This window comes from Heterocephalus glaber, unplaced genomic scaffold, assembly GCF_053883595.1.
Source record: "Heterocephalus glaber isolate CG9 unplaced genomic scaffold, H.glaber_assembly_v1.0 deba00001503, whole genome shotgun sequence".
Taxonomy (NCBI): Eukaryota; Metazoa; Chordata; class Mammalia; order Rodentia; family Bathyergidae; genus Heterocephalus; species Heterocephalus glaber.
In genome coordinates, this window is record NW_028258323.1 from 51,687 (window position 1) to 123,775 (window position 72,089).

At 42.9% G+C, this 72,089-nt stretch overlaps 2 long non-coding RNA genes across 2 annotated transcripts; both read right to left on the reverse strand.

The window, feature by feature from the left end:
- Positions 1 to 3,774: 3,774 nt before the first annotated feature.
- LOC147825464 (uncharacterized) lies at positions 3,775 to 8,489 on the reverse strand. Its single transcript, XR_015440724.1, has 3 exons — positions 8,223 to 8,489; positions 6,048 to 6,155; positions 3,775 to 4,684 (listed from the first exon to the last, which is right to left on the reverse strand). It is a non-coding gene; the product is annotated as an uncharacterized LOC147825464 (long non-coding RNA).
- Positions 8,490 to 22,889: 14,400 nt separating this feature from the next.
- LOC110347606 (uncharacterized) lies at positions 22,890 to 26,341 on the reverse strand. The gene is made up of 2 exons (XR_015440725.1): positions 23,971 to 26,341; positions 22,890 to 23,639 (listed from the first exon to the last, which is right to left on the reverse strand). It is a non-coding gene; the product is annotated as an uncharacterized LOC110347606 (long non-coding RNA).
- Positions 26,342 to 72,089: the final 45,748 nt, after the last annotated feature.

The following is a 72,089-nucleotide window of genomic DNA, read 5'->3' on the forward strand; positions in this document are numbered from 1 at the left end:
AAAAGGATGCATAAATAGCCGCATGATCTAGCCCAGTTTTTAAAAAACCTATAAAATACATTGTGGGGAAAGGTAATATTTGAATATGTTTGGAGTAATTGTATAGTAGGAGAATATTTTGTTAGATGTGATCATGATAAATAATAATGTAGGACAGTACTCTTAGTTTTTAGAGATATAGGATGAAGAGTCAAGGATATGCCTTTTACTCTGAAATAATTTAACAGATTGAAGGATAGATGACAGACAGACGGATAAATAATTCATATATGTGGTTCCATTTGTAAGTATATTTCCGTGAATATAATTAGACAAGATGAATGTTGAAAAATATTAATAATTGTATCTAGATGAGGAAATATAAGGGTGTTCGTTCTTTCCATTATTCCTTATGATTGAAACTCTTCAAGTAAAAGGGCAAATTCAATTAGAACTCAAAGCTAGGAAGAAAATGTAAAGAGCCACATAGTTAAAGGAGTGGGTACAGTTCTTCAGGTTCTGTCCGGCTGGCAGGTGGCTGCGGGCTCTCTGTGCCTTCCTGGGCCTGGGGGAGCCCAGCCTGTGTGGATTTCAGCAACATGGAGGGGCCACCCAACCAGGTTGGACTGGTGCTTGGGACACTGTGGAAGGTGACAGCCAGGCAGCCCAACAACCTTAGCCCTACTTTGCCCTCCTTCATGATCTCTGGGCACCAGACATGCATGTACCTGCCACTGGCAGTCTCTTAGGTTTGCTCAGAAGTTTGCAATCTGTATAAAATAAGAACAGCTTCTTGCATAAACTCCACTGCCCTGATTCCAGAGCATGACATCTATAGGAAGCCTTGGGCTGGATGAAAAGCATATGCAGAATCTGAGCCATCTTTAGAGACTACCCTGGAGAAGGACGCATCCAAAACCAAGAGCTTAGGAGAAAAGTATGAAGAGCATGAAATCTCCATGCTTCAGGAAGGAATCGACACCCAGGTTAAGAACCTCCTGAGCCATCCCCCTCTTCCCCACAAGGCTTGCCCTCTGCAAGTACAAACCTAAGAGTACCTCCAGCCCCGGCTCCCAACCTTGCAAGCTAATGACTTGTGTGGCCTGCAGCTCCTTGCCCTCCACGGCCTACCTGGGAGCTTCTGGAGACCCATCACGGGCTGGGTTTCCCATCTACCTTCAGATGCTGCAGACATGTGTGGCTTCTTCAAAGTTAGTTCAACCTTCTAACAGATCAATTATTTCAAATTCCAAAGCTGCACCAAGAAACTTGGGGATTTGTGTGTTCTCTTCAAAACGGTTTATTTTATTTTATACTTTTATTTACTTATTTATTGATTTTGGTACCAGGGATTGAATTCAGGACCTTGAGCTTGCAAGGCAGGCATGACATCACTGAGCTGAATCCCCGGCCCCATCAAAATGTATTCTTAATGATCTGTCTTGCACAGTCAGTAGAAGAAAGTACAGGATTGATTTAAGTTTTGCTCAAAGTGTTTCTTTTTTTGTTTGTCTGTTTTGGTACTGGGGAACAAACTTAGGATCTTGGGCTTGCAAGGCAGGCAGTGGCATCACTGAACTAAATCCCAGGACCTCAAAGTGCTTCTGGATGAAACTGTGGTTTTAATTTAATGTATGTGTTATTCATGTATGGATACTGGAATTGAATAACTTTCATGCTAGTGCTCTATCTCTAATATAAACATGGTTTTCCTTTCCACTTGTAGTCTGTTATCAAGCAATAATAATTAAAATAGTACTTAGAATACTATAGAGCGAAATCTATGTGAGGCATTTTAAATTACAAAGACGAATTTGGTTTGTTAGACTATAAGACAATTAGAAAATTTCCTTGATTTTCCCCTTCATAGTGATTATTTTAAAAATTAAAAGTAAAAATATCATGTATCGTAACAGTAGGCTGCATGTAAAATGGTCTATCTAGAGAGAATTTGATAGTAGTAAAATTTGATAATAGAAATTAAGAGTAAAGAAGTTAAGAAGTTACAGAACAAACTCACAACGAATGAAGAAGATATAGGGAGAGACTACAGAAGACAGAAACAATGAGTCAAAAATAGTTTCTAATAAAACAGACAAATCTGTAGCGTGCTACTCAGCTTCCTGTTACTGTAACAAATACCTGAGATAAAGCAACTTATAAGGTGGAAAGGGTTATTCTGGCTCAGTTTGGGGGGTTTGGGGTCCATAATGGGTTGGCTCCATTGCTTTGGGCCAATTGTGGCGCATCATGGCAGGGAACACAAAGTGGCCAGGAAGCAAAAGAAAGGAGGGTGGGGTCCCATTGTCTCCTCTGAGGGCCTGCCCGCCCAATGACCTCACTTCCTCCCACTGGCCCTGCCTCTTAAATGTTCCACCACCTTCTAATAGATCCATGTGTAGGACCAAGTCTTAAGCACCCGGGCCTTTGGACAAGATTCCCTCTGTAGCACATGGTAAGATGTTTTTCCTATAACACAGACAATAGTAGGGAAAAAAAGTGGGATGCCATAGATAAAAAAAACAGCATAAAACAGTAGGAAAGGTTTTGCTAATGAATTTGAAAACATAAAAGAAATACACTATACACACATACAGGCAAGCTTGGCCTTAAAATATATTAATGAGAAAACCAAGAAAACAGAATTTGCAGCACATCTGACTTATTTAATTGGATCACAAATTTAAGTCCAATCCAGTAATCAAGTGAGGCTCCGTCTCAAAATTAAAAATTTAAAAATGAAAAAAAAAATTTAAAAATGGGCTGGGCACGTAGCTCAGGTCAAAGGCCTTGGGCTAAGCCCCCAGTATTGAAAAACACAATACATGCTTTTGCAAGAATGTGTACACATCCTGTGAGTTACAAGACAGTGGTGAGGGGAAGATTAAAGAGTGAAACCAATCCACTATATACATTTATTAACCTTAAACATTTATTGACCGATAGAGAAAAGGAACTGTTTCTACAGCCCACCACTTAAAAACCTAAGCATGCAAAATTCACTTGGCTGTATTGCATGTGGTGTATCCAAGGACACTAATGTGCAGGCCAGGGCAGAGGCTGTGGAGAAGGGTGGCCATGGGGGCTGAAGGGCACAGGAAATAAGGTGGAGGGAGATATGGGAGAGAGGGCTGGGCATGGGCTGGACAGCAGTGAACAGCTCACACCTGAGCCTCTGTATGTGGCGAGTCCGGGCACAAGACCCAAGGCAGAGCCTGGTAAGCTGGGTGCCATGCGCCAGGGCTTGGGGTGGGGTGGGTGCAGGACACTGACTAGGGCTGGAAGAGGCGGCGGCAGGCCCTCTTGCATTCTCTACCAGGGCTGAGGGGCTGGGGCTCAGGGTCTAGGATGGGGGACTGGGGCTCAGGGTCTAGGATGGGGGGCTGGGGCTCAGGTTCAGGATCTAGCATGGGGGTCTGGGGCTCAGGCTCAGGATCCAGCATGGGGGGCCAGGGATCAGGCTCAGGATGTAGCATGAGAGGCCGGGACTCAGGCTCAGGATCCAGCACGGGGGCCCGGGGCTCAGGCTCAGGATCCAGCATGGGGGGCCAGGGATCAGGCTCAGGATCCAGCACGGGGGCCCGGGGCTCAGGCTCAGGATCCAGCATGGGGGGCCAGGGATCAGGCTCAGGATCCAGCATGGGGGGCCGGGGCTCAGGCTCAGGATCCAGCATGGGGGGCCAGGGATCAGGCTCAGGATCCAGCATGGGGGGCCGGGGATCAGGCTCAGGATCTAGCATGGGGGGCCGGCTCAGGCTCAGGCTCAGGATCTAGCATGGGGGGTCGGGGCTCAGGCTCAGGATCCAGCATGGGTGGTCGGGGCTCAGGCTCAGGATCCAGCATGGGGGGCCGGGGCTCAGGCTCAGGATCCAGCATGGGGGGCCGGGGCTCAGGCTCAGGATCCAGCATGGGGGGCCGGGGCTCAGGCTCAGGATCCAGCATGGGGGGCCGGGGCTCAGGCTCAGGATCCAGCATGGGGGGCCGGGGCTCAGGCTCAGGATCTAGCATGGGGGGCCGGGGCTCAGGCTCAGGATCTAGCATGGGGACCAGGAGCAGAGGGCTCAGTTGAGACCTGGAGGAGGGCAGGGGCACCTGTGTGCGTAAGCTGGAGGCCTGGCCCAAGGGAGAGCTTCGGCACTGCCTCCAGTTTGGAGCACTTCGGGTCGGGCCCCCCACTGCAGCCCAGGGCGCTGAGCTGGCTGGGTCCTGGGCCCTCACCGGGGGACAGTAGGTGGTATCCCTGACCAGAGCTGGAGAGGGTGGGGGGAATCGGGGTCCCCAGGAATGAGGAAGTATGCTGGGGCCCAGGGCAGTCGGGTGCCGGCCGCCTGTGTAGGGATTAAAGCTAGAGGTGCCCCTACACCAATCTACAGGCACCGAGGCAGCCAGCAGTGGATGCCCCGTCCAGATACCACCGCCCCAGGGCATCCACACGTGAGCCCCAGTGTTGAGATAGGGATGTGGTGCAGGCCCCAGGCATGAGTGGAGGGCGAGGGGAGGCCCCATGACTCTCCCACGTAGGGTGTAGTCAGTTACTGGCTGGCAGGTGCAGTGGCCCCACACAGAGCCCTGGCCAGGCCAGGGGTCAGGACAGCCCCAGCACACACGGGAGACCTCGGCTGCTTCCTCTTTGGGTGCTTCTGTGCCCATGTTCCTGCTGTCGGTCTTCCAAGCCATACACGGTCCTCGGGTGGCTCCTTGGTGTCTGTAGGAGAGCAGGGAGGTGGTTAGAAGGGCGAGGAGGGGACTGGGGAGAGGAAAGAGCCATGTTCACAGCCTGTCAGGAGGAAGAGGAGGGATCGGGGCAAGCTGGTCGCTCTAGGCAGTGGAAGGTGAGTGGCAGCCACACGAGACATTTTCTTGGGACAGCAAAACAACTGTGGATGGGCTTCTCTGTCTCCTTCTCTAAGTCACAGAGAAGGAAGACACAGAAATACTGATGGCCAAGCTTTGGAGCCCTGCTGGGGAGAGAAAAATTAAAACCCTAAGTTGGGTTTGGGCAGAGCTTGCCTAGCATGCTCTACCAGCAAACAAAAAAGTAAAAAACATAAATGGATCACGTCAATAAAGGGACCAGCAAAGGCACACGTGCAAGTGGCCTCTGACTAACCTATGCTGTTCTATCACCTTCAGTCTAATACTCATGGTGAAGTTCCACTAAGCTAAGCTATGGTGTTTGGCAGGTTAGCTGTGTGGAAAGCACATCTGAGTTAGGATAGCTCCAGCTTCGGATGGGTTGGTCAGGACCCACGACCACCGTGAGCCCACAGTCTGGTAGGCAGGCAGCCGGGAAGAGCTGTGCAGAGCACATTCCATCCTTGAGGGAGGCTTTTCCTCACACAGTCCCAGGTCTCACCCCAGCTGTCTCCTGGGATGTTCTGGAACGTTCTGGAATGCTCTGAATGGCCTAATCTGCAGCCACATCTGGTACAAAGGAGGATGTGGCCTAAAAGGGAAGAGGTGGTCCAGGAGCCCAGCAGCCAGGGGTGGACTTGTAGCCCATGATGCGGGGACCCCCTTGCAAGTTCAAGGCGTCCTCTGTGGAATGCATGTGCAAAATTCCCAGGCAGTTTCAAGAAACTGTAAGTGATGTGAGTGTGAAGGCTATTTGTGCACAATACCAAGATCAGAAACGCTAGACAGATGAACTTGGCTAGTTAAAAATTAAACGTCTGGTGAAAAGGATAAAAATATGAAATTACCATGTTTGAAATCAAGAGAAACCAGAAAACGTGGGTGGGGGGATATTTTCAACATATGGCAGACAGCTAATAATCTAATATAGAAAGTGCTTAGCAGTCAACAGTAAGTAAAGAACTCAAGAGCAAACTGGGCAAACGGCAAATATAAACAAGTCACAGGGTAAGTTAGTGTTGGTCTCCACAGAGGCCTCTCGATTTGTGACTGGAACTTCCTTCCGATAAACCCACCATAAACTGAAAGCTGCATCAGTTAGAAAATGCATTTGGTACACCGATTGCAATATCCTAGCTCAGTAACGGCATGGCACGGGGCTGTTTCTCCTCCTGATTGCTTGCTGCCCCCACCCAGTATCAAGAGGACCTTACCAGCTGGGTGTGGTGAAGATGCCATCAGTAATCCCAGCAGTCTAGGAGGCTGAGGCAGGAGGGTTGCAACTCTGAGTCCCACGGGCAATTTAGTGACTTCACAAGACTCTGAAAATAAATACAAAAAAGAGGCTGGGGATGTAGCTCAGTGCAGAGGTCCTGGATTTGATCCCCAGTACAAAGAGAGTCATAACACATATGGCTAGCCAGAAACACACACATAATTCAAAGGATGGTTCCCATGAATGTACACAGCCTCTATCACAACTGGAAAAGTCAGGTTGGCACCATCATTGAACCCACCATGCAAGTCCGGGGACCATCTATCTTTGAACATGTCTCATGTCACTCGTGTTTAAGAAATCGAGTTTTTAATAGAGCGAAACTTGCATTTTTACACTTAATCTGATCAAGAGTAAAGCCTTAATGGTGCCATCTCAAAGGAGATGGAGAAAAACACAGGCTGACTCGCTGCTGGGGGAGCACAAATTACTGTTTTAGGTTCGGTACAGTAGGGTACCTGAGGGGTGTGGTTTGGCCTGCCTGTAATCCCAGCACTCAGGAGGCTGAGGCAGGAGGATAGCCATGAGTTCAAGTTCAATGAACTATACAGAGAGACCCACACACACAAAATAAACCAAACAAAAAAATGGAAAGCTTCATTCTTTCTTTTTTTGTTGTTAAATTCTTTTATTGGTACATTGTAGGTATACAACACAATTACATTTCTCATTGGGAATTGTAACTTTACATGATGAATCTTGGTTCTTATTTTTTCCCCATTCCTAGCCCTCCCTTCACCCCTTCCATCTTTCCCTATTTACAAAGACTCTATTTCCATTTTTTCCATTTCTCATCATTTTTCCTTTCCCTTCTTTCCTTTCCCCTGCCCCTCCCACTACCCCTACCCCTTTGGACCTTTTCTTCCTATTTTGCATTATCGATTATTCATTCTAATCATTGGTACATTTTAGGTATACAATATAATGACATTCATCATTGGAAATTTGCACCTTTACATAGTCTCTCTTGGTTCTTATTTTTCACCCTTGCCCAGCCCTCCCTTCAACCCCTCCAGTCCTCCCTTCAACCCCTCCAGTCCTCCCTTATTTACAAAGATTTTGCTCCTATTTTTCCATTTTCTCATATTAATCCCATTCCCTTCTATCTTTTCCCCTAGCCCTCCCACTTCCTTCCCCTTTGCCCCTTTTCTTCCTATTTCACATTACCTATTATACATTTTAGTCCTTATTTACACTTTCAGTTTCTCACACCAGAGAAACTATTTGCTATTTATACATGTGTGTCCTATTTATTTCACTTAAGAGTATCGCCTCAATGTGCATCCACTTAGCTACAAATGTCTGTAATTTCTCATTTTTTATGGCTGAGTAGTACTCCATTTTATAAAAAAAACCCCACATTTTCTTTATCCAGTCTCCAGTTGATGGGCATTTGGGCTGTTTCCAAGTTTTAGCTATAACAAACTGTGCTGCTATGAACATGGGTGCACATATATCACTGTGGTATGATTCTTTTAATTCTTTGAGGAAGATCCCCAGCAGGGGAATAGTGGGGTCAAATGGGACTTCCAGTCCTAGTTCTTTGAGGTATCTCCATACTGATTTCCACAGTGATTGCACCAGTCTACACTCCCACCAGCAGTGGAGCAGACCTCACTCCAGAAAGAATGGCTGCTATCATGAAATCAACCAATAACAAATGCTGGCGGGGCTGTGGGGAAAGAAGCTTGATTCTTTTTAGCTCTCAAATTCCCTCCTACACTCCACACTCAGGGTTGTGCAGAGGGCTACGGATGTCGTTCACCTGAGACCTCTGAGGTGGACATGGACGCCAATCTCTGCCCCAGCCCCAGGCCCTTGCCTCGGTTTGCAAGAACTGAGATTAATCTGGAAGTGGGTTGATGGAAGGAGGGGAGCAAGTGTCCTGGCTGCTGGGCCGGGCTCCTACCAGGCAGGGCTGAGCCAACTGCAAGGGCAGGGGCAACAGACACCACCACCGAGAAAGGAGGGCAGGCAGAACAGAGGGAGAATAAAGTCAGGTGGCCACAGGCCCCCACGCAGCCAAGATGTGCACCCCCTGCACCCTACTTCACCAAGAAGCCCCAGCCCTGCACCTCCCACCAGGCTGAAGTTATTTTCTCCAGGGACTCACCCGCTCGGCTTTCCCGGAATGGTTCTCTCCAGCAACTTCCGGGAACGCTTGAGTTTTGGGCAACAGCAGCTGAAATGCTCTCCGAGGATGTCTCAGCTTCCTCAGGCCTGTTCGGGTTGCAGGGCAGGCTGCTTGCACCCGGGCTGCAAGGTATCCTGGACGCGGCTGACCCCCGCCCTGTAGGGCTCCTGGCTTTCATGAGACATCCCGGCATTCCAGGCGGGACTTGGACCCAGGAAACCCAATGAGAGGTCTCTGCTTCGCACCGCCTGCTACTCCCAGAATCAGGCCTGGGTTAATTGGATTAGGGCTGAGCAGGTGAGAGAGTTGAAGAGCTACCAGAGTGTGAAAACCACATGCTGGCTGGTGGTGGGGCACGCCCATAATCTCAGCAGTCGGGAGGCTGAGGCAAGAGGATCGCTGCCAGTTTGAGGCAAGCTGGAACTACATAGGGAGACTCTGTCTCTCATTCAATCAATCAATCCCTCAGAAAAAGGCCTGAGGATGCCAGGGGTGGCAGTGGCCTGGTGCTGACCCTGAACTTGGCCAGGCTCAGCCAGGTCGGAGGAGGACGCAGGGGAGCCTGTAAATGGTCCGCAGCCTGCATGACGGCCCGTCCCTCGGAAAAAGAAGCCAAGGCTTGGACCTGAGCGCTCTTCGGGGTGCAGTGCTCTTGTGCGCATGACCGGGCGCCCCAGCTTTCCAGAGCTCAGGCGGCAGAGGCGCAGCACTCTGTTCTGAGCACACCCTGCACACTGGCTCCAGGGATCCGGGATCTGGGATCCGTGCCTCCCCAGGGAAGCTCTGCAGCAGTCAGAGGCCAGGACAGTTGGGTTACATGTGGGGCTGTTTTGTTGTTTTGTTGTGTTTTCATTTGTTTGTTGTTGTTGTTTTGGGAAGTTAGTATAAACTCCATAAGGTCACAGAAGTCCCCAACTAAACAGCGAAATATTCACAGTGCCCAGCTGACTGTCCTGAGTTCAGCAGCAGTCACTCCTTACACTCCAGGAGGTAAACACTGAGCCCGCCCGTGCCCATGTTGGAGAATTAGGAAAGGATCAAAGGATGCCGTTTGTCTCCTTGTTAGAAATCTGTTAGAAATAATTTAAAAAAAAAAAAAATTTCAGGACTTGAACCCAAGCCTTAGAGTTATACCCTTAGCCCTATTTTTAATATTTTGAGACAGAGTCTCACTAAATCGCTAGCTGGTGCAGGTTGGGCTGGAATTTTTGATCCTCCTGCCTCACCCTCCAGAGTGCTGGGATTATAGGCCAGTGTCGCCACACCCGGTTTAGCAATGCGCTTTTACTGTAAAAAGTTTCTTTAAAATATAAAGGTGTAGCTGGGCATAGCACACACCTGTAATCCCAGCACTCTGGAGGCTGAGGCAGAAGGATTGCTCTGAGGTCCAGGCCAGCCTGAACTACATTGTGAGACTCTATGTCAAGAAAAAAATTGCTAGGAATGATAGGATAAGTGTGTTCAAAGAAAGAAGAGTATTTGAGGATTTAGAGGGGGATTAATAGCAATGTGTCTTTTACTATAATAAAATTTTTATTTACGCATTCACCATAGTTTTTGATTGTCCCTCGTTGATCAACTATTTATGGCTATTTCTGTCAAACAGAAACATTACTGTGTGTCCTCATCCACCTTATTCACCGGATCTGGCACCATGTGACTTTTGGCTCTTCCCTCAAGACAAAATGGCCATGAAAGGGAAGCTCTCACAAAAGAGGACTCCAGAGCTGCTTCAGACAGTGGCAAGAACCATGGGACAAGTGTGTTCACACCAAGGGGAGTATTTTTAAAATTCAAACATTCACCACACCCATATGTCATATTGAGAGCCGCTGTGTCCCCTCCGGAATGCTCAGGTGCTGGGGACTCAGGTCTGGCAGGGCGTGGCTTCCTCTGGGTCCTGATCTCCTGGCTCCTTCCTGCCTTTCTGGCCCAGAAATGGCAATGACTTGCCATTGTCCCTGTTGCAGGATACCAGAACCGTGAAACTGATGGCACCCAGAGGTTTGGAGGCAGTAAACAGCTTTATTTACACTGGTGGACCTAACCAGGATTTTTCCCCCAAAGAAGTCAGGCCCAGAATATCAGTGGGCTGGCAGTTTTATAGGGCTTCTGAAGCAGGTAGCAGAATCACTGAGCTAAATCCCCAGCCCAATTTGCCTCTCTTGAATGTCCAGTGATGTTGAACGTTTTTTCATACATTTATTTTCTGTTTCTACTTCTTCATCTGAGAAGTGTCATTTCATTTCAGATGCCCATGTTTGGATTGGATCTTTAAATTTTGGGAGTCTGATTTATTTTGGTTCTTTGTATATTCTAGATATTAGTCCTTTGTCTGAGGTACAGCTGGCAAAAATCTTTTCCCACTTTGTTGGTTTTCTCTTCACTCTGTTGGTGGTTTCTCTTGCTGTGCAAAAGCTTTTTTTAAAAAAAACAAAAACAAAAAAAGCTTTTTAATGAGATCTCAGTTGTTCATCCTTTGTGATATTTCCTGTACTATTGGAGTTTTCTTCATAAAGTCTTTATCTACACCTGTGTCCTCAGGAGTTCTCCCTATTCTATCTGCCAGCAGATTTAGTGTTTCTGTTTTAATATTTCGATTTTTGATCCATTTTTATTTTAGGTTAGTGCTTAGTGAGAGATAAGCATCTAGTTTTAATCTTCAGCATGTGGAAAGCCAGTTTTTCCAGCCCCATTTATTGAAGAGGCTTTTTCTTCAGAGGAAGGTGTTTGGCTCTTTTTTCAAAGATAAGGTGCCTGAGTATTTTTGGAGTATTTTCTGCATCCCCTACTCTGTTCCATTGATCCTCAGGTCCGTTTTTTGCTTTGTTTTGTTTTTGCCAGTACTGTGCTGTGTTTTTTTTGGTTTGTGTTTTTTGTTTTTAGCACAGTAGCTTTGTAGTATAATTTCAAGTTGGAGATTGTGATGCCCCCTGCCTTGCCTTTTTTTTGCCAAGAATTGCCTTTGCTATTCTAGGTTTCTTCTGGTTCAAAATGAATTTTGGGATTGTTTTCTTTAATTTGGTGAAATATGCTGTTGGAATTTTGATTGGGATTGCATTAAATTTGTATAATCATTTTGGAACTATGACCATTTTCACTATATTGGTTCTTTCCACCAAAAAATAAGGGATATCTTACCATTTTCTGATATTCTCTTTTATTTCCTTTTTCAGAGTACTGTGGTTTTAAAATAGAAAGGTCTTTTACTTCCTTTGTTAGATTGAGTTCTAGGTATTTTGTTTTTTGGATGCTATTGTGAAATGTGTGACTTTTCCTATTTCTCTCTCAGTGAATTTGTTGTGTCCAGGAAGGCTATTAATTTTTGAGTGTTGACCTTTTATTCAGCCACACTATTGAATTTGGTTATTAAATCTAGAAGTCTTTTGGTGGAGTTTCTTGGGGTCTTCTATGTAGAGTATCATGTCATTCATAAATAATGATAATTTAACTCCTTCCTTTCCTAACCATATTACTTCTATTTCATTCTCATGTCTTATTGCTCTGGCTAATGTTTCCAGATCTATATTGAAGAAGAGAGGTGATAGTGGACAACCTTGTCTTGTCCCTGATTTTAAAATCAAAGCTTTCAGGTTTTATCCATTTAGGATGATGTTGTCTACTGGTTTGTCATAGATAAATTTTACCAGGTTGAGATAAAGATCATTTATTCCAATTTTCAGAGGGATTTTTATCATGAATATGTTGGACTTTGTCAAATGCTTTTTGTGTATCTATTGAGATGATCATATGGATCTTGACCTTGACTGTATTATTATGGTGTATCACATTTTTTGATTTGCATATGTTCAACCATTCCTGCATCCCTGGAATGAATCCTACTTGGTATTTTTGTATAATTTCTTGATGATTTGGTGCATTCCTTTTGCTAGTGTCTTATTGAGGATTTTTAAATCTATGTTCATTAGGGAGATGGCCTGTAGTTCTCTTTTTTGGTTGGATTTTTCTCTGCAGTTGGTAATAGGGTAATGCTTGCTTCCAGGAATTAATTTGGGAGTGTTGCTTCCCTTTGAATTTCATTAAAGCTTTTCTGAAGTAGCAGCTCTTAATTGTTTGTAGAATTCAGTGAATCCATCAGGGCCATCATTTCTTTGTTAGTAGATTTTTAATTATATCTTCAATTTCATTGACTGATACTGGTTTATTTCAAATTTTTATATCTTCTTGATTCAGTTTTGGTAATTCATATGTATCTAGGAATCTTTCTATTTCTTTTGTGTTTTCCATGTTATTTTAGAATACAGCTTCTCAAAGTAGGTATTGACATCTTCTAGATTTATGCAAGATCTGTTGTGCTTTCAACCTTTTCATTCCTAATTGCATGGATTTGAGTCTTTTCTTTCCTTTTTTGGATAAGGTTGGCTAAGGGTTTGTCAATCCTATTTGATCTTTCAAAGAACCAACTCATCAATTCATTCATCTTTTGTATTATTTTCTTAATCTCCGTTGTATTAATTTCTGCTCTGATCTGTATAATTTCCTCCCTCATACAAGCTTTAACATTAGGTTGTTTATCTGAGCTCACTCTTTTTCTGATATGGGAATTCACCACCATAAATTTCCCTCATAGGACTACTTTCACAGTGTCTCATAAATTCTGGTATGTTGTACTGGCGTTATCATTTAATTGTAGAAACTGTCTAATTTCTTCTTTAATTTCATCTGTGACCTATTGGTTGTTCAGGAGAGTGTATTTAATTTCCATGTGTTTGTAATGATCTTGTTGTTTCTTTCACCATGGATTTCTAATTTCATTGCATAATGGTCTAATAATATGCATGGGATAATTTCAATTCCTTTGCATTTAATTTAAGCATATTCTATGAGCTACTATGTAGTCTGTTTTGGAGAACATCCCATGTGTAGCTGAGAACATGTATTCTGATATTGTTGGCTGGAACACTCTGTAGATATCTATTGATTTGTTCAAAAGTTTGGTTCACAGCTGGGAATTTAGCTCAGTGGTGCCACTGCCTGCCTTGCAAGGGCAAGGTGCTGAGTTGGATCCCCAGTACCAAAAAAATAAAAAAGTTTGGTTCAGTTCTGATATTTCCTTGTTGATTTTTTATCTAGTTGATCTGTCTATTTGTGATAGTGGGACAATCAGGTCCCCCATTACAATTGTATTAGTGCTTATTTGATTTTCATGTTCATTAATATTAGTTTCATATCGTGGGGGGTTCACTGATATTTGGTGCATATATATTTATGATTGTTATCACTTCCTCTTGAATTACAAGGATGTAGTGATGTTGTCTCTCTTAATCAGTCTTGGCTTGAAAATCACTTTGTCTGAAAATACAATAGCTAGCGTTCTTTTTTTTCTTGGGTTCCCGTCACATGTAGCATTGTTTCCATCCTTTCATTTTCAACCTATGAATTCCTTTTTGAGTTAAATGTATTTCTTGTATGCAGCATATGGTTGGATCTTGCTTCTTGATCCATTCTGCCAGTCTGCTTCTTTTTTTTCTTTCTTTTTCTCTCTCTCTTTCTGTCTTTCTTTTCTTTTATTTATTTATTTATTTTTTGTAGTACTGGGGATGCAATTCAGGACCTTGCACTTTCAAGGCAGGCACGGTGCCACTGAGCTAAATCCCCGGCCCTGAGTCTGTTTCTTTTGATCAGTGAATTGAGACCATTTACATTGATGACTATAACTGATGTGTATTGACTAATCCTTGTCATATTATTTTCCTGTTGTTAGTTCCTTTTTTCCCACCTCTGTTTAATTTCTTGCCTTGCCTGGTGGATTCATTCTATAAAGGTTCATGGAGTTGTACTCCTTATTATCTCTTTCTAGAATGTCCTTCAGAAAATTGTGGAGTTGCTGGTTTTGTGGTCATGAATTTCTTCTTTGTCATGGAAGTATCTTCTTTCTCTATGAATTTTGAAAGATAGTTTTGTGGGATACATTGATCTGGGTTGGAGGTTGTTTGCTTTTGAAATACTTCACTCCAAGCTCTCCTTGACTTGAGGGTTTTTATTAAGAAGGCTTCTGTGATTCTGATGGGCTTTCCTTTATAGGTGATTTGTTTCTTTTCTCTCACAGTTTTTTTGTTTTGTTTTGTTTTTGTTTTTGTTTTTTGGTACCGGGGATCAAACTTAGGTCTGAGGCAGGCGGCGGAACCACTGAGCTAAATCCCTGGCCTTCTCTCAAAGTTTTTAATATTCTGTTCTTGTATTGGATTTCTGGAATCTTTTTTTTTATTTTTTTGGTACTGGGGATCAAATTTAGGACCTTGTGCTTGCATGGCAGGCGCTGGAACCACTGAGCTAAATCCCTGCCACGGATTTCTGGAATCTTGACTATTATATGCCTTGGTGTAGTTTTTTTTTTTTTTAATCATGGCTATTTGGAGTTCTATGCACCTCACTTTTTTGTATGTAAAACTCTTTTTCCATGCTTAAGAAGTTTTCTGCCATTACTCCTGTGAACAGGGTTTTTTTTTAATAATATCATTTACACCATCTCCTGCTTTTTCATTGACTCCAATCAATCTTATGTTATTCTTCTTTTCATCATCTAGCCACTGTTGGATTGATTTTTCATAGTCCCTTGCTATTTTCAGAAATCTTTATTTTCATGATCACTAACTGCAATCCTGTCTTCTAGATCTGATAGTCTGTCCTTACATTGTGTCATTCTGCTGCATATACTTTCAATAGAATTTTTTTTTTTTTTTGCTTTTTTGAGATGGGGTCTCAATTTGTAGTCTAAGCTGGCCCTGAATTCACTATGTAGCCCAGGCTGGACTCAAACTCACAGTGGTTTTTCTGCCTCAGCCTCCTGTGTTCTGGGATTATAGATGTGTGCTACCATACCTGGCTCAATAGAATTTTTAATCTTCTGGATATCTGATTGAATTAGTATCATGGATTCCATTTCTTTCCTAAATTGGCCATTTGTGGTTTCCATCATTTTTCTAAGCTCTTCTATTTTTTTTATCCATATCTTGTCTAATTTAAGCAATCATACTTTCATGGTCATCAGCCCTGAAGTTATCTGAGAAATTATTTCTGACTTGATTTTTTCTAGATCCTCATTCATTTGCTGTGTTACTTCTGCTGTTACCACTTCAGAGAGTTCAGGTAAGTGGCTTTTGAATTTTTTCACCTCATTGGCCCTTGAGTTTGTCTTTGGCAAGCTGGAAGTCTGGAGTTGCACCTTGCTTCCATGTCTTCTCATTTTCTATTTTTTTGTTGTTGTTAGTTTAATTCCTGCATTGATGGTTGTAAATTGTTTATGGTAGATATCTTTATTGCTAGCATTGAGAATCCTTAGGAAATGAGAGAAGGTGAGCCAGTCCCGGCACCTGGAAGGAAGCTCCCCTCCTCCATCCCAGGTTCCTAGGGCAGAGAAGCTCAGCTGGTCCCAGCACCCGGAAGGGAGCTTCCCTGCTGCCATCCCAAGCTCCTAGGGCAGAGAAGCTGAGCCTCGTGGGCACCAGAAGCACACCCCCCCACCCCCGTGGAAATGAGAAGACACATAAACAAGCCTCAAAACCAGACTTCCAGATCACCTACAGCAACCCCAAAGGGAAACAAGATGGAACAATCTGATACTCAACCACTTGGACTGTCTGAACTGGCAACAAAAGAGGATCTGGGAAAAATGAAATCAGAAGTAATTACTCAGATAACAGCAAAGATTTTGCTCCTGGTGCAAGACATGATTAATAAATCTAGAGAGGACACAGATAAAAAAAATAGAGGATCTGAGGAACATGATGGAATCCCAACATAGGAAACAAATGGAATCCATAAAACAGATACAAACAGATTTCCATGAGATTAAAAACTCCATCAAAAGTCTGCACAGCAGAATGAACCAGTGTGAGGATAGAATTTCACGTATAGAAGATAAGATTGCAATTGGTGAGGAGGAAAAGAATCCTTAGGAAATGACTACTTCTCAGAGATGTCTTCGTGATGTAGCTGGCTTTTGGGTTTTGAGTCTGTTACAAGATCCTACCTCCTCAATTTATTAGGAACAAGAACTTGCTGCCTATTTGGCCTAGCCTCTGATTCTTTGGCACTGTTCTATTGTATTGTTTATGACCCTCAGGCAATCTCAATCTTGGTATACAAGGAAGAATAATTGATTAGAACAATTTCATCACCTTAGCTCAAGTAGTACAATGAGTAATAACAATAGCATCCAACACACTGTAGAAAATAACAAACTGGGCCAAGGATTTAGCTCAGTGGTTTTGCCAACTGCTGCACAAGTGCAAGGACCCGAGTTTGAACTCTGTACCAAAAAAAAAAAAAGAAAAAGAAAATAACAAACTGTAGTAATGTAATTTTCTACCTTTAACCATATGAACAAGATTTTTTAGTTATATAACAAAATTAAAAGCAAATCAGAAAATTGTGTACAGTAAATATCCTTTCAATATCATGACTTAACCTTCAGGGGAGAAAAATTAAAAGGAGTGAGGGGAAAAATAGAGAAACAGAAGAATAGAAAGTAATTCCAAGCAAGGCTGGAAAACAAAGGAAGATTATGCAAGTGTTGGGAAACTGGTGAAGAAGACAGGAGGGAAAGATAGAAGGAAGAAACAGAAATGAGAACAGAACAAAACAACAATAACAACAACAAAAAACCCCTAGAAACAAAGTTTTCACTCATATAAAAAGAATTGAGAAAGAGAAAAAAATAGAAAAAATAATAAATTTTTAAAAAGCAAAGAAAGGAAGAAAAGCAGAAAGAAAAATGTTCACTTTAGGGCATGTCTCTGCTATCACTTGTTGACAGAGGGCCAGACAGAGCCCAGATCCCTGTTGATTGATCCCAGTAAGCCAGCAGTAGAATTATGGCAGTGGTAGATAATTCCAGCAAACCTGAGCCTTTAGTTCCACTGAAGCTCAGGCTGCTTTTCGTTTGGGGCCATGGGGCTGGGAGTGGAATTTTTCAGCCCACGACACTCCAAGTGCCTCCTGTTGGCTTGATCTCAGCTCCTTCTGGCTTGAACTTAGTTCCAGCTCACCCTGACAGTTGGAGCGATGATGGAGCCAACCCACAGCTCTGAGTTCTGACTTCAGTTGGCCTCTCTCTAAAATGGCAACTGGCCAATCGCCCTCTCCTAGGAACGTCTGAATCCAAAGAACTCACCAGCCACTGCAACCTACAGTGTCCACTGCTCTGCTCCACTGCTGTGTTTCTCCGTGGAGGCCTCTGGGTTCCCTAGTAGCCATCATGCCTCTGTAAATTTAAGCCACCCCTCCCACGCCGTGAGTGGGGGGTCAGTGAGAAGGCACTGCTTGCCACCTCCCTCGTCCACGTTGTGGTCCCTCTCTTCTCTCTCCTTGTGGGCTCCAATGCTCACTTCAGATCCTTGCTGGATCCTGGGGACCCACTTCCCTCCTCTTTTTCTTCCTCATGTTGCTATATTCCAGTGCCTGGATTCCAAATATTGGAGAGGCTATTTCTCTGCTGCTCATCATTCTGTCATCTTCTTTAGTTTTTACCACAATCCATTTCAAGTTAATTTATGCTTGTGATTTGCAGAAAGGGTAAAACTGATTTTCCCCCATATGGGTCCCACTTGTACTGGCAACTGCCTTCATCCCCTAAACACTGTCCCATTCCCATGGTGTTATCTTGGCCCATATGTAGAAAATCCACTGAACAGCTATGTGGGTCCATTTTTGGACTCTCTCTTCAGTCCCCATATTATTACTTATATTATTGTCTTGATATCTGTAACTTCATAATAAATGATGAAATAAAGTAATGCACATCTTCCAACTTTTGTTATTTTCCAAGTTAGCTACTTCTACCTAGAGATCTACTGCTTCTTCATATTAATCTTAAATTTAGTTTTTTGCAGTATAGTTTTTAAAAAGACTGCTGGGGTGGGGACAGTTCCCAGCTCCAGGTGAGAGACAGCAAGTGCACTCCTGCCGCCTACAGTTGCCAGCTGTGGATAAAACAAAATGTCAACCTTCCCTGAAGATTTGAACAAGACCAAGAGACTCAGCATAATATTCTAAACATCTAGAATACAATACAAAATAACTCTGCATATGAGTAACCAAGAAAATCTGTTTTCATGAGAAAAGACAATATGTAACATGATAGAACAATATGGTATTTAAATTTTTAAACCTTCCTTACAGTAAAAGACACATTCCCAATAAATACCCTTCAAAATACTTCCCCTTGCTTCCAACACACTTTTCCTATGGTTCTTGCCCCTTTCTGAAGCAGCTCTGGAGTCCTCTTTTGAGAATGTCTTTAGTTGCACTGTCATGGCTACCTCCATGTCCTCAACCAACTCAAATAGATCACTTTTTTTCATGGTCATTTTGTCTTTGAGGAAGAGCCAGAAATCACACAGTGGCAAATCTGGTGAACAAGATGGACGAGGGCACACAGTGATGTTTGTGTGAGCCTGGCTTTCCTTTGGATGGCACTTGGTGGCAGCAGTCATTATATATCTGATCACACCTCATAAAGACACTCAGGAAAGAGGACTCTAGAACTGCTTCAGAAAGTGGCAAGAAGGATGGGATAAGTGTTTGAAGTGAGTGGAAGTATTCTGAGGGGGACTTATCTCAATGTGTCTTTTATTGTAAAACATTTTTTCAAATGTTCACAACTCAGAAATGCCAACATAGAGAAGACATAGATGGTGGCTTTAACCGACTCCATGTTAAAAGGGCTTTTATAAAGTGTCTCCGGCAAATAAGAGATAACACTCATGATATGACAGAAAATCTCAGGAAAGAAGTAGAAGACATAAAGAACAAGATGGAAAATTTAGAACTTGAAAAATCCAATCACAAATATTTAAAAAATCATCAGAGGGACTCCATAGAAAATTGGGGATGAAAAGAGTCTTTGACCTTGAAAATAGCATCAACAGAAAGTAGCCAATCTAAACAATGAGAGAAAAGGGGATTTTAAACAATTAACAGAGCCTTAGGGAACTATGAAAAATAATAAGACATCTAACATTTGTGTAATCAGCATCCTAGAAGAGGAAAAAGAGTACAGGGAAGAAAATATACTTGAAGAACTAGTGGTGGAAAATACCTCAATTTTAACACAAGGCATAAGTCTACAGATTCAAGAAACTCCATAAATCTCAAACAGGATACATTCATAGAAATCTACACCTCAATACACTATAACTAAATACACTATACACAATACACTATAACTAAAACTGCTACAAAATAAAGACAAATCTTGATGACAGCTAGAGAAAATCCACACATTATTTATAAAAGAAGAACAATCCAATTTACAGCAGATTTCTCCTTGGAAATCACAGAAATCAAAAGGAAGTGGGGACATAATACTGAAAGAAAAGAATTGCTACTACTAAAAGAATTGCTACTCTAAAATATCCATCAGGAATGGGAATTAAAACATAAAATTCAAACATTCTCAGATTTAAGCGAATTTGTGGTCAGCAAGCCTACTGAGAATTTTACTAGATTTGAAGAGAAGAGAAACATCTTAACCACATGGACTCTTTCAGTCTAGGAACCTAGCATATTTTTACATTGATTTCCTTTCTAAATTTCAGCAACATTGTATAGTTGTTGGCATAGTGGTCTTGCCCATACATTTAAAAATCAATCTCTGTGCTTCATATCTATGTGCTGCTGTATATGGTATTTTAACTATACAGCCAACTCACAATGTTTCATTGCTAGTACTTAGAAAGTAAAATGCCTCGGATTCTAAAGATACTCCAGCAACTAATTTAGCTTAGCAATGGCCAACCACTTCCCAGATCCACTTACCTCTGTCATGTACCACCCTATGACTGTCCCAGCCCCCCAAACTCTCTAGGCATCCTTTCCTGGATACCTGTTATTCTCAGTCTGCCAAGGCTGCGCTCTCCCTTGCTAGGCTTAGTAAACAGTTCTGTATGAGCGTGTCTACCTGTCATCATTTAACTGAGCTCTGATGGTTGGGGTGGGGGTGGAATCCTGCAAGGAAGGTGAGTGAGGATGCACAGGCACCACTGCTCAGCCCCACAGAGGCAGAGGGCCCTCCACGGGGCTGCCTGACTTCCTGCTGTGGGCACTGATGGGCAAGGGGAGGGATGAGGCCCAGCTCCAGCCTCATTCTATGGAGCTTCCAACTCCATGTGAGGTTTGCTCTGTTAGCCCTAGGAATAAATGGCCTGTAACACATTTTAGTTATGTGAACAGGTCTGTATTAATTTTAATTTCCTTGGTGAATGCATTAATGATTTATTGTTGGGTTACAAATGACTTCCAAAGGTAACACCTTAAATCACAAATATTTATTCTTTTGCAGTTTGTGACAGCCAGGGGTCTGGAGGTGGCCAAGCTGCATGGTTCTGGCTCAAGGTCTGGTAAGCAGTCTCGGGGAAGCCTGACTCATTTCCAAGCTCATTTGCACAGGTATCGCCAGACCCCAGCTTCTTGCTGACTTCAGTTCTGCACCATCTGGGCCTCCCTGTGGGCTTCCTGAGTGTCTTCCTGTTATGATTGCTCCCTCCTTCCAGAGTGAGGAGAGAGAGAGAAAGAGAGAGGGGAGAGAGAGAGAGAGAGAGAGAGAGAGAATACCCACAACTTCAGCAGGAGTCCTTTTGTGACCTAACCCTGGAAGTGCCACACCATCACCTCTGCTGTGTGCTACTGTGACACTACACAGGGGACAACACAGGCTGTGATCATTATAGCCTGAGGACCCAACATCAGGGCCACCTGGGAGCCGCCTCACACAGTCAAGGTCTGTAGAAGCACTGCTTGGCCCAGACTCCCTCGGCTGGCTACCTAGTGCTGTGTGACCACCAGAGCCCTTCTTACCAGGGCCCTGCTCATCACTAGAGGCCAAGCTGCCCAACGCCAGCGTGCTGTGTGACAGGAACTTAACAAAAGCTGCTTGGTTCCTAGAGAATAAGTCTGTGGGGCAGGCATTACCGTCCATGCTTAGTGAATGGAGAACAGAAAAATCTGAGCAATTCATTCAGCCAACATCTCCTGTGTCATGGGACCAGGCATTGCCAGGTGTGTCATTCTCCAGAGCCAATTCCTTCACAGTCCCTGCTTCCATGCCCTGGCTCCCGGGTCTGCCCTGCCGTGCAGCTCATCACCCATGGCTCACTTGCTCCCACCACCTCCATGCCCCACTCCCAGCCCACTCCATGGATCCTAAGGCCGTTGGGTAACTAGCATCGGTCTCACAGCTAAAATCTTGTTGTTCCACTCCTATCTGAATGCCATCTCGTGAAATGTGGTAAGGTTGGCCTCCACCGATGACTATATGACAAATTCCATAAACATTCCTGGTGTGCCTGAGATCAGTAGTTGTCAACATGGATGCACTCTAAGCTCTTAAATACAGCTGTTACTCAGATCTGTATTTTTAATGATGTTTTCATCTGTGATCTCACAAATTAATGATACACTAAAGTCTCCAGTATAAGGGCGAATGTCAGTTTTTCCTTGTTCATATATTATTATGAGCAAGGATGTATTCCGCATATCCTTCATATATTATTAGAGGTATACAAGTTTTATCTTCTGGGTAAATTAATGTCTCACCATTACACAGGGGCCGTCTTTGCCCTGGAAGAAGAGAAAAGGGAATGGGGAGAAAAACAGGAAGGAAAGTAGAAGTGTGGGAGGAAGCTAGCTGCAGACAGGATTATCTGTGAGCTTTTTAGTTCCTCACAAAAAGATGATAATCAATCTGTGGCCTGGACAGTGGCACCAGCCCCATTCCCGGCAGGCTTCTGTGAGACAGGAACTACCGGGTGTTACCACACATCAGGGTCCCAGCTTCACATGGAGCTTTCTAATAGAAATGTCACTTGGGGCAGCCCTGGGATATTTCCCCCCTTACTCAGTGAAAGGCAGGAGGTGATGGCTCCTAGGATTCCTGGTGTTTTTTTTCATTTTGGGGTTCTGGAAAATCTTGGCTCTGTGTGATGCCCAACATATGGTAACATTTGTGTGGCACTGAGGGTAGAACCCGGGGCCTGGAGTATGCTAAGCAAGTGCTCTGCCACTGAGCTACATCCCCAACTCCAAATTTAAAAAAAACTTATCTACTATTTTACTATTTTCACTGAATCTGTTTGCTTCTAGACTTTGGAATCCCATCTTTCCCTGGCCATTTAGCTCAAGTATCGCTGCCTCTATTGTACTCTGTTCAGCTGCCCCATGCCCTGTCACATGGGAAATCACAGTACCTTGGGTCCCACCCACCACACTGTCCTGCCTCATAGCAGAGACTGCATTCTGACATTTTAGCCACATTTGCATCTCTGTCTCTCCAATAGAAAAGCAGCTTAATACTGGGTCCTGAGTAAGTTTCCTCTGGGGGCTGTCCCCATGTCCCCTGCCCCAACCCCCTCCAGAGGGCTGCATGACCAGGCACAGACAGTATCCCTGGGTGATGGCACCTGGCTAGGTGGCTAGGGTACCACTCAGGACACAAGGGGCCTGAAAGAGCCCGGAATCGGGCTGCTGTGTCCCCTCAAGAGGACAAAAGCTTTTCCAAAAGGACCTTGGCCAGGCCAGCCCCTTCTCAGGGCCTTTAGATGCTATTGTGTGTTTAAGTCCACATGAAACCTCCAGTGCCACTGTTTGTTTATGTGCTCGACTATCACAATACAGACCACAACTGAATCATTTCTAACAGTTTGAAATTATATTTCACATAAAACAATACTGAAAACATTTTAATATTATTTTTAAGATCAACATGAAAAAGGGATTCAAGTATTTTCTCTTCTGTTTGATGTTCTGTCGGCCTGGAGTTGTGTGAGGAGAGTGTGCCCAGGGTTATCACCATGGAATGCCGACGCCGAAGCCAGGATTTTGGCACTAGGTTAAGATGTACCTCAGAGGACAGAGCAGTTGGCTGAAACCCATGCTGTGGGCACATTCTCCTGCTAGTGCTCGAACCCTGTGCTCGAAGCCACACAGGTGCCCAGCCCCAGACACCTCTGCCCTAAGCATGTGTGCCAGGCCCATGCTGGAAATCGCCTTTGTAGTCAGCTTCATAGAAAAAATATCCTCACAGAAAACAAAGTGAGGGCATAAAAACACCAGGCACCAGGAAGGGTCACTTGGGCTACCAGTGGCATCTGGGGTCTCCGTGGGATGCTCAGGTCTGATGCGCTGGAGTCGGCCCGGGCTCCCCACTAGGGTTCTGAGCCAGGGTGTCAAGGACGCAGTCTACCTGCTGCCTTGTCAGCCAGAGTCCCTGCAGCTGCCTGCTGCTGCTGTGTTCCTGTCACCATCTCATCTCCACCCCGTTTCTTAGGAAGAAATGAGAAGTGTCCAAGGAAACACGGCATCAACATGCTAGCCTCAGCAGCCCTTCTGGGTAATGTCCAGTCCCGATGACTTGGTGATTTCCAGGGTTGTGAACACCTGTGCACAAGGAAGGAAACACAAATACACAGATGTAACCGATGCTTTGGGAGAACACCCACACCATCCTTTAAAATATACAAATCAGCCAAGTGTGGTGGTGCACACCTGTAATTCTAGCACTCAAGAGGCTGATGCAGGAGGATTGCCATGAGTTCAAGGCCAGGCTAGGCTACATAGTGAATTTAAGGCCAGCCTGAACTACATAGCCAGACTTTGTCTCAAAAATCAAAAAACTATTACTAATAAAAAGTCTTTCTAACATGCCCTTCATAGTGGTTTTTCAAACACCACCAACTGAAGCCAAGGAAAGAAACCTCCTGTTCCCTACCTCTCCACATGTAGGGTGGATTCCAATAGTGTCATCAAGCAGCTGTTTTGTGAGCCCACACTTCATGGCAGCTGCAAACCCCTGGGTGATCTCACCAGCATTCGGTCCAAGAACATGAAATCCTAACACACGATCCTTTAATGAAGGAACACAACAGAGAATCTGGTAGGTTATCAGTCTGAAGAGAAACCCATCCCCTGCAAGCTCACGTGAAGATTTACAGCCTCTCCTTCAGGAAAGGAAAACTCCAATGTTGAAGTGAGCAGAGACTATCACCAGGAGAGTGAGCCACGGCAGGAATCTGTTAAATGAGCCAGTAAATACACAGCCAGAGTTAATTTGCACTAAAATTTACTAGAACAAGCAATTTCCCGACTGCATAAAGGAGTTCATTAGGATGATGTAAATTTCTGAATTATGCGGGATGGTATGAAACAACAACACAGTAACTCTGAATTAAAGTCCAATACTGGAATAATCCCAAGGCATCAGGGCACAAGTGCAGCTCCCAAGGCCATGGGTGGATGTGGGGTCGGATTCTAGGCTGCACTGTGCAGCAAACTGGGAGGGGGACACCTGTGAAGATTCCACTGGAAACTGAAAATGAAGGCAGGGCTCTGCCTGGGAAATGTGCAGTGTTTTCCATACATAAGAGTTAAGATTGTGTTTCCATTTCACAAAGATGGGGGTGACACCCAAGAAGGGATACTTTTGGTGGGGGTGCAGCTCAGGTTAGGGCACTTGTCTCACATGTGTGAGGGCCGGGGTTCGAGTCCCAGCCCCATGAAGAAAAGATGGGGGAGGGGAGGGAGGGGTAAAGGAAAAAAGAAGGCAGGCAGGAAACAAACTTGGATGGAGAAGAGAAAGGGCTGCTCTGCCTCTCTGTGCTGGCTGGGGGCAAGTGTGAGGCCACTGCCTGGGGACCAAGTGGGCACTGAGAGTGAGCAGAGGGGCGGCAGGGGACAGAGCAGAGGGGGTAGTCTCTGAGCGCTGCCTGGCTAGCAGCCACAGCCAGTACCTCTTGAAGAGGTTGAAGGTCTCATCCCTGCAGGGCCCTTCTAGCCACCTCCTCAGGTCAAGAGGGCAGCAGTGTGGATGACAGCCTTTCCCCTGCTCCTTTCAAACAGGCTGCCCCACCAGGCTTAGTGGTGCACGCCTATAATCCCAGCATTCAGGAGGCTGAGGCAGGAGGATCGCTGTGAGTTTGACGCCAGCCTGTCTCAAAAAAAAAAAAAAAAAAAAAAGAGGAGAGAGAAAAAGAAAGAAGGAAGGAAAGAAAGAAAGAAAAAGCAAGCAAGGAAGGAAGGAAGGCAGGCAGGCAGGCTTCCCACCACTGCCAGAACATCAGCCTCCCATGCCTTCTCCCCAAAGGACCCGAATACAGTCATCATCAATGACACTGATCCTATTGAGCGGGCAGCCAGCCTGTCCTATAGGGCAGCGTGTCAGGGCCACCATGACCAGCCTCCTCATCACTGCCCTGGAGACAAGTGGAGTTCCCAGGGACCGAGTCCCATGGAGACACTGTCTCATTTCGTCCTCACAACGCTGGCTGTGTGTGTTATGCACACTAATGTTTTCATGCCTGACCCACCCAGAGAGAGTGCACTGGGCCACACGCATGCCAGGCAAGTGGTCCACCACCCAGCCCCAGACTGCAACCCTTAGAGAGAAGAACTGGGTTTTCCCATCGTGGTTTACACCTGAGTTCTTCACAAAGCAAGTCTTCAACAAGCTGGACTTTCAGGTGCCTTGGGAGAGAGCTCACTGGCACTGTCCCCACAACTCAGGGACAGCTGTCACCCCCTCTGCTGCTCTAACAGGAACCCTATCAGCCCTCTGCACTTCCTGGGGTCCACTTGAGGTGAGCATCTTCCAAGGGCTCCCACACACTTCCAGCTGCATTCACCACACACACACACACACACACACACACACACACACACACACACACACCTGGCACCCTGCTGGGTGATGACCCTGCAAGGTTCATGCTCATCCTGCCCTAAACATCCAGCCTGAACCACCCTTTGGTGGAGACAACATCCAGGGACATGTCCATCAGCCTGAAGACAGCCCACCCGATGACCTCTGTGCATGCATCCCCTGAGAACACCGAAGAGACGACAGAACTCCAAATCCTACCAACGAGGGCTACCTTTTTCCATGGTAAAGCACTTCCCTAGCATGTTCAAGGCCCTGGCTTCCAGTCTCAGCACTAAATATAAGTAAATACATACACAGGTCTGCAGCCTTTCAGGTGCAGCCGTGTTACATACACTGTTGAGCATGTTGCAGATGATCTTTGCATAGCAAGTGTTGCTGTCTCTGCCGGCCACCATCCATTCAAGTGGCCAGAACAAGGTATGATATACCTGGTGAGGAGAAGAGGGAGAGAAAGACCGAGGTTAACATCCATGAAGACTGCTCCTTGCCATGCTCTTTCATTCTGCAAAGACAGTGGTCTTCACACAACCTGCAGGGATTTAAAGGTCCATGGTGCTGACTTGAGGTCTGGGATGGGAGCATCTGAGCCACAGCTCCCGAAACGTCACCTGCACAAGTGCCCCGGCTTTGTCTTACTTGGCTGTCAGTACAAAAAACAACCCTAAGAACTGAATTCAATTTCGGAACATTTATAGAGCACTGCCAGTCAACGGCAGCACACTAGACCCAGGGTGGGGGGAGGTGGCTGAAGAGGTAAAGACTGAGCCTGCAGCACACACAGCCACTCCAAATGGAGGAAGAGCAGCTGTGACAACTGTGCCCGCCATTCAGAGGCAGAGCATGTGACCTGAGCCACCCGGAAGTGGGGACTGTGCACCACATGCTTCTGCCCAGAGTCCCAGCCAGTGGAGGACCCCAACCCCAGTGCACCCCTCTACCTGCTCAGGACAGCAAAGCTCTCTTGGGCACCCTCAACCACTCCACACAGAAGGCGGTGAACAATGCTTGGTGACAGAGAAGTGTATTCTGAGCTGTAATCCACGGTGGGTGGATTGAAAGTGCTTACGATCCCAGACAGACACAGCATTTCAGGGTTAGGGAAGAAGTGTCCACGTTTGGCAACAGCTGACACTATTACTGAAGAGGTAGCATGGGGCACACTTCCTTGTAACAAAGATTGTTCTTGTTTTTAACAGAAGAGAAACTCTTCCACCCATTTTAATGCTAACTTTTTAGTCTCTGACTGTTAGGAAGACAAGACAAATGTTTCTTTTCCACAATTCCCTAACGATACCCCTCTCAGGTTAAGGAAAGAGTCTTCCAGTGTGGTTTTGGAAGCAGTGAGGCTCTACTGGGACAGTTCCTGCTGCAAAGTAAGGAGGGGAGCCCCGACTTTCTCCTGTCTCTCCTCCCATCTTCCCTCACTCCTCTGGGTTTTGGTAAATGTGTTTTCTAACTTTGAGGGTGTTACTGGAAGCCTTTGGCCCTCTGCTTCAAAGCAGGTCTGAGCTGTAGATCCAGCTGTTCTCGTCCTGACCAGCTCCCACTTGTTCCAACAGCCTCTAGAGATAAAGCTGTCTTTTCCCACTGACTAACAGCAGCTTCTGCACCACATCCTACGAGCATTTGGATCAGCTCTGGGCTTTGTGTTGTCCCCCTGTATGCCTCCGCCACACAACTGTAATGACTGTGGCTATGTCATAAATCTTCTATTGATTGGGCCCTTATTACCCTCTTTATTCAGTCTTCCAATTACTGCTCATAATTTTTTTACAGTTTTAATTTTTGTCAAGTTATGTACAATAATTAGACATTATTTTCAAAGCTTTTATGTAAAACAATGATCTCTGCGTCTGAGCACTTCAACCTACCCAGAGGCGCCCATATTTAATTCTTGTATTTTTGTGTTTATCTTCATGTAAGAAAATATGCTTCCACCTGACTTCCTGTTTTAGGCTTTGTTTATGAACTCGCCTCCCTGGAAGGGGAGGCTGCAGCCATCTTTCTTCCCTGGCATGCATCAGCCTCTCAGCACCCTTCCTGTCTCAGCGCAGTTACACTCTCAGCTACACAATCCCAGGGTTTCCTTTACTTCACAAAGCTATGCAGAGATCAGTGGAAAGCCTTACACAAAAGAGTGGGGCTTTCCCAACCCTACACAGTCCCACAACACACAAAAACAAATGACCCAAACCTAAGAGGTAAGGGTATTTCTAACACTCTCAGAAGAAGAAATAAACACCTATCTTCTTAACGTTAGATTAGCCATTGGTTTCTTACATGTGACAGCCAAAGAACAAGTGACAAAAATGATAAATTTTACTTCAAAATTAAAGACTTTTGGAGTGGCACTGCCTCCCAAGGGAAACTCTGGGTGAGTGCTAGTCTCAAGGAATGCACCCTCTCTGGCACAGGTGCAGACCCGCAGATACCACTGGCCCCAGTGCAGAGGAGGTGACCCATGTGGGCACCAGCACTACCCCCCTCCCATAATAAGAAAACACATAAATAAATCTCAAAACCAGACTCCCAGATCACCTAAAGCAGCCCCAAAGGGAAATGAGATGGAACAATCTGATACTCAACCACCTGGACTCCCTGAACTGGCAACAAAAGAGGATCTGGAAAAAATGAAATCAGAAATAATTTCTCAGGTAACAACAGAGATTGTGCCCATAGTGCAAGATATGATTAATAAATCTAGAGAGGATACAGATAAAAAAATAGAGGCACTGAGGAACGTGATGGAATCCCAACATAGGAAACAAATGGAATCCATAAAACAGATGCAAACAGATTTCTGGGAGATTAAAAACTCCCCTGAAAGTTTATGAAGCAGAATGAACCAATGTGAGGACAGAATTTCAGATATAGAAGATAAGATTGCAATTAGTGACCAGGAAAAGAAAAATTTCTTAAAAATAGTAAGAGACCACGAGAAATCAATCCAGCAGCTGCTAGACAATGCAAAGAAGAATAACATAAGACTGATCGGAGTCAATGAAGAAACAGGAGAGAGTGCAGACAACATGAAAGACTTTTGTGTCTTAAAGCACATCATCAAGAATGTGAAAAAAAAATGTCTAGTGTGGGAAACATTTTGTAAAACATCTGTTTGATAAGGAACTTGTGCATGGGATATTCACAAAGAACTCTTATAGCTTGGGATGGGAATGTGACTCAGTGGTTAGCATGTGTGAGGCCTTGGGTTCAAACCCTACCATCACACACACATGTGCAAAGGAACTTTAACAGCTCAACAATAAAAATGAAAATAACTCAATTTAAAAAAGGACAAAGGACCTAATGACATTTCTCCAAGGACAATATGCAAATGGCCAGTAAGCAGATGGTAAGGTGCTCAACACCATTCATTAGTCATAGGGAAATAAACACCAAAACCGTAATGGGATGCCACTAGGACAGTACTAACTTTCCAAGACTGCCCTAAATAATCACCACAAACTTTCAGCTTAAAACAAACATATTTTCCTCAGTTCTAGAAGCCCAAACTCTGAAATCAAGGCATGAGCAGGCCCCCTGGAAGCTCAAAGAGAGAATCCCTCCTTGCCTCTCCTTGCCTCTCCAGCCTCTGGTGTCTCTGTGAGTTCTTCAGCTTTTGGCAATGGCCCTATGATCCAGCAATGCCACTGTCAGGCAGATACCCAGAGAGATGGTGACATTATGTTGATATAGTAACTTACATGTGAATACATACAACAATGTTATTCACAATGGCCAAAAAGTGGAAACAATTTAAATTGCCCATCCATTGTCCAACTTAACAATGGATATGTAAAATGTAGCATGTGTGCAGTTATTATTAACTTTGAGAAGAAATTAAACATGGACACATGCTACAACATGGATAAATCTTGAACATTATGCTCAGGGAAAGAGGCCAAGCACAAAAGACCATAACTGAATGATTTCATGTTCATGAAATGTTCAAAATAGATAAATCTACAGTGGTTAGAGAGATAAGAAAGGATGGTTAATGGATACAAGTTTCTTTTTGGTGATGAAAATGTTGTAAAATTGATTGTGGTGATGGTTGCACAAGATAATATGCTAATGCACCAAGAAATACTAAAATCCATTGAATTTTATGGTATATAAATTACATCCTCAATAAAGCTGCTACTTTTTAAAAAGTAGTAAAAAATTTTTTAAAAACTGAGTCTTACAGTAAACTATGATTGCTTTACTCTCAAGTACACTTTTATTTTCTATGGGGTTAAAAAGTATTTTGTTCAAAGAAATATCTTGTTTTGTCACAGACTTAATTTTCTAAGTCCTAACCCTAAATTAGTTGTGTATTTTAACATTTAAGTTTCTAATCCATGAAGACAAGATGCTTTTCCATTTATTTAGGTTTAACTTTTTTGAGCAGTCTTTTGTAGGTTTCAGTGTACATGTTTTCATCACCTTGATTAAAGTAGTTACTAGGTACTTTATTCTTTTTGATGCCATTAAAAATGAAATAGATTTTTCACTTGTTTTTGGACAGTTCATTGCAAGTGTATAAAAACACAACTGCCTTGTATGTGTCAACTCTATAACCTGCAATTAATCTATCCCAAATATCTCCGAATATAGTTGTTTTGGGGTGGGGTCCTTAAAGAGGTAAATCTTTACCAGTAATCACATTAAATGTAAATTAATTAAACTTTCCAGGCACATTTGATTTTAAAAAATCAGGACCCATCTGTATGTTGTTTAAACAGATTCACTTTGCACAAAAGAGAAACAGATGGAAATAGTAACAAAAAGTTATTCTGTTGCTCAATTCCTCCCTTTGTACTTATTCCTACTTTTTGGAGTGTAACATATTTTATTCCCTTCTTTCCTTTTCCGTATATATTTAAAGGTACTTTTACTGATGGTTTCCTTGGGGATTATAATTGACATTCTAAATTTGTGGTAATCCAGTATGAATGACATCAATGTAATTTCAACATCTCTGCTCCTCAGCCCTTTACATTCTTATTGTTGCAGATTACATCTACATATAACACATGCTCATTAATATAGATTTATAATTATTGCTTTAATTCCTTTGCCTTTTAAATCATATAGACAAAGGAGAGTAGTTATCAAGGAAACCAAAAAGACAAAACCCCTGGCTTTTGCCTTTACGTCTGATGCCACTGTTGTGAAGGCTCCTTTCTCCTGCACCTTTCAGTTGCTGTCTGCTGTTTCACCTGGACCTTGAATGGACTCTTCAGTGCTTGTTCAGGGGAGTTCTGTGGGTACTTTGTTTTTTCTGGATATGTCTTCATTTCCTCTTCATTTTAAAAGGCCAGTTTGGCTGAGTAAAGAATTTTTGGGTGGCAGTCTCTTCTCTCCAGACTTTAAATATGTCATCCTATTGCCATCTGGCCTGTTTGATTTATGATTTATGATGAAAAGCCAGCTGTTCCATTGCTGCTTTCAAAATTCTCTCTGTGTCTGGAGTCCAACAGTCAGCCTCTAACACACACTTCTGTGGGTCTGAGTTCATCCTGCCTGGTGCTCACTGAGCTGTCTGGGTGAGTGGGTTCAAGATTTTTATTAACTGTGGGAATTCTTGCCATTATTAATTCAAATCTTTTTCTGCTCCCCTCTCTCTTCTCTTCAGCTTCAGGGACCCAATCATGTGCACACTGGTGCTTTATGGTGTCCTTTGGGTCGCTTGGGCTCTTTCCATTTTTCTTCATTCTTTTTTCCTCTGCTCCTCAGACTGAATCAGCTCCACTGCCTTATCTTCAAGTTTGCTGATCCTTTTTCAGCTCTTCCAATCTGGTTCTAAGCCCTTTGTTATGGTTTGCATCTAGATGCCCAATTAAAAACCTCATGCAGTCATAGGTGGGGCTTTTTGGAAGTGGCTAGATCTAGAGGGTGTGATGCTGGGATCAAGGATGTGATGCTAGGATTGATTCATGGTGTGATACTATTATTAAGAGTCCCCCACCCTGAGTAAGATATGAGAGACAGAAAGAGGGTCATTGCTTGTGGCTTGCTGCTTCTTTGCTACTTTGTCACTTTGCTGTCTTCTGCCTGCCATGAACTATTTCTCCACTGCAATGCCCTCCTGACATGGCACTTTGCCTTGGAGCCAGCCAACTATGATCTGAAAACTTTACAAACTGGGCTACATTAAACCTTTGAATTTGGGTGTCAGGTATTTTGTCTCAGCAATGAGAAAAGTAAATAAGATATCTTTCTTGTAAGTTTTTTAATTCAGTTACAGTTTTCTGCCCCAGAGTTTGTTTTATTGTTTTTTGTCATTTCTGTCTCTTTACTGATATTCTTGTTTTGTTCATTTGTTTTTGTTTTGATTCCTTTAGTTCTTTGCCTATAGTTTCCTATAGCTCACTGAACATATTTAAAGCAGTTGATATAATGTCTTTCACTAAAAATTTCAATGTCTGGGGTGCCTCTGGGAGGCTACCTGAATCCCTTATACAGAGTTCATAGGTTCTGGCTCTATAATTTCTGATAAATTATGTTCCTATGTGTGGGCCTTATTTTCCTGGTCTTTGTACACTGTTATGAGATTAATTATGTCCAAGTTATTTCACAAGTCATATGCTGAATTCCTAGGCTGTAGTACCTCAAGGGGATTTTTTTCAGGGAAAATAGGGTCACTGTAGATGTTATTAGTTAAGATGGGGTCATATTGGAGTAGGGAGAATCCCCTAATCCAATGTAACCAGTGTCCTTATAAAAGGACACACACAAGGAGATGTTATAGGGATGAACAGAATGACAGGACACCAGCAGCCAGCAGAATCCTGCAGAGGGGGAAGCCCATGCTCCCCACTGAACTCACAAGGAACAACTCCACTCACCCTCAACCTCAAACTCCTGGGCCCCAATGGTGTGAAATGATAAATCTCTTCTTTAAGTGGCTCAGTTTGTGGTTTGGGCAGCCTGAGCAAACTAATACACTGATTCTACTGGGTTCATGGAGAAATAACAGCCAGGTGACAGGAAACAGTGGCTCTGCATGTCACACATGCCCTCCTGAGGGATTGTTCAGCTTTGCTTGTCAAGGACCAGTATTGTGTGTGAGTTTTTCAAACTCATTTGCAAAGTATACATTCATTGTTGTGCATGGTTGTTGAGGATCCTGCTGTTTTCTCTGTGGTCAGCCAGTAGCCTGACAAAGATTTCCTTACATACCCGAGTCCCACAGGGTGGTGGTAGCCCAAGTACTGTCATTTTAGCTTCTGAAGGCTCAAAGAGTGGCATTCTCTGTGTTGGCCTCTCAGGAATCAGAAGCAGAGATCAGTAGTTGAAGAGCACAGACTCCGTGTGGGAGGACAGGGTCCTTATCAGCCACCCTGGCAACACCAAGCCACACCATGAACATGAGTGCTGTAGGATGGCAGTGTTTGGCATCTCCAGAAACATGGAAATTCACAGAAATGCATAGGCCTCTCCATCAGGCCCTCCCTGCAGGCCGCAAGGGTTCTACCTGACTCCATAGCTCCAAGACAATGGCTCTGGACACTGCCACACAACTCGTCACATCAACAGTTGGGAAACCTGATGTAGCACAGATAGAGACAGAACCTGTGAACTTTGGTGTTCAAACTGTATTCATTCATGCCCTCTAATTGTATGGGTCTTCCAACATATTGTTTATGGTAATAACCTTTTGATTCAGGTATTTGCTCTTCTCTTATGCTCCAGCCACCTATGATAATAGGCACACTTGTATGCTGATTTATTTTCCTTAGATGACATCCTATAAAAAGGTAGCTACTCAGGGATCCAACCACAACAGCAACTATCATTGACAATAATAACAGTTTAACTATATTTTATTCCAAAATGCTTATATCCAGGTAAAATTATAATAGTTGAGTTCACTACTCCTCTTACAATGCTAATGTTATTGATCTTCTCTTCTGGGTGTTCAACAACCAAAGTTTAGAGACCAAAACTGAAGAGGTATCTGGGCTAAAAAGGCAGCCAATATTTTGGCCCTGGTCCTCCGAGGTCAACAACAATAACAAAAATATCCAGGACATGAGGGAACCATCTCCAAGATCCTGCATTTTTGGTGAGTCACCCAACCTCCTGAGCAGGGAGGTTGCTGAACACCAAAACAGTAAAGATCCAACAAAAAGTGTGCCAAAGGAATGTCACCTGGAGGAAAAAAATCTCCCATGCTTTCGCAGGAAGCAACATGGTCAAGCAAGGCCATGACATATGCTGATGGCTGACACTGACAGAGGAGCTAAGAGGCTCTATGCATGGTTCCAAGACAGTGCCTGTGGAGACTTAATTGACCTTGTTAGATAACAAGAGATTGACTTTATTTAATATAGATCTCACTGTAACTTGGTCTTGAACATCCAGTAGAAAAGTATAACTATATAAGACAATAGCTACTTGAGTTCAGCAAAAGTTTTCAGGTTTTTCTTAGCCAACATTGTTTAAAAAATAATAAATAAATTTATTATTTGATTTTTCATCCTTTTACAGCCCCAATTAATAGAAATTATGCTTATAGACAGCTAAGCCAGTCAAACACACTGTAGATCCTCACAATATATAGGGTCAAGGTATTGTTGGGTGTGCTCACTTTTCCTAAAAACACTTTCACATAAAACAAAAAGAAAGGGAGATATGTTGGGAGCAATGCTACATAATTCTAGGGAAAAATCATTTGAGTAGGCCTAGTTCTCCTGCCTACAGGCCAGCAATAACACTCCAAGACATACTTCCATTTTGGCCTCAGGTCACAAGGGAGATCTCAATGATCCCATGATGCTGTAATCCTCCAGGACAAGATCACACCTGTGGGAGACACCCTGGGAGGAACCAAATCTTCATCTGTGTAATTCCTGGGAGGAACTAAATCTTCATCTGCATAGTTCCTCATTGTTCTTAGATTTCAGCCGCCCCCACCCAGTCTTTTGTTACACCTTGTTCATCCCAATATGATACTGAAATCTACATTATTCATTTGTTACATTTGTTTCTTTGGATGTACTAAATAAAAGGTGCTGCAAGCTAGGGCTTCTTGTCTTTGCCACCCAGAGCAGCACTGATCAGACCCAAAGCTCAGCTTCTTCTCAGTCTCATTTGTCTACCTTTCCTGTAATTTGCCGTGTGCTGCTGTGGCTTGCAGGAGACTAGGACTTACTGCAGAGGTTCTGGTAATGTCCCCTTCCCCTGTTCCCTACAATTCTTGTAGGTGGGAGATGGAGCTTTCTAGCCTCTCATATCTATATCTATGGCTGCTCTCAAATAATTGCAATGTTTATTTTGTAACACTAATGATGAGACCCCTGTTCCTGCCCCAGCTAATCCTAAACCTAGGAGAACTGTCAAAGTGATGGCTGTTACAGGTTCTCGTTTGACTCTACCTGGGGTCCTAATTAAGTAATTAAAAATATCTTCTTCTTGATGATATAATAGTCTAGGAACTAATTGTACTAGCACATAAAAGTCTCCAGTCTGGTTGAGCACCTTCCCATGTGCGCAAGGGGTAAGCCCAGTGGAGCAAGCCCACCATCCATGAGAAGGGGGTATGAGGTATTTTTCTGAACTGGACTGATAGGTTTGGTTGCAAAGGTGTTGATGAGTGGCTGGGACACTACCAACACAAACTCCCTGTCCAGTCACAGATTGTAGAGTTAGCCTGGCTGTCCCCTTCTGTTGCCACCTGCATAGAATAGGACTGTCTGACTCAGTAAAGTTTCCTGAGAAAGCTATTCCCTCATAATAAGGGGGCTTAATGTCATAGCATAGTCAACAAGACCGGGTAAGGTCAGGTCTGGATGTATTTAGGGCTTTAAAAGTTCTGACCATAAGCTCCCAGAGAGGGTCGTCTGGGTTCCGGTCCTGCTCTGGGTCCTCAACAATTTTAGTAACACTTCAAGAGGGAAACTGAGGGGTGATTTCTTTTGGGGGGCTGGTTGGCCTGAATAGAATCGGAGACACTAAAGCTTGGTTAGGCCCTACAGGATGAGAGCCTAATGGTGTTTCTATCAATTGGACAGTGAACAGAAGTCCTGGATGGTGGCCAAGAGTAACCCAAAGCCAGAGGCCCCAGGTTTTGCCTACCTCCCACCCTTGGGTTTTTTGTCCCTTTGTTGTAAACTGTAACTTAAGCTTTGATGACCCAAGGGGGCGGGTCAGAGTAATAAGGTCGCCCCCTTTGACTGGCCAGCCTCCAGACGTACTAGTCTCACATCCCCAGGTTGCACAAAAATAAGTCTCCGGGCCTCCACATTTGGAGGTTCTCTTACCTCCAGGACATGCATAAAATATTCTCCAATGGCAATCAGGATATGACTCCTGTTCGGTATTTGACCAAGATCTCTCTGCTAACTGACAAAGATCAAACTCCAGGTCTGGGAACCACATAGTCCTTGGTCCTACTGAGAAAGCCAAAGGCAGTCAGAGTCCTGTCTCTGGGTTATAAATGGTCCATGTCCAATTGAAAGGGGCATGGGGGTTTATTCCCCTTCCTTGCGTGCAGCAGGAGGCAATCAGCATCCAGATCATGTATGTTTGAACTTGAGTTCTAAGGGGTTGTCCTCATTTCTGGGCACCTGCCATGTTGGGATGAAGTCTTCTCGAACTGCGGAGGGATCCACTGGCCGGACGTGTGTGTAGTGCACCCAGGTGGCTACCTTGTCAGCCTTGAGAGTGGTGGGGCTCAGGAGGCAGTCCAGACTCATACAGGGCTCTCAATTTGGGCCAAATGTCCTTGTGGATCAGCTGAATACCTCTTAAAGAAAACAAAAGCTCTTGATCATCAAATTCAGCAAGTACTTTAGACTGGAGGTTAGGGATAATGGGAGGGGGTACCCCAGACATAATTTCAAAGGGAGTCAGTCCCATCTTATAGGGTGAATTGCGCACCCTATAGAGGGCAAAGGGAAGGAGAGCCACCCAGTCACTGCCAGTCTCTAAGGCTAATTTAGTTAAGGTCTCTTTTGGGGTCCTGTTCATTCTCTCTACCTGTCCTGAACTCTGGGGTCTGGATGCATAATGTAATTCCCAATCTGCCCCAGTACCTGTGCTAAACTTCAACTCACCTTGAAAACGAAGGTGGACCCATTGCCTGTCCCTAGCATTACTGGGAAACCATACCTTGGTAAGATGTCTTCTAAAAGCTTTTTGGCCACAGTCTGTGCCGTTTCGTGCTTGGTGGGGAAAGCCTCTGTCCAGCCCAAGTCCTCATGCAGGGCTTCATCAAAAATGGTGGGGGAGTTTTTAAATCCTTGAGGAAGTCAGGTCCAGATCAGCTGTTCATCGATGCCCTGCTCAGGGTCGCTTCATTCAAATGCAAAGATGTGTTGGCTTTTGGGTGCCAGTGGAAGGCTCACAGAGGTCCTGCATTGGTCGATAGTCATCCGAGTGGGGTTTCCACACCGGCAACAAGGGGGTGCCTGATGAGGCCCGCCATCACTAGTCAAACAGTACCTGAGAGGAGGGGTGAGGATGAAAGAAAAAACACACTTCAAAAGAAAAAAGACAGAGTCATCAGGGCTTCCAAGACTGAGCTACAAGTTTATTTTTCTCCTCCCTTTTATACAACCTGTGAGTTTGTTACAGGTGAATTTGGTTGTTACAGCTGAGTTTGGTTGTTACGTCATGACCCTTATCCAGGGACACCTGCTTCCCTGCTTTCCAGTCCCTTGGCAATTTATGGGCCTTCCCATTTCTCAGGGCTACAGAACGTTCATCACATTCCAGGGAAATCTCTGAAGGTAAACATCCAATTTAGGTAAGGACGCGGTTCCTCATAACATAGTCTCCATACAATGGAGGGTAAGATTCAAAATGGAGTCTCCTTAGCTACCACCGCTCCCCACAGGTGCCCCAGGCCAATTGACAGGGCCTTAGAATACCCTGAGCAAGCAACCTCCTGATGTGTGGAGTTATTCCTTTGCGGGCCTCTAGGGACATGGGATATTGGCGAACTCGTGCAGGGTCCGCTCCTGGCTTTATCTCTATGAACACAGGTGTCCTGTGTGCGGCCAGCCCCATGCTCCCAGTCTCAGCCCATGCTCACAGGAACATGGCAAGCCATTGTTCCATGTCAGGATCAGGAGGGGACTGCTTCTGATGTAGCAAATATTCGTCCTCAAGGCTCATAGTTAACACTTGGATGGGCTTTCCCTCCTGGTCAAGGACCTCTGTGCCCCTGGGGTGAAAATGGATTTGGGCCCCTAATTTAGTGAGCAAGTCTCTTCCCAGCAAAGGGTAGGTGCAGTATGGTATAATCATAAATGAGTGGGTTAACCGGCCCACTCCCAAGTCCACCATTCTCCGGGTAGTCCATGAATACTTTTTCATGCCTGTGGCTCCTTGAACACAGGAAGTTTTGTCAGAAACATGGCCATGTGGTTTAAGCAGAACTGAATGTTGAGCACCAGTATCTACCAGGAACTCAACGGGCTCCCCCTCCACTTTAAGGGTTACCCTGGGCTTGGGGAGGGGCATTGAGCCCCATCCCCCCTAGTCACTTAGTTCGTCCATGGCCAGGATGGAGGCCTTTGGGTGGCCCCCCTGTGGCCTTTTGGGGCACTCTTTAGCCCAGTGGCCTTCCTTTTTGCAGTAAGCACACTGATTCTTTCTCAATTGGGGGCAATCCTTATGTTCCCCCTTACCTTGTCCTTCCGCCACAATCTTTCTCAAATGACTTTCATGTTCCCTCAGCTCTCCCACAGTGGTGGCCAGAAGAATTTGAGGCAGGTTTTGGGTCTGGCGGTTATCTGCTTTTACCTGTTTCTCCTCTGCAGTTTCCCTGTTGTTATATACTCTCTGCCACTGCCACTAAGTCCTGAATACTCTTTTCTCCTAATATCTGGTGCCACCTGGTTGACAAAGTGCATTATTACAGCTGCCTTTGTCTCATTTGCTTCTGGGTCCATAGGAGTATACCTACGGAAGGCTTCCTGAATTCTTTCTAGGAAGGCTGCAGGGCTTTCGTTCGGCCCCTGCTGTACATCTCCTACCTTGGCCAAATTGGTGGGCTTGTGAGCTGCCACTTTGAGACCTCCCAACAGAGCCTGGTGATAGATCCAGAGCCTCTCCTTACCTTCTGCTGTGTGGAAGTCCCAGTTGGGCCGGGACAAAGGAAAAGAAGTGTTGATAGTATCAATATTGGTGGTGGGTTGACCATTGTCACCAGGAACCAATTTCCTGGCCTCGTTCTGGATTCTTTCCTGCTCCTCTGTGGTAAACAGGATCTGGAGGAGCTGCTGACAATCATCCCAAGTGGGCTGATGAGTAAACAAAACAGTTTCTAATAGGTTAATCAAATCTCTAGGGTTATCAGAGAATTTGGTGTGCTGAGTACGCCAGTTATAAAGGTCACTGGTGGCGAAGGGCCAGTAATGATGAGGCTGGTTACCATGCTCATCAGGGGGCCCTATTGCTCTCAGCGGACAAACAGTAGAGTCTGCCGGGCCCACAGGTGAGGCGGCATGCCGGTAGCGAGTGTTCTGGGTGGGGCCACCACGGTTGCCGGCACCTGGGGCTGGCCCTCCTTCCCCAGCTCCGGCTGGGGCCGGGTCCTCTCTTTCTGCCTGCTGTCTTGGGGGAGAAGAGAGAGAGTAAGGGAGCGGGAATGAGATCTTCCTTGATCCCTCCTTGGAGGACCGGGTAAAGTGGCATGATCGGCTTGGTTTCGGTTTGCCTTTTTCCGTTGCCCTTTCTGGGAGTCTTCTCACAGGCTGTCAGGATTACCTCTGGCTGCTGTTTCTGTGGAGGCAAAAAGGGCTTGACCCATGGGGGTGAGTCACAGATTAGACTCTCCCAAGTGACAATGTAGGGAACTTGATCAGGGTGTCCCATATGAGAATGGAAGATGACCTCCTGGACTCTCTTCATGGTCCCTAGATCAAAGGTCCCCTAGGGTGGCCATCCTACCCCAAAGGTGGGCCACTCTGAGCTACAGAGGGTGATGAATTTAGTCCTTTTAATTTCTAAACTTAGGTTATGAGCACACTCCCTAACCTTTTTGAAATGGTTCTTCATGAGGGATAGAAGGGTAGTCACAGTCTGTCCCATTGTCTCAGTCCAAGTCAACACAGTAAACAGACAAACAAACACAACAGAAAAACAAAAAACAAGACAAACCCGTCCTCCGCCTGACCGGAGGCAAAACCGAAAGTGGGACAATGGCCTCACGCCATGCCACGGGAGCGACCTGCACCATCCCTCTAGGAGTCTCACAGACTCGTACTCACGGGGTACTCTGTCCCCTCCTGAAGGATCCAGAACATCTTCCAGGATCCCAGGTCGGCGGCCCTCGCAGCGCATCCACCTAGACCATCTGCTGACCTTTCCAGAAAATGGGCCCCAGACCTTACAGACACAAAAACACTAACCAGCTGGCATTGACCCTCCGGCATGGGAATCCTGGGGGTCTTGGGGATCCCGGACAAGTCCCCAAATGTTGTGCCCAGATAGCGTAGTCCCAAAGACCACCAGGAAGCCAATCCCAAAGTAAGCACACGAGGGTCGTTTATTCAAGCTCGAGTAAGGGCTCACAACCATCACTGACACAGCGGATCAGAATTGAGAGCCTTGAATTTCAAATTAGCAGGGTTTTTATTGTGGTTACAGCAAGGTTTGGAGATTTTCCACTTAGCAGTTACATGATTGGTTGACATTTAGCAAGTATGAAGTGTACATTTCTGATTGGCTAGGTTCATCAGGGGTTGAGGGGTGGCTACATGTAGGTTTTATGAGGGAAAAGAGGAACAAAGGTTAGTGGCTGACTGTCACGTACTGATGGTCAGCAGACACACTGACTAATAGTCACGACCATTATGTACTGACAGTCAGCACATCTACAGATTGTTCTATGGATAGTGGGCCTGGAACATTCATTTCCCAGGCAAACAGATGGCTGAGCAATTAACTCAGGAACTTTGCTTCACTACAGATTGTATCTTTTGTCCCAAAGCAAGCACATTTTAACCATTAATTTGTGAGAGACTAGGGGAGTAGTGCATTTTAGCAAAATGGAGTCACTTTGGTCTCACACCAAACATGTCATCTCTCATTGACTTGGTGTTTTCAGTGTTTTGGGCCACCCTCAGGAGATAAAAAGTGATAACAGCCCTGAATATACAAATACAGCCTTCCTCAGGTTTTGTGCTGCCTTTCACATTAAGTTTACCACTGGCAATCCCTACAATCCTCAGTGCCAAGCCATTGTTGAGTGAGCCAAGCTCTCTCTCAAAACTCAGTTATTAAAAGAAAAGGGGGGAATCCTCCCTTATACCTACAAAAGCAACACCACATAATAAATTACACCTGAGCCTTTACACACTTAATTTTTAAAATTCTTCTGCAGAAGACTCAACACCCACTGAATGACAATTTACTGATAAAGCCCATTAGTCTGTAGGTCAGGTACTCTGGAGAGATCTGCAAACTGGAGAATGGAAGGGACCTAGTCCAGTGTTAATGTGGGAGGCCAAGGGTGTGCCTGTGTATTTCTAGAGAATGCTGATTAGCCCATTTGGGTGCCAAGATGGGCAATTTGTCCTTATAATGGACCACGAGAAGGCCCTGGTTCCACCCTTCTGGAAATTAATGCTCAGCCCAACTGTGAGCATGCCAACAGAGGAGGAGGTCCTGCTGTAGTGACTCCGGTGCAGCCGTCAGAAGAGAATAGCCCTATACCAGACCTGGGGCCAACTCAAGAGGCTGACCCAGGATGCCCATCAGATGGTGATTCAGAGCAGTAACACACAGAATCCTGCTGCCCTTTTCTTGGTCATTCTTTCTCTGATCTCCTTACAAGTAAGTCCTTCTCATGCTATCCCCTGTTGGACCTATTTCCCAGACCCACCTTTGGCTCATCCCCTTCCTTGGGAAACTCCTGCTTCTGTACCTATTTTCACCAATCAGTCTGACGTCTTGGGGGGCCATTTTGATGCTCATATCTCTCCTACATCTACCACCTATAATCACACTGGGAGAGCAGTGGTCTTCCCTCTCTGACTCAGCCCATCTTCCCTCTGTCTCTGACTTTGGGTAATTGAAAACAGTCATTGTCAGTAATGCATCAGGCACAGGTCAAGATGAGTTGGTGCTAATAAATAGTTTTAATCTTACCTCAACAGATAATCCTCATAACTTTTCATGCCCCCCTCCTCTTGCATAATGTCACTTGCTTGTCACCTCTCTCAAAGTATGCTCCTTAGGAAGACTGTTGCATACATGAAGTGAATGAAATGGTTATATAAAATATAATTTTTCAGGATTGGTGTCATACAAAGTACAATGTTATTGGCCACCTTCCGGCATTGGTACTACATACATCAACAAAATACTTCCAAAGAGATCTTTGGCAATTGGCTGCCAGTTTGCAAGTGATAACTCTTTTCATAGCTTAAAGGACAGGAGTCACACAGGGGCCAATAAAATCTGGGCACACACTTGCATGTAAAACCCTTATGTGCTCCTAGTTGGACAGGTCAATATTACTCCAGAAGGAGATTCTTTTAATGTCAGTTGCAAAAATTGTAATCTCACTGCCTGCCTTACTAACATTAATAGGGGAAAAGATGTGCTAATATTATTTAGGCCATCCTTTGTCATGATACCCACTAATGTTTCTGGCCCTTAGTATGACCATGGATAGACTGCAAGTACTGGAAGAAATCCACAAACAACTCATTTGCTCCTATCAGATGGTAGGACTTATTATCCTGGGAATTAAGTCTCTAGTTACTCTGCTTGCCACCACTATGTTTGGACTTGTGGCCTTAGCACAAAATGTACAGAATGTGCAGTTTGTCAATCAGGCAGCAAAAAATATCTCTTACACCCTTGAGACCCAGGAAGATGATGATGTTAAATTGGAAGTGCAGATTAATGCCTTAGCAGCTATGGTGCTAAAGATTGTTAATCAAGTTAAAGCCCTACAGTACTGTCAAGGATTGCAGTGCCATGCTGAATACCTTCATGTTTGCATCGCTGATATTTCTTACAGTGAGTCACAATGGGATTGGGAAAAGGTTGGTGCATATTTAATGGGTATCTTTCATCATACCAATCTTAGCCTAGATCTCTAAAAATTTCATCAATATATCTTTTCCGTTCAGCATGCCCACATTAGTTTTTTCACCCCTAAGGGTGTGGCAAAATCGATTCTTGATTCATTGAATGGATTCAGTCCTTTCAACCTGGCCAAACACAGAATGACTATGATCCTGGGAATTCTGATTTTCCTGTTGTTACTAATGATTTGTTTGCTAGTCCTCTTCAGAGTCTTCTAAGGACAACTCACTGAACTTACTTTGAGACATCATCACAAGCTGCAGCTACAAAAGAGAACAGGGGGAGATGTTGGGAGCACTGAGATGTAGATCACTATTGCCAGGGCTAACTTGCCTCTTCCTGTAGATAAGGCAGGGCTCCATGTGGAAGGAGTAACACACATCTTGTTTGCTTCCTCCCATGGATGAGGCAGGGCACCGTGGGAGGAGAACAGGAAATAAGATGATGTAGTGGAGCAAGGCCTGGCCGAGAAGAGGATGTGTCTTCCTCACTTCCCATTTGCCATAAAACCATTAACCATGACGTCCTGTAGACCGTAGCCACTCTCCCTATTCCAGCCACAGGCACCCTCTTTTACCTCCCCCTGCACTTCCTTATCACTACACTATAAGTAAATGCCCTGTGGTTGTCTGGCAGTCTTTCTCTCCCATCATGAGGAAAGCCCCACCCAGCTTTGTATGTCTTTGTTCTTTTGTAACTCTCTTTTCTTCATCCTCCACTATTCTCCCTCCATGAACCCTTCAGCTGTGCAGGCCATGGCAAAATTGATTCCCATTTTATTTATTTATTTGATGCTATTGTGATAGGTATTGTCTCCCTAATTTCTCTCTTGGTAAGTTTATTATTAATGTACAGAAATGTTATTTATATTTGAGTGTTGACTTTGAATCCTGGTACACTACAGAATTTGGTTGTTAATTCTAGGAGTCTTTTGTTGGAGTTTTTGGGTTGTTCTATGTAGAGGATAATGTTGTACACAAATAGTAATAATTTAACTTCTTCCTTTACAGTTCATATTCTTTTTATTTCTCTCTCTTGTCTAACTGCTCTAACTAATAATTCCAGAACTATAGTGATCAGCAGTGGCGAGAGTGGGCACCCTTGTCTTATTCCTGATTTTAGAGTGAACACTTTTAGTTTTTGACCATTTAGTATGATGCTGGCTGTTGATTGGTCATAGATGGCTTTTATTAGATTGAGATAAATACCTTGTATCCCAATTTTCTGTAGGATTTTTATCATGAATGAATGTTGGAGTTAAATGGTTTTTCTGCATCTATTGAGATGATCATGTGTTTTTTTTGTTGTTGTTCTGTTAATGTGGTGTATTACATTTATTGCTTAGTGTATATTGAACCATCCTTGTTTCCCTGGCATGAATCCTACTTGGTCAAGGTGTATAATCTTCTTGATGATTTGCTGCATTCTGCTGCCAGTATCTTATTGAGGATTTTTCATCTAAGCTCATGAAAGTGATGGGTCTATAGTTCTCTTTTTTGGTTGCATCCTTCTCCAGTTTTGGTATCAGGGTAATGCTAGTTTCCAGGAATGAGTTTGGGAGTTTTGCCTCCTTTTCAATTTTATTAAAGAGTTTGAGGAATAGTGGCATTAAATTTTCTCTAAAATTCTTGCAGAATTCAGCAATGAATCCATCAGGACCTGGGATTTTCTTTGTAGGTAAATTGTTTTTGTTTTGGGTTTTTCTGGTACCAGGGATTGAACTCAGGACCTTGCATTTGCAAGGCAGGCGACAGAACCACTGAGCTAAATCCCTGGCCCGGTAGGTTTTTAATTACAACTTCAATTTCATTAACTGATATTGGATTAATTAGAATTTTATATCTTTTTCTTCAGCTTTTGTAATTCACATGTATCTAGAACTTTGTCCATTTCTCTTGAATTTTCTCTGTTAGAGTACAGGTTTTCAAAGTCAGTACTAATGATCTGGATTTCTTCTGGATTCACTGTGATTTCATCCTTTTTATTCCTAATTGCATGGATTTGGGTCCTTTCTTTCCTTCCTCTTTTTTTTTTTTTTTTTTTTTTTTTTTTTGGTACTGAGGATCGAACTTGGGACTTTGTGCTTGTGAGGCAGGTGGCAGAACCACTGAGCTAAATCCCTGGCCCTTTTTCCTTCTTTTGATAGGGAAAGGTTTGTCTATTTTATTTAATCTTTCTAAAATCCAACTCTTTGATTTGCTGATTCTTTGTATTGTTTTCTTACCTTCAGTTGCATTAATTTCTGCTCTGATCTTTATAATTTCCTTCCTATGAGCTTTGGTTTTAACTTGGTCTTCTTTTTCTAGAACCTTGAGGTTCAATTTAAGTTATTTATTTGAGCTCACTCTGTTTTTCTGATGTGGGGATTAACTGCTATAAATTTCCCTCTAGGACTGCTTTCATTGCATCCCATAAGTTCCAGTATGTCATATTGGCATTATCATTTAATTGTAGAAACTAATTTTTTCTTTAATGTAATCTGTGACCCATTGATTGTTCAAGAGGATATTATTTAATTTCAGTGTGTTTATGTAGTTTTTGTGGTTTCTTTTACTATTGAATTCCAATTTCATTGCATTATGATCTGATAATATGTATGGAATAATTTCAATTCTTGTATATTTACTGAAGCATGTTCTATGAGACAATATGTGGTCTATTTTGGAGAAAGTCTTGTGTGCTGCTTAGAAGAATGGGTATTCTGTTGTTGCATGGATGACTCTGAATATATCTACTACCATTTGTTCAAAGGTTTGGTTCAGCTCTGATGTTTCTTTGTTGATTTTTTTGTGTGTGTAGTTGATCTTTTTGTGACACTGTGGTTTTGAGTTCCATCATTACAATTAATACTTATCTAATTTTTGTATTCATTAGTTTTTGTTTTATATAGTTGAGTGCACCAGTATTTGGTGCCTATGTATTAGTGATTATTATCTCTTTCTCTTGGATTATTCCCTTAACAAGTATATAATGACTTTCTTTGTCTCTTCTGATCAGTCTTAGTTTGAAATCCACTTTGTCTTCAAATACAATAGCTACTCTTGCCTTTTTCTGCATTCCTGTTTCATGAAGTTTTGTTTTCTATTCCCTGACTTTCAGTCTATGAATTTCTTTTTGAGTTAAACACATTCTTTTATGTAGCATATTGTCGCATCTTGTTTCTTAGTCCATTCTGCCAATCTATTTCTTTTGATTGGTGAATTAAGACCATTCACATTGATGGTCATTACTGATAGATATTCACTTGTCTTTGTCAACATATTATTTTCCTGTATTTGGTTCCCTGTTTTCCTTTCCATTTAATTGCTTGCTTTGCCTGGTAGATTTATTCTATTAGGATTCATGGAATTGTTGTCTCTTTCTAGAATATTCTTCAGAACTTTTTGGAGTGCTGATTTGAATTTCTTCAAATGTTCTTTATAATGGAAGTATCTTACTTCTCCATCAATTTTGAAAAATAATTTTCCAAAGTATATCAATCTTGGTTGGAAGTTGGTTTTTTTAGGGCTTGAAATACTTCATTCCATGCTTTCCTTGACTTACAGGTTTGTGTTGAAAAATCTGTGATTTTGTTTTGTTTTTGTTTTGGTACTGGGGATCAAACTTGGGACCTTGCACTTGTGATGCAGCAGCAGAACCACTGAGCTAAATCCCTGGCCCATCTGCCCATCATCTGTGATTTTGATGGTTTTCCCTTGTAGGTGCTTTTTTTTTTTTTTTCCTCTAACAGCTTTTAGTACTGTCTTCTTGGGTTGAATTTCTGGAATCTTGACTATTATATGTCTTGATATAGTATTTTTTTGATCATAGCTAATTGAAGTTCTATATGCCTCGTTTTTCTGTGTGTCAGGGTTTTTTCCCCCATGCTCAGGAAGTTTTCTACTATGACTTCTGTGAACAGGTATTTTATGTCCTTTGTGCTATCTTCTGATTTTTTCAATCATTCATTCCAATTAATCTTATATTATCTAGCAGCTTTTGGATTGATTTTTCATGGCCTCTTACTATTTTTAAAGTTTTCATTTGATGATTACTAACTGCAACCATGTCTTCTAGATCTGCTATTCCATCTTCACATCAGTTGATTCTGCTGTGTATACTTTCAATAGAATTCTTAATCTCCCAGATTAAGATTCTGTTTGAATCTGTTTTATGGAATCCATTTCTTTCAAATATTGGGCATTCATGGTTTCAGTCACATTCCTAAGCCTTTCTAGTTTTAAGAAATCTGTATCTACTCTAGATTCACTAATCATGTCCTTCATCATGGTCATTATTTCTTTTATTATCTTTGTAGTTATTTATGTAGACTCATACATGTGATTTGTTATCTTCATTACTGCAATTTCAGAAAGTTCAGCTGAGTGGATTTTGATTTCTTCCACCTCAATGCCCCTGGATTTGCCTTAGGTGAGCTGGAGGTCTGTGGTTGCATCTTGCTTCTGTTTTTTCTTATTTTCTATTCTTTTTGTTTATTTGTTTTCTGCCTTGAGGCTTGTAAATTGCTTATGGCTGGTAGCTTTATTGCTATTTTCATTAAGAAATGACTACTTTTCAGAGATGTCTTCTAGGTGTAACTTGTTCTTGGCCTTTGAGTCTTTCCCAGATTCCTGCCTCTTCTGTTTATTAGGTATGAGATGTTTCAGCCTGTTTGATGTAGTACCCAGTTCTTTGGTATTGGGCTGTAGTATTGTTTATGTCCTCCATACAATCTAGGTATTGGCACACAAGGAAGACCAATTGATCACAGCAACAATGTCACCTTGGCTAAAGTAGTAGCATCATACACAGACTGGAAAATGACAAGCCATGATAACTAATAATTTGCCACTTGTAATGCTATTTATAGAATTTATACTCATATAACAAAATCTAAGACACCTCATAAAACTATATACAGTAAATACTCACTGAATAGAGCAATTTTACCCTAAGGGGAGAAAATTAAAAGGGAGAAGAAAAAATAGAGAAATAAAAGAAGAAAAAGAGTAGAAGCAAAGCTGAAGGACAGAGAAAGATTACTCAAGTTTAGAAAACTGTGAAGAAGGCAGGAGAGAAGGAAAGAAAGAAAAAACAAAAACAGGGACAAACCAAAAATTACAAACATTATTCATCCTCACTAAGAAACAAAATAATCAGAGAAAAAAAGCTTCAACAAAAACTGAAAAAAAAGAAGTTTCTTTGTGATTTCAATGCTATGGTCATCTTCTGGGGTCTACAGTTTTGTGGCAGTATTTAATTCAAGGCATGACTCTGCTCTTGCTGATAGACAGAAGAGGTGGTCAGAGCTCAGATACATGTTGGATAATACCTGAAAATGAGGAGTAGGATTAGGGCATAGTACTGTTTCTGGGAGTTTTAAATGCATAGAAATACATGCTGATCCTAATGTCTGGTCATTCAGTTGGAACCTGAGTCATTTATCTCATAATATTCTGGGTGTCTCTTGCTAGCCTGCCCATGGCTCTTTGACCATGGATGTCTTCCGTGATTGTCTGTCACTCAGTCACTCTGCTAGTTTAACACTGGGAGCCCTGAGATGAAGCCAATCCATGGTTGCTCTGAGTCTCAGGCTTATTCTCCTTCACCCTAAATGGTGTCTGACCAAGCACACCCTCCTGGGGACATGGCAGCCACTTTAACTGGAGTCATTCACTATCTGTTATAGCACACAGCATCCCCTGTTCCATTTCACTGATATGTTTCTCCCTGGAGGCCTCTGGAGTCATTGCCTTCACTGTTTCTCTATAGATTTGATCTTCCTCTGTCACTCCATGAGCGAGGAGCCAATGAGAAAAGTGCAGGTTGCTTCTTCCTTTTCTGAATAGTGTACTGTCTCTTCAGTTTTTCTGAAGGCTCCAATTTCCTCTTCATATCTTTCCTGGGTCCCAGGGATCCACCTCTCTACTTCTTTCTTCTCCCAAGTTGTTATTTTCCAGTATCTATATTCCAAATGTTGGAGAGGTTGATTTGTTACTGTTGTGCCCAGATTGTGAGGTCCCAAAGACCACCAGGAGGCCGTTTCCGATGTAAGCGCATGAGGGTCGTTTATTCAAGCTTAAGCAGGGTCTCTCAATTGTCACCTACACAGCGGATCGAGATTGAGAGCCCCGAGTTCCAAATTAGCGGGGTTTTTATAGAGGTTACAGCAAGGTTTGGAGATTCTCTACTTAGCAGTTACAATGATTGGTCAGCGCTTAACATGCATGAAGTGTACATTTCTGATTGGGTGAACTCATCAGGGGTAAGGGGTGATTACGTATAGGTTTTACAAAAGAAAAGAAGGACAAAGGTTAGTGGGCAACTGTCACGTATTGATGGTCAGCAGACACGGTGACTAATGGTCACAACCACTCAGCACTGACAGTCAGCACATTGACAGACGGTTCCTACAGATAGTGGGCCCAGGATGTTCACTTCCTGGGTAAACAGATGGCTGAGTAATTAACTTAGGAACTTTGGTTTGTTACAGATTGTATCTTTTGTCCTAGATCAAGCACATTTTAATCATTAATGTGAGAGGGCAAAGGAGACTACTCCATTTTGGGCAAAAGTGGAATCATTCTGGTTTCACATAAGCAAAATGGAGTCACTTTGGTCTCACAGTTACCACTCCACAATTTTCCCAGAAGTTGGCAGTTTTCTTTTCTTTATGGAGTTTTAAATGGTTGGAAACTAAAAGACCCAGAGTAAAGCAAGGAAGAAGAAATACATGCAAGTTTACTTTCATTGTAAGTAACAGGAAGCAAATGTTCAAAATTATTCCCTCCTTTTCTGTACTTACCATGTTGATGTGTTTATGCAATTTCTATAATTCCTCAAAACAAAATATAGGCAAAATAGGAGTAAGACTTTAGATTTTAAAATAAACTACATATATCTGAAGTTTCTTGTCTCCTTAGACATTTGGTAACTGAAAATACTGGGAACATGAACCTCACCAGAATTTGAAGGAACATACACTAAATCAGAATCTTTAATCTTAGCCAACAAGCCTACTCCTATGAAAATTCAAGTGGCCATTTCCCATGTAGGGTTTTTATAGTTTTCTAGTAGATCTCTTGAGGAAGGAACAGTTTAATAGTTCCTCAGGTAATGGGAATAAGGCTAGGGTTTTGAGGGGCTGCAAGGCTGGCCTTTTTGCAGCAGACTTTTGATTTTCCATGGAGACTTTTGATTTTCCATGGAGACTTTTGACGTATCCCTTTGGTATTCCTTGCAATGAATGATAACAACCTGCCTGGGAAGACAGATTGCCTTCAATTTACTAGTAAATCTCTTCCTTGTACAGGAGTAGGACACTATGGGATGATTCAAAACTCATGCTTAAACATTTGACCTTTGAATTGACATGTCAAAGCAGGAGTAAAGAAGCTTGGACCTGTAGTCCCCTTGACCCCAATCCATAGGAAAGTTTTCTAGAGAAGGCACTTAAAACAGAATGAGCTGTCCATGTATCTGCCAGTAACAGAATTGGCTCAACCATGACATCCAGGGTCACTAGATCTTATCACGGGAGATGGTAATATCCATGAACAAAGGGATTGAAGGTTGTCCCTGGCCCCTTCAGTCTACATGAGAATGGGAGGGTGAGAGTCAAACATATCTGAGGTAAGATAGAAGAAATGAAGCTAGGTAGAAAGGAGACAAGAAAATCAAGATTTTAAAAATCGTACTTTAAAGAAAAACTGTAGCTTCAGAACACAAGCTTGGTTTATTCATTTACTTTCCATTCTCCCAAAACAGCAAGCCTGGGCAACTACTTTTCAGGTGCTAATGGATCTGCCTATTCCCTTTTACTTGCAAATGATCCTCTTTTACTCATGTAGGGACCACACTTTTGGCATTTCCCCTAGGAATAGCTCACTAAGAGTGGGCCATCCCCTCCTACCCCCTAAGACTAAGACTATAGATTGTTGAATTCCACATATTTCCATCTCCCAAAACACATAAAAGATCCCTAGTTCCCAACTGTATGGTGCCTCATTTCCATGAGCACCCTCATTCCACTCTTGAGTGCATCCTAAGTCTACCTGTAATAAATCTTCCTCATGCCTCTTTTAACTGATGCATTCTGAACATTATTTTTCTGCAAAGGAAGTCAGTAAACTGCATATTTATGTTAAAAGGGTGGGTTGAATTCCTTATTTTAGCCTGAGGACCCTCAGACCCACCTGTGACATCTAAAGAAGAAGAAGAAGAAGAAGAAGAAGAAGAAGAAGAAGAAGAAGAAGAAGAAGAAGAAGAAGAAGAAGAAGAAGAAGAAGAAGAAGAAGCATCCTTTGTTAAGTCCAGTCAAATGGCTTTTATTTATTTATTTTCTTTTTTTTTTCTTTGTCTCCACTTTCTCCTAACCCCTTTGCCTCTGAAGCCTAGTTTTCCAATGGTTTGATTCCCCCCCACAGGAATTCATCTGTCAGAAAACTCAAACCTTTTAACTTTTATATGTTGCTTATCAAAATTGTAGGGAGCTAGAGGGTAGAGGAGCCTAGTGGCTCCCACCATGTGGGAAGGGGAGAGGAAGCACATGACCTCTGCTTTCCTTCATATGTTATCTGTAGTTAAGTAAAATCTTCAGATACCTAAGTTCCTCTGAGTTCCTCATGTATGTTACAAGTCTCTAGATGGAAAGATCTTTAGGGTAGATTTTTGAGTAAGGCCAAGTTGTTGTGAACAACTTCCTACTTCCCTGAGCTGTTGTTAGAATAGCCATGTTCCAGTAATGTGGATGCTTGTACCAGAAACAGGGCAGAGCTGCAGCTGTTGGTGGTTCTGACCCAGCAAAATGGGGCAGGCTGTGGCATGACCCCAGTTTGGAGCATGCCTGAGGCATGATCCCAGTTTTGGGTGGGCCACCCCTATGTCCTGTACCATAGAGTAGGGCAGGGTCCTTTTGTTGCTGTTTCAGGCTGAGAGGCATTGATCTTGCTTAGCCAGGGACCAAAAGTTTCATCCTGATGATCTATAGGAGACATGAGAATATCAAGTTCCATCTTCTGAAGAGCCATCATCTTTCAGTAGTCTGAAAAGAGAAGTCAAGGACATACAAGACATTAGCCCACAACAACAATAGATAATGTAACAGAAGAATTCCAATGCCCATTATCACAGTCAGAAATTGAGGACTTCTTCCCACCAGGTTGTTCCAGGGAACCAGGATGTCAGCCAGTCATTAAAGAATATTAATTGTGGCTAGAGAAAATGTTTTCCTATGGCCCTTTTGACCATTGAGAGACATTAGACCTGGTTGTAAGATTTAAAATTGTTGCTGTGCTTTGTCGCTGTTCTATAAAATTTTGAAGTTTTATCCATCCATCTACCTGTAAAGGTAATACCCACCATGGTAGCCCAGAGGTACTAGAAGTGGACAAATGTCCACAATTCTAGCAACCATCTTTGTTAATGATTTTGGCATACTGCTGGGGCCAGTCAAGGAAAACAGTTCCCCCATTGGATAATGGTATAAGGGTTAGGAAAAAATGAATAGTCTGCTTTTGACTTTAACAGACATAGTGTAGCTGTGAGAGAATATACTTTGGCCAAATGAACTTATTTAATTTATCCTGAATCTGCCTCCTTATTCTCCCTGAAGAGTATTTGTGAGCCCTCCAAAGGCTCACAGGCATACTGATCACAGGTCTCTGTCTCCTTGACTTCTCAATCCTGTAGAGTCTCAAGAGGAATAGGTTTAATTCTTGAAAGATGAACCCAAAAAGTATGTCCTTATAACTTGACAGCTGTGGCTGTGCTTAAAAGAACTTGGTAGGTGCCCTTTCATTTAGGGAGGAGGTAGTCTAAAGGTGACTCCTTTTTTCAAACTTTAAGTAACACACAATCCCTGAGTTGAATTTTAGGGATATGAATTTCAGTCTGGTGATGGAAGGACTCTATCTGTCTGTCTGTCTGTCTGTCTATCTATCCATCTCCATCATCATCTAATTTATCTCAGTTCATGAAGTTAATTTGTTCTATGATTTTGGAAAAGATACCCACTTTTGTGTTAGTGTGGGAAAGAGGCCACGATCATGTTTGTCACTCAATGCTAAGTTTCCAAACAAAAACAAAATTCTGCAAAAACACTTCTGTTTGTGAACCAAATATATGTATATTATGTTCCACTTATTTCTCTAGAGAACTCTAACCAGTACACTTAATATAGGAAAAGTAATATATTAATTGTGGTGAGTATAGAATGAATACACTCTGATTTCTGTCTTTAAGGGTCTTAAATTATAATGATCATTGTCATTTAAGCCTATCACATAATTTTATTGTTTAAGTAGAAGTCTCAGGAAACACTTAGCTCTGTAGACTGGTAATTCTCCTAGGGAGCAATTCAGCTCCCAATCACACATTATAAAAGATTCCATCAGTGTGTGCTCATTTCTTTTTAAATAAAAATTCTAAGTCAGGTATACTTAGTAAAGAGGCTGTTCCAAGTGGCAATGCAACTGGGAGAAGACAAAGTTAGATCCCCTCTCATAGCATATACTAAAGTAAATTCTAGAGGTATCAAATATCCAGATTTTTTAAAAAATATATTAAAGCAAACAGGAAACAATACAGAAAATGAAGGAGCACAAAGCAAAAGGCACATATCATTCATCTTACATTTAAAATATTGATAGGACAAACAATATCACCAGTGAAATCAAAGCATGTATGATAGACTAAAGAGCAATAATAGAAATCACAGATCTAAGCTGTTTTCAGAATATAAAATGATTCCTAGACCCTGGAGTTTGTGTAAGTGGTCCTCTGCCCTAGGAAATTAGCATTTGCAGGTACAGTGCTTGGAAAGTTTTTGTTTAATTAGCTCAAATTGAAAATCTCAACCTCTGTGCATGTGAAGAAGATTTACCTCCTATTTGGGCAAAATACCAGTCAGGCTGGTGTCAGGTAAAAGTGCCGAAGACCAAGACCAGACCAGGCCACAACAAGCCTTTATTAGGGAATAGATCTGCCGGGCTGTCTCTGAACAAAGGAGAGACAAAAGCAATATGGCTGGGGCAGGGAGAGTCTTTTATAGAGACTGGGGTGGGGCTTGTAGGGGCTGAGGTGGGGTTGAGTGAGGTAGTGATCAGGGAGTGGAGGAGCCGGTGACGTCACTAGGTGGTAGGGGGTGAGCGAGTATCAGGTTACTCTCTAGGTGGGACCAGGGGCATGCTGGGAGGAAGGGTTTATTCTTTGGTGGGAGCAACCATCTTGGCATGACAACACACAGGGGAGGGGGCAAGGCACCATAGGAAGAGGGCAACTACTATACATAATAGCTGCTGAGGTAGTGGAAGACCTATCATTCCAGGCTTTTGTTTTATGACAGTTGGGCGAAGGTCTCTTCTTCTGGAGCTGCTTCCTGCTGACCAGGGGCGAAGATTGGGGCTAGACCTGGATCTGATGAGGCCTATGGCAAGTGGGGACCTCTTCTATTTGTCGTACTGGCTGGTACCCTGCCATGATGAATTCCGTGACTGTCTGGTTGGTGAATGCCCTCATTCGTTCCTGCAAGAAATTTTGAAAACAGCGAACCAGACAGGGTCCGAAGAGTAAGATAAGGCAGATGGTGACCAATGGTCCTATCAGAGGAAGGAGCCAGGGCAGCCAACTACTTAGGGAAAAGAGATTTTCATTTACCCAATTGTTCATGTGTTGATCAATGTTTGAGGCCCTTTCAGTGAGCCTTTTTGCTGCATCTCGTACTAAACCCAATTGATTTGTATAAAAACAACATTCCTCTCCTAGGAAAAGACATATACCACCCTTCTCTGCTGTAAGGAGATCTAGTCCCCTCCTATTTTGGAGAGTGACAGCCACTAAGGAATCTAGTTGGTTCTGTAAAGTTGTGATTGATCTAGCTATTTCTTTTAGGCTGTCACTTAGCTCTTTAGAGAGAGTTTGGAATTGAGTTAGTGAGGTAGCTAGGCCCCCTACTCCTGTCCCTAAAGCAGCAGTGATGCCTAGTCCTACAAGTAAGGGTATTAATTGGACAGCTCGTTTGTGTCTGACCTGTGTTTTTGTTGGCACTGATAAAGTTTGATTGTTGGGGGCTATATCAATGTTAGGGCTGAGGTACACTAGAGTGCAAGTCCCTGTCCAGTTAGTTGGCAGGCACAGGTGGGCCGAAGTTCCACAAAGGAAGAAGATCCCTTGACTGGGTAAACAGAATTGGTTGTGTATGTTGAAAAGATGTGTGAGTTTGTTATTCTCCATTTCCCATATTCCTAGTGTTCCTGCCAGCACAGCACCTGTTAAGGGTTGAAAAGGTCTTTGGCGTGAGATTTGTTGGGCATTGTTGGTCTTATTTTCCCATTGGAGGAAGAATCTCCTGGTATCTACCAGAAGCCATTCTGGAGAATGGTTAAATGTTGGAATAAGGAGGCATTTTGAGACTGAGGGGGCTGTGTTGCAAGGAGTCCAGGGATGTATAGTCATGCAGGGCATATGTCGACCATTGCAAAACCCAGAATCTTTGTTGAGAAGACCCTGTGTCATAATTTTTGGAGCCCCAATGAAGCGGACAGGCTGAACAAAGGGGGCATTTTGGGTGACCTTGTAGTTAGTATGACCTGATGGGGCCTGTAATTGTAATGTGTAATTACACTTCCAAGAGGGAAGGTGTCCCAACATGGAGACCATGGACAAGTTACGCTGAAAACAAAGTGGGGCCTGAAAGCTCAAGATGATGTTACCAGCTATAGGTCTGAGTATAGGCTTTTCCTTACTCTCATATAGAGACAGGTTAGCCATGTAAGATTGAAGGAGTTGGGCTGCACGACCTGTTTGTGTTCTTCTTGTCATATCAGTGATGTGAAAGTTGGTGAGGGACTGTTTATTAAATAACTGTAAAGGGCTTCCCATCTTATATTGAGGATGGTAAGTAAGACTGGTTGTAGCCCAGACTTTTGCAGGTACCGGGATGGCTGTATAAGAAGCAGTGGATAGGGACATACAGAGCCAACAGTTACTGGCTAGAGATGGGTTGAATTGATTTAATAGAGAGTGGGTTAGCTGGAGCATGTTATCTAGATAGTGTGGAAGTGAGGAGTGAGTCAATTGGAGGTCATTGTATATGTGTGTAGGGTTGACGGGTAAGGGTGGGGCCATGGAAACTGCATGTAGAGGAAAGAGGAAGATGGAGATGAGGGCACTTAGGAGAATTGTGATGTGGACCCCGTAGTGTATGATGGAATGGTGAAGAGTCTTGTCAAAGGGAAGGAGAGAGGAGTGAAGAAACATTTTGTGTATTTGTGAGGACAAATAAGAATACTGGGAAGGGCGATAATTAGGTAATAGGTTACCGTGAGAGAAAAAAAACTTGTGAGGGAGCCCTAATGACAGCTGTTAGTCACCCTTGATAAATTACTGTAGACAACCAATAATACTAATGAGGGTAATGACGGGGTAGTATATTGTTGCCAGAATACATTTGTCTATGGTTTTCCAGTCTCTTGGGGCAGTGGCAGTGAGCCCAATCCCAAAGAGAAGGCCCGAAAGAATTAATAAGAGAAGGCTGAGGATATCTGTAGGTGACCCTGTGTATATGGAATCACAATACCCCATGGGTCCCCTAACAAAGGGGAATGTCTTGAGGCAGATGAAGGTGTGTGTACAAACAGCAAATGAGGAGAAAAGAAAACAGCTCTATCTCAAAACATGAAAAATCAGCTAGTGCTCCCTGTAACCAGAGGTCTGTTACCCACTGGAGGATTGTCTCAGGGATGTCGTCCTGTGGGCAGCACCAAGCGACGTTTTCCAGAGCACACTCAAGGAAGGCCCGAAACTGCTGCTGTAAGAGGATGTGCATCCATATTACCTAGGAAAGTCAATTGGATTTTGAGCCGATAAAGTTAGAGATGTCAATGAGAGAGAGAGAGGTTAACTTTCCTCTGGAATCTGTGTGAGAGTACGGAATAATCTGAGTTTAGTAGGTCCTGTGAAAATGGAGGAGTATCTGGCAGTGTTAGATTGTTGTTCAGGCTGTTTTATCTGGGAATCTGGAGGAGCCTTTTTTATCCTGGAAAGATGGAACCAGGGGACTCTTTCCTGGAGTTTTACTGCAGTAGGAGTTATTAATGAAACAGTGAAAGGTCCCTCCCAATGTGGCTGGAGGGGTCTTGGGGACAGGGTCTTGAGATATACCTGGTCACCTGGAGAAAGAGGAGGAGGATGTAGAATACCTGACGAGTCCGGAAAGGGGAGAGTTTGGTTAGCCAGAGTTTGAAGGAGACGACGGGCATAGTTAAGTGTTGGGATATAATCAGCAAGTGCTGGTGATGGGTCTGGTAAGTTAGAAAACAAGAGAGGTCGTCCATACATCAACTCAAAGGGGGTTAAATTTAATGGTTTTCATGGTGTCGAGCAAAGCCTCATGAGAGCTAAAGGGAGGAGGGTAATCCAATTTTGTTTGAGCTCTATTGAGAGTTTAGTTAGCTGAATTTTAATTAACCCATTGGCTCGTTCTACCTTGCCTGATGATTGAGGTCGATATGGGATGTGTAGTTTCCATTGTACATTGAGTGTCTCTGTTACCTGTCGGGTGATCTGAGAGATGAAGGCAGGTCCATTGTCTGATTGAATGGAACGCGGAAGGCCAAATCGAGGAATGATTTCTGTTAGGAGCACATGAACTACAGCAGCTGCTCCTTCCGACCTGCAGGGAAAGGCCTCTATCCACCCCGTGAAAGTATCTACCAAGGTTAGGAGATATTTAACCTTTTTTACAGGTGGCATATGTGTGAAATCAATTTGCCAATCTTCTCCTGGTAGTTGTCCCCTGGACTGGTGAGTCTTTGTGCGTGTTTGAAAGCCACCTTGGGGACTGGTGGTTGAGCAAATGGGACAGGCCTGTGTTATTGTCTGTGTGTGTGACGCTAAGGATGGGTGGTATAGAAAAGGCCTGAGAAGGTGCAGGAGGGGTTGGGTTCCTATATGGAGTGAGTTATGTATGTCAGTGAGGAGAGGAATTATTTGATCATCAGGTATGACATGGCGTCCCCGATATAGAAGCCAATCATTTCTTAGTGTAGCACCCTTTTTCATGTATTTGGACTTTTCCTGAGGACAGTGGTTAGGTTTTAAGGGTGGAATGATTAACAACTGGTTTTGGCTTTGGGGAACACATTGTTGTGCCATATTGCGGGCAGTTTGATCTGCTCTGTTGTTTCCCTGAGCTATAGGAGAGGAAGATGATTGATGTCCTTTACAATGAATGACCCCCACTTGTGTTGGGAGGGTGGCCGCTTGGAGAAGGCCATGTATTAGACGTCCATTAATAATGGGTGTCCCTTTTGTGGTCATAAAGCCTCTTTCTCTCCAAGTGGAGTTATGAGAGTGTAGGATGTGGTATGCATATTTGGAGTCAGTATAAATATTGCCTCGCCTGTTGTGAGCTAGAGTAAGAGCTCGGATGAGTGCAATTAATTCTGCTTGTTGAGAGGTAGTGTTGTGTGGGAGTGTGTTAGCCTCAATGGTCTGTGTGAAAGAAACTATTGCATATCCTGCCCCCTTCTGGCCGGGCACATGGGTGGAAATTGAGCTGCCATCAATAAACCATGTGAATTCTGGGTCTGAGATAGCCTCTGAGGAGACATTAGGGAGGGAGGGAAGGAGGTTTTCAATTGTTTCTGTGCACGAGTGGGAGAGTGTCTGAACAGGCTCAGGAAGGAGAGTGGCTGGGTTAAGGGAGGGGCATGACTGAAGAGAGAAAGACGGGTTTTCTATAAAAGTGGTATGGAAGAGCTGTAGCCTAGAGGGGGACAGGTGTGAGAGGCTATAATGAGTGAGTAAGTCCTGTAGGTGGTGGGGTGACTTCACTGTCGTTGGTTGGCCAAAGGTAAGTTTGGAACTTTCTTGGGCTAAGAGGGAAGTGGCCGCCAGAGCACGTAAACATGTAGGCCAGCCTCGGACTGTGTAATCAAGCTGTTTAGACAGGTAGGCAACTGGAACAAAGTATGATCCTATGTTTTGTCCCAGAACTCCCAAAGCCAATCCTGTTCGTTCAGTGACATACAGAATGAATGGCTTTTGAAGATCTGGGAGAGCCAGTGCTGGGGCAGAGAGGATAGCAGCCTGAAGCCTGAGAAATGGTCCCTTGATAGAAGTATTATTTATAGGTTCATTTGGGTCTCCCTTGGAAGCATCATACAGGGGTTTAGCAAGTAGACTGAAGTGTGCTATCCATAAGCGGAGAAAGCCTGCGAGCCCCAGGAAAGACAGGATCTCAGCCTTGGAGGAGGGGATGGGGAGGTCCTGAATAAGTTGTTTACGGTCCAAGGTGATCTCTCGTTGCTGATATGAGATCTTAACCCCAAGGTATTGTACTGTGAGTTGGGAGAGTTGGGCCTTGTCCCTAGAGACTCGGTACCCCCTTTTATATAAGAAATTAAGTAATGAGGCCGTGTGTTGTTGAGAGAGTGTGAAGGTGGGGCTGCACAAAAGTAAGTCATCTACATATTGGAGCAGCTTAGAGGGAGACAGGTTTAACTTTAAGAGGTCAATAGCCAAGGCCTGTCCAAAGAGGTGTGGATTATCCCGGAAACCCTGTGGAAGAACTGTCCAAGTAAGTTGTTGAGAGTGTCCTGTATCAGGGTCAGTCCATGTGAAAGCAAAAAGATTTTGTGAGTTGGGGTGTAGGGGGATGGTGAAAAAGGCATCTTTGAGGTCTAGAACCGTGAAATAACGTGAAGAGGAGGGGATATGGGACAGTAATGTGTAGGGGTTGGGAACAACAGGGTGTAAAGGAAGTACGGCAGAATTGATGGCTCTTAAGTCTTGTACTAATCTGTAGGAACCATTTGTTTTTAAAACTGGAAGGATAGGAGTGTTGTAGGGGGAGTGAGTTGGTCTGAGAAGTCCCTTGTTGAGTAGACTGGTAATTACAGACTTTAATCCTTTTAAATGTTTTAATGCTAAAGGGTATTGGGGAACATTTGGAAATTGAGTGATATCTTTGAGAGAGATCTGAATGGGAGGGTGATGTTTAGCCACAGAAGGGGTAGAGGTGTCCCAGACTGAGGGGGTCAATATAAAGCTCCCTAGGAGAAGGTGAAATTAGATTGGGAGTTGAATCTGTCAGGGGGGCAGCCAGGAGCAGCAGAATACTGGTAGGGTCTAAATTGGCTGAGTGAAGGGTGAGTGAAGCCCTAAATTTAGTTAAAATATCTCTCCCCAAGATGGGGGTAGGGCACCTAGGAATAACCAAGAAACTATGTGAAAATGTAATGCCCAGCAGAGAACAAGCTAGGGGTGGTGTACTTAGTGGGCTTGAGTGTATTCCCTGAACTCCCACGATAGTTACCGTGGAGGGATGTGTAGGACCTGAGTATTGTGGTAAGGCCGAATAGGTAGCCCCCATATCAAGTAAAAATGAAATAGGCCTACCTGAGACGCTGACAGTTACCCTGGGCTCATTGAGAGTGATGGCCGTGGGGGCTGTAGATGACCCTGGGCACCGTCAATCCTCCGTCGCCAGGCTGATGAGCTCTGACAGAGACGTCTCCACACCTGCTGACTGGGTTTGAGGAGGGGATGGCCTCTTACCTCTTTGGTGAAGGGGACAGTCAACCCTCCAGTGACCCGTCTGCTTGCAGTCGGGACAAGGGCCAGGCGGTGGCTTGGGATTGGGACATTCTCTAGCCCAGTGTCCAGTCTGATTACACTTAAAACAGGCCCCAGGAGGCCCATCACGAGTAAACGTCCTTTTGCAGGATGGTGGTTTACCCTGTAGGGCTGCTGCCAGCATCTGGTAATTGGCCACCTTTTGTTGTTTTGCTTGTTCCTCATGGTGATTGAACACCTTAAAAGCAACATTGAGGAGCTCAGTTTGTGTGGCCTGGGGGCCCTCCTCAACACTTTTTAGTTTTCTCCTGATGTCAGGGGCAGACTGTGAAATAAAATGGGTGTTAATAACAATCGTGCCTGCCTGAGAGGTGGGATCAATTTTGGTATATTTTTGAAGAGCATCAGCCAACCTAGAAAGAAACTGTGCTGGATTTTCTTGGGGTCCCTGAGTTATTTCCCTAATTTTATCAAAATTAACTGTCTTTTGTGAAATTCTCTTTAAGCCTTCTCCGAGACAAACAATCATGTAGTCTCAGAGATCTCTGCCTGGGTCTCCATCCTGGTAAGTCCAATCAGGTTGAGTATCTGGCACTGCCTGGGTACCCACTAGTTTAGTTGGATCTGTGGCATGAAAATCATCCGCTGCTGCCTGGGCTGCCCTCCAGACCCTCTGGCGTTCCTCTGGGGAGAGAGTAGTTGAAAGAATTGTATAAATATCTCGCCAGGTCATATCATAAGACTGAGTAAGGTAGCGAAATTCTTTGATATAAACATCGGGATCAGAGAAAAAGGAGCCTAGGCATTTTTCAATTTGAGAAAGGTCAGAGAAAGAGAAGGGAACATGTATTCTAACAATGCCCTCAGTCCCGGCTACCTCTCGGAGGGGCATCTGTGTGGCCAGGGCTAATGGTGGAAGGGTGGGATAGTGAGAACGGGTGTGGGGTGGGGAGATGTGAGGTGTAGGGGATGGGGTAGGAGGAGGTAAAGGAGGGTCACAAGATGGCGGAGGAGGGTCACAAGATGGCGGGGGAGAAGAAGGAGACAAAGGAGAGGTACAAGATGGCGGAGGAGGAGGGTCACAAGATGGCAGAGGAGAAGAAGCACGGGATGAGGCATAAGAAGAATTTGGGGGTTTATAAGGTGGGGGAAGTGTTAGTGGTGAGTGATCAGCTGGATCAAATGAGTCAGAATCAGAAAGAGTGGAATCGGGAAGGATGGACTGTGAGGCTTGGGCTAGGAGTACTTGAGAAGGAGAACAGGATTGACAGAGGGAGGGCCGAGAGCGTAGGTAGAAAAAGGCTTGTATGTAGGGGATTTCTGACCATTTGCCATTGCGTTGACAGAAGTTGTGTAAATTGTGTAGTGTATTAAAATCAAAAGTGCCATTTTCAGGCCATTGAAACCCATTATCTAATTTATACTGAGGCCAAACCTGATTACAATAGAAAACAAGTCTTTTTGGCTTAAAGTCTGGTCCCAACAATCCGAGGGGTTTAAGTTGTGCCAGGAGGCAGCCCAGAGGCGTTGAGGGAAGGGGTTTGGATTGTTGGGCTCCCATGTTAGGATGGGTGAGGAGGAGACAGCCCCCTGGGAGAGGGACAAAGGGGAGAAGCGTCCTTGTCTCCTTTGACAATCTCCGATTTAGTCTCCCAGAGGGAGAGAACAAGAGGAGCCGGGCCGATGGGACGTCTCTCAGGGGCACGGTCCTGGGCCCAGGGCCCGTGGGGGTTTCTCTGACCAAGCGCTTGGATTTCTGAGAAGTCCCCAAAGGGAGAGAAAATGAGACAGAGAACCCAACGAGAGGGAGGCTGAACTGCCTACTCACCCAGAGATTGGTGACCGCTGTGGATGTGTAGTGTCAGCAATGGCAAAGGTAGAAAGCCCCGGCAGGTCCTGGCAATGGCAGATAGGGTTGGTCCAATGGAGATGGCCAAAAAGGCCAATCAACCCCGTCCTGCGGGGGATCGTCCATTAATGGACCATCTACCATCCGAGTCACGGCACCAGAAATGTCAGGTAAAAGTGCCGAAGACCAAGACCAGACCAGGCCACAACAAGCCTTTATTAGGGAATAGATCTGCTGGGCTGTCTCTGAACAAAGGAGAGACAAAAGCAATATGGCTGGGGCAGGGAGAGTCTTTTATAGAGACTGGGGTGGGGCTTGTAGGGGCTGAGGCGGGGTTGAGTGAGGTAGTGATCAGGGAGTGGAGGAGCCGGTGACGTCACTAGGTGGTAGGGGGTGAGCGAGTATCAGGTTACTCTCTAGGTGGGACCAGGGGCATGCTGGGAGGAAGGGTTTATTCTTTGGTGGGAGCAACCATCTTGGCATGACATCACACAGGGGAGGGGGCAAGGCACCATAGGAAGAGGGCAGCTACTATACATAATAGCTGCTGAGGTAGTGGAAGACCTATCAGCTGGTACACATTTTTCTTATCAGAAGAGACAGTTTACTTTATTTCTGATACTTGAAACATATTCTGCAGATCAGTTAACATCTCAGGTACATGCTAGAAAAACATTTGCACGGTGACTGCTGCACTGCTTTGTGTAAAGTTCTCTGAAGATGTTTGGAATTTCAGAAAGTGCTTTCCATGTTCTTTGATGAATCATGATAGGCAGTATTTGCAGTCCATTGTATCTCATTCTAGAGTTCAACCTTTTGATATTTTGCTCTGTCTTTATTCAGAAGGTTTATGATAGAAACTTGTATCTGAAGGATATTTCCATGCCACTTACAAAGCCATAATTGATCAAATGATAAATATTTACAATGTTTGTGAGATTCTCTATTATAGTAAAGAGATGAGTTAATTCCCATTTAAGTTTATTTCCAGGAATAGGTTGTTTCTGCTGATTACATTTTTCTTTTTAGAAAAATATTCTTCCCAGGAAATTTAAAGTCAAATAGAGTTCCAATCTAACAATTAGCTTCTTTCAGAAATCTTTTAACAGCTAATCTCATTTAAAATTTTTAGATAGTTATCCTTCTGCTTTAATTTTTTTTTGTCCAGAATTATCTAGTTTTACACTTTTTAATGTATAGAGTCATGCAAGTCACTTTGGAAGAAGAAAGGACAAATTCTTCATTTTATATCCAATGAACTGAGCCTCAGAAGTTTTCATTGGCTAAATTAGGTTTATGCTAATTTATAAATTGAACCAGGGCTACATTAAATCTCTTGGCTATCAGTGTAGAACTCATCTCACATTATTTTTAAGTTGCTTGCTAATTTTTCCTGGGATAGTATTCCTCCAGAATCAGGAAAATTACAATTTTTAAGGTTTGCTGACCATCTAAATTCTAAGAAAGTCTACGGAATTATTTAATTTTGAAAGGTAGTTTCTTATAGTGATTTAATGCCTTTTCAAAGGCATATACCAGGGTTAGTTAAAAATATATTTAGATTTACAATTATACCTTTACTATTTGGTAATACTATGGCCCCATACTAATGTGACTTTGACTTTAAAAAACATGTATATGATATATGCTTATAAATGATATAGAATAGCACCATTTTTCTCTAATATAAGACATGAGTTCTATTTTGCAAATATTACTACCCAGAAAAAAGTGGGGATACAAAACCAGAGGTATAAATTTCAGCTGTTTAATTTATGACTTCTTCAACTTTGTGTCGTGTTTGACTCTCAATCTAAGAACTGTTGAATCTGTGGATATTTTTCAGATTTTTATAATACCAATTTCCCATGAAATTATGGTTTCCTTTTTAATGTTATGGCATGCCATGTTGGTTAGGTTTCTCTAGAGGAACAGATTTGATAGAATATCTATATATGTATATTTATTTATACAAGGGGACTGACTAGATAGGCTTACAAGACTAGAGGCAGGACAGTCCACAATGGCTGTCTGTGTGCTGGGGAGCTGGAGAGATCCGGAAGCTTCCCAGTCCAAGAAGCTGAAAGCTAAGGAACAAACAAGAGGGATCAAGGAGACAGCACTAGTCGAAGATCGAAGGTCTGGGAGCAATCTGGAGAATCTCTGGTGTGAGTCTGCAATAGCTGAAGAAACTGGAGTCTTAGGTCCACAGGCAAGGCAGCAAAAGATGCTCATGCAGTCTGGAGCTCTTTAGACATCAGCTTCCTTTTTAACATTCTCATTCAGGCCACAGTCTATTGGTTGATGCTATCCACAATCATGGTGGGCCTTCCTCCCTCAGTTTGCTGGCTTACATGCCATTCATCTCTGGAGATACCCCACAGGCACTCTCAGAACTGTGCTTTACAAATCTGAGAAGCATTTCTTAATCCAGCCACATTGACATATCATGATATCACAATTAATGGTCACACCATATTATCTATCCCAATATCTCAGTTCCAAAAACTACTTGGAGCCATATATTGGTTTAATTGTTTACCAAATTGGCATTTTAGTTTTGAAGTTGCACAAAGGGAAGCCCTGTCTATCTGTAGCAACCCATGTGCTGAGCAATCTCTCCTGGATACTCTCTTATTGCAGATGGAGAACAGAAAGAGGTACACTTTTGTCTTTTCTCAGAGTCAAAAGGGATTTTTCACTAACACACACAGCCAATCGTGGGGCAATAAATATTCTCAGAAAAACAGGGGCCACATTCTTGGGAGGAAGCTTTTTCTTCATGTTGATCCCCTTGAACTTAGTAGAATCTATGTACAGAAGAATTGGGTGAATGTGAGGCAGTGTGACGAAACCCTGCTAGATATGCAGGGAATCAAACACTTATCGACAAATGTTTCCAGGAATCTTCCACAGGTCTGCATGGCACTCAGCTGGTATCTATGGATTTATGGTGTTTGGTTACAGGAGAGTGTACTTCAGGACTAAAGGTTATAATAGTTCACATGTTGGTGGTAGGGAAGTAGTTGTGAACCCACCTCCAACCCCAGTGCAAGTGGCACACTGTGGCACAGATGCATATTTGATTATAATGGTCTGTTGCTGTACAGACATTTAATTTTTTCTTCCCATTGTAAGACCGAGGGCCTTACCAAACGATCTGAGGAGCTGACGGCAGCGAAAAGCACCTGGGAAGGAACACACCCACTGGACAAGTTGGAAAATAAAACAGACCTTTATTAGTCTGGCCAGACGGCACTCTCAAAGCAAAATAGCTTAGAGAGGCAACTGGCTCAGAGTCCGAGGTTGTTCTTATAGGGGGTTGAGGGGGAAGTTAACATATAGAATTAAAGAAAAGGGGACAAAGGTTAGTGGTATGTAGGGGACAGGGGAAGGGGACGTTACCAGAACCTCTGTAGTTAGTCCTGGTCTCCTGCGAGCCACGGCAGCACACGGCGAATTACAGGAAAGGTAGAAAAATGAGACCGAGAAGAAGCTGAGCTTTGGGTCTGATCAGTGCTGCTCTGGGCAGCAAAGACAAAAGCCCCCTAGCTTGCAGCACCTTTTATTCAGTACATCGGAGAAACAGATGTAACAAGTGAAAAAAAGTTCAGTACTTCACATTGGGGTAAACAAGGTGTAACAGAAACCTGGGGGGCAGTGGAAATCTAAGAACAATGAGGAATTATGCAGATGAAGATTTGGTTCCTCTCTGGCGTCTCCCGCAGGTGTGGTCTTGTCCTGGAGATTGCAACATCCCCGGGGGGATCACTCAGGTCTCAGTTGTGACCAGAGGCCAAAATGCAATTATGTCTGGAATGTCCTAGCTGGGCTGTAGGCAGGAGAACTAGGCCTACTCAAATGATTTTTCCTAGAATTATGTAGCATTGCTCCCAACAGTGGTAGACTGTCACGTATTGATGGTCAGCAGACATTTGCAGCTTGTTCTATAGATTGTGGTGTCCGGAACATCAGTTCCAGGTAAACAAGGAGTTGAGTAGTTTACTTTGGGACTTTAGGTCTGTTACAGATTTTTATCTAGTGTCCCAAAACTAACAAGCATCTTTATCCATTAACTCTCATTTAATCACAATGAGGCTGGAGAAAAGGAACAAAGGTTATGCAGTCCCACAACATTACTTATGGCATTATCAGGACCTCTAACTCTTGCCATTAGTCACATGAACCTTTTTAGTTCTAATAAACACACTTGTAATCCCATGTACTACTCCTATTTCCTGTCAGCCTCTGAAGTTCATCATGGAAAATTCCACTGAATATCTGGCTCAATTTAATGTAAATAGATGTGTTGTTTTATGACCTTTATCCTGACCAATCAAACAAAACTGCTTTTATTTAATTATAATCATTTATCTATGGTAAAATAAATTGTATATTTGTCTACTATTTTTCACTTTGATTTTGCTTGTTATGAAAACTTAGATGACTCATCTTATCCCTCTAGAGTTAGTTCCTTCATTAGTAAAATTGAGATCAGTACATATAACTCCAGGGATGTTCTGAAGACTCATAAAGATAGTTTATGTAAAACCATCAATCATCCAACCATTCTTACACTCACTCATCCTGTTGGTTTCTTATGGAGCTCTTTGTTGTGATGCTTTCTGTGTGAAGTCCTGAGTATATGGCAGCTGAAACAGAGATGGCCATTGTTTTTATAGAGTCAGGATGGCCGTGAATACCAACAAAACACTCAATCCATAGGTGTTCTACCCAAGACTTCTGACTTTGAAAACTCAGCAACTTGGCTGTTGTATTGTTGTATTATTTCTTATTTCTGCCCACTTATTAGAAGGTGATGTGTACTTCTGTCTTACCTCTCTATTATTTCACTATGCATGTTATCTTGGCTTTCATTATTGAGCTCCCAAGAACAATATATTGAGTCTCACTGTAAACTTTCAAAGAATTAAATATATAAGTAAAATAATGATACAAATCCATTTCATTCATTCACTTATCCACTTCTCAAATATTCAAAATGGCTAGAATGTACAAGATCATTTTAAAGGAGGTAGAGTTGCTTAAACCAATTTGTGTCATCAGGCAACAGAGACAGGTTAATGAGAATTGGACAATGGCTCTTCTCTGTTTTACTGGCTATTATTGCTGACAAGTTGGATCATATATTTGAGATGAAAGATTTAGATCAATATGGCTGATTAAATAAAGCCACTAACAATGAGGGACAAATAGATCTACCTTTTTGTGAAAATATTTTCCTTTAACAATACAGATAGGTTATAAGATAAGGAAATGAATAGGGAATGTTGAAGGCAACCCTGGTCTCAGGTCCTTGTTCACTATGCCAAATGTAGGTGAGTCTGGGTCTCCAGCCCCATGCTGGAGCACAACCTGTGTCCCCCTCAACTGGCTGGCCTTGCTCCTGGACCTAGAGCTGTTACTTTGCTTCTCTCTGACCTGGGGGCAAGTGAGGATGAATAATAAAGAGACACCGAGTCAGCTTAATATGCAGGCAGCCAGCGGGCTGTACCTGTAGCAGGCTGAGGACTCCCAAGCCTTTGGCTCACCTCGCTTTTATTCATTCAAACACAGGAGGCACAGAGAAGGTAACACAAGATTCATCTGGTACATTCTCTGGTACACAACTTAACCTCAGCTGTCTTAACTTTTTCCTAATATGCAATCACCCTTGAGTGCAGCCTTTCTCCTTTGTGCTCACAGAGGAGGCCAATTAAGCCTTAATTCTCCTCTGGTCCTTAACAGAATGTCACCTCTGAGAACCCTGCCGAGGCTTCCTTGTGTGTGGTCTTATAAACAAAGGGGTGTCCTTTTTACTCTTTGTCCCCACCCTTGCCACGATTTAATTGCCAAACACCTTTTTGGCTTGCTTATTCTGTGCATTCAGTAATATATTCTCTGTGCTGATATTGAGCTATTCTATAAACTATGTTTTAAAATATCTAAGTGTGCACATGTATTTAATAAACCACTGAGATGCTTCAGAAATCCAATTTCTGTTCAACTGGACAAATTAGATTCATATCATATCTTTTAACTTAATTCTTAGCTTTATTTCAATTTTTGTTTTGCTTGTAATCAAGGAGAATACATCCTAATTGGTATTTTGATATTTTACTCCTTTTAATAATTTAGTTACAACTTATTTTCATTTCACTTTTTCATAACATTCTCATAACATATCTACTGGATTCTAGTAAGTAATCAGTGGCTTTAGTTTTGGTGCACAGTTAGCAGTCTCTGCCACAGTGACACATGTAAAGGGCATTGACTACTAGAAACTAGCAGGTATTTCATAAATATTCTTCCTTTTTTGTTTCTCTAGGTTTCCTCAAGTCTTACCTAAAATAAAAAAGTTTTAGGGGCTGGGGATTTAGCTCAGTGGTTCCGCTGCCTGCCTCACAAGTGCGAGGTCCCAAGTTCAATCCTTGGTACCAAAAAAAAAAAAAAGTTTTATCTGCTGGGGATAAGAAATGACATTTATTGCAAATGGATTATATCAATTTCAAATTCAGAAGAATTTTTTTTTAAGCTCAGGGGTCTTTCTTGTCTGATACTTCTTGATATTCAGACAGACATTTGGTTAGCGCCAAGGTCTTGGGTCACTGATAGTACTAGGAGGCAATACTAGAGGCATTCGATAAATGTTTGTTGACTATCTAATGAAAATATATTTAGCTCTAGTTTAAGGAAGTATCATGACTAAGCCAGTGTTGTACCATTTTTAAAGCATATGGTCAAATATAAGGAAATAAGCTGTCTTCCTGGGGGCTACTTTTTTGCCATCCCAGAATTGGCATTTGACTTGTATTTACCATAGGTTGTATTTTTAATGGAAATTACACTAAAATTTTAACAAAATCAAAATTTAAACATTTAATTATTATTGTATAATTCTGTTGGATTTAGACTTTGATGAGGTTGGATACATGGAAATACTACTGATAATTTCTGCTCATAAAAATCAGGAGTATGAAGGTCCTTGCATATAGTAAAAACAGGTTTGAATCTCAGTTTTTCTTCATCTTTTTTTAGGTACTTGAACTTTAGCAACTTATATTACATATATTGGACCCAATTATTTCATTCTTAAAATAAGATGAGAATTGAGCCTCGGTTATGTACTTGTAGTGAGTTTTAAATAGGGATACACTTTAATGCATATATTAAATTCTCAGTAATTAGTACCTTTTCTATTAATATTAATCTCAATGATAATGCTAGCAATAACATAATAATAGAAAAACAACAAACCACAACTACTGCCTAATTTCTTTAGAGACAGCCTCTAGATGTGAATTAGAAATGATGTTTAAATGTCTTTTCTTTTGCAAGCCATAAATCATTATAGAAATGTGGAACAAGGTTACACACATTTCCTATAAGGCTGTGAGAAAGGTTTTGTTCTCACTTGAATATTTTGACACTACGTAATTCAATAGTAAACAAATTATGTCACATGCTTGGCCTGAAATCTTCAGTAATTTTTGAAGAGCCACTAGAGGGTGCTACTTTGTAAGGAAAATAAAACTACCTCCCTACAGTAGCTTTCAGTCTGCAGCCGCGACGTCTGATGTTAGGGGCTAGAACTGAGCTCTCTGCTGTGAGTATCCAGATACGGTTTATTCATTTATCCTTTATGTCAGAAGTAAATAGCAATAGTGTAGGTAAGCCACAAAAGTTGATTGGAATAAAATCTTAGTTTCTTTCATAAAGGTTTATATCAATTCTGTTAGGGAAAGCAGTGAATATTTCTTATCAAACAAAATTGTGAGGCTGTATGAGTTTCTTGTAAGAAATAAGCTGGCTTCAGTGTGTGTGCTGTGATTTTACTTGATATCTTTTTTAATAAGTTTGGTATAATGATTTATTCTGTCTGTGGTAGCTTTTATTCTAAAGGTTGTTGAAAATGAAGATCGTCTTGTGTTATTTTTGTCCTGTGAAAAATAATATTTCAGTGATCCAAAGGTCATGAATGTATTCAGATGGGTGAGGTACAAATGAACTAAGTATATGAGCTTCGTTTTTGTTCCTCTGGATTTAAGCTGGATGTTCTGGCAGTAAGAAGCTGTTAAGTGTCAGCACCAATTATGAGTAACAGTCTTTAGGGTAAAGCTCATATTCAATGGCTAGTGTGTCTTGGTGGAGCCAGTTATCTAAGGACAAATCAGTCAGCATGGATTTTGTCAAAGATTTCTGCAGACTAACTATTGTCTTCTCAGCCAAAAGTGAGGTAGGGATGGAGACTGAAGAATGTCAGTTTTGAGAAAGAAATATAAATGAGACCTAAAAGAATCCTAGATCTATAGAAAACTGGGGTTCTCATGTTTGATCCTGAGAGAGGAGTTAACTTCCCAAAGGTTTTTTTTCCTACTATATATTACTTCCAAAATACATGAGTTTGGGGGAAAGTGTTTCTGATTTGTTTTGCATTAATGAAAGGAACAACTAAAAAGTTTCAGGTAAAATTTTCTAGAAGAGTCTATCTCCTCGAGTCTTTTGAGTTCCCTATGGGCAAGGCTACCTGATCAAGAGTCTGGAGTGGATGGGATGTTTAAATAGACATATAGTCTTAAAACTAGTGTGTGTGTGTGTACACACTCCACATGCTCAGATATGCTTGATTACAACTTTAAGAGGTTGTGCCAGTCAGACGATGCCTTTTTATTTTCTGTCTCACCGTACTTTAATTTTCAATGTGAATCCAGCTTCTTTGGCTTGTTTTTATGTCTATCTTTTAGAAATGCTTTGTAAGTTACATAGTTATCAGTAGTGGGAGAGGGGGAGGGTTCAGAATGTCCTGATTATTTTTCAGTTTGATATGTTTTTCAGATCCATACTTCACATCTTGTCAGAGAATTTGAGACTATAAATAGCTGAGTGGCAATAAAATCTTTTTCATTAACCCATCCATCTTTTTTTAATTAATGTAGATTATGCATTTTTATTTAAGTCCACTTAAGGCTAGAAAGAAAACAAATTGGAGCCATTTCCCTGTCAATATTAAGAGAGTAAGGAAAACAAAATTATCCCTTTATGAAATAGAAAAGTTAAGATAAGTAGTTCGTAAAGAAAGTGGGAGTTTAGCACTCTGATTCTGATCTCCGCTTCTAGTTGTGGCTAATGGTTTTATTTGGACAAACCATGGGCATCACTAATCTTTAGGGTTTTTTGTTTATATTTGCTTTATAAGAAAGAATAATATCTTTTGCATACCAACAATTGTGAGTGAAATACAAAAAAAGTGCCCTAAACTACAAAGGCCAAAAGCTTGACAACTATTGCTGTGGTCTATGTTAATGTGGTCATCAAAATGGGATTTATGAGATTAATAGTGGTACTACTGGAATATGATCCTTATTCCTATTCATTGGCTTTTTTCAGCATTCTGAATTTTTTTCTGCATATCACTGTCTGACAGATGCTTATGTTTAATTTTTCTACCTGACAGTAAAGTCCATGGGGTACTGATGAAGGAGGTAGAGAAGATAGCTCATCTTCCTCTATGATGAACAGATCACCACTGTCATTCTCCTAGAGCTATGCTTTTGCTTTCTTCATAACTTTTGCAACCTAATGTGCTTTACAACACATTACATTCTTGGTCTCTTAAGGCTAGATGCTCAAATAATCTCATGGGGCCTCTCTATAGACATAAAACCAGACTGGATGTGAGATTGGAAATACTGGAGTTGGAACTCTTCAGTTTTTTTTGCCATATTTTCTC